The sequence below is a fragment of the Haliotis rubra genome, unplaced genomic scaffold, assembly GCF_003918875.1.
Source record: "Haliotis rubra isolate DU_JTF1 unplaced genomic scaffold, ASM391887v1 Scf654, whole genome shotgun sequence".
In the NCBI taxonomy this organism is placed as follows: domain Eukaryota; kingdom Metazoa; phylum Mollusca; class Gastropoda; order Lepetellida; family Haliotidae; genus Haliotis; species Haliotis rubra.
The window spans coordinates 441421-513509 of NW_025767362.1; the positions used below are offsets into that span (position 1 = coordinate 441421).

The following is a 72089-nucleotide window of genomic DNA, read 5'->3' on the forward strand; positions in this document are numbered from 1 at the left end:
ATTGTCTTTATCTTGCAACGGTGCTCTGAATACTGATGTACAATATAAACTAAAAGTTGTTTGAGTGGCATTTTAGAAGTTGAGATGTACAATATAGAACAATATAGAGCAATATAGCACTCTTGCTTGACAACGGTACAAGAATCTGTATCGAAACGTCGCACTCACGAAATAAAGAAATTGTTCTATATAAACAAAAGTGTCTGACACTGACAATTAAACTGGACATACTGACACTGATTATTGTTAAGGAATGTGAAAGAATGAATAAATATATAATAAAAAAAGTCAAAATCACTTTTGTTGTTATTTTTATGCTTTTTAATATATGGTGAGTTGACCAAGTGGGGAATTGTCTGTGTCAGGAATTGTCCGAGTGGGGAATTGTATATGGGGGGAATTGCCTGGACCCATTTAAACACATTAAAAAGTATAAATAACAACAAAAGTGAAATTGACTTTTTTATAATCAAAATCGCCAAAGAGCGAAGTGCACGCGCGAACGTATCAGGGAACATATTTCATAAAATTTAAGACATGAAGCAAATAAGTTCATGACTAATGTGTTATTCGTACTTTACATGCTGGCTTTATACAGTGTTGACAAATCAGGATTAACAAAAATGGTGTGCCTCTCTCTGGTCTCACATACTGATACCTTTGTGCGTGCGTGCGTGCGTGCGTGTGTCATGTTGGGGGGAGGGGGGGGAGGAATTACATGTGTCTCACGTAGACGACGCATAAACATTTGACACAAAACTACCGCTCGCAGCGAATTCCACAGGCAATTCCGCATTCGGTTCTCATATTACTCGTGGGTTTAAATTTGTCATGCTTGGAAAATGTAAGACATTTAATCAATGACAATGTTAAAATATTCTGTTTGTCCCCTTACGTATCAAAATCTGATAGATGCAAACGTATTTTAATATCTCAGACGATACCCCCTGCTTTCTAATTCTTTCATGGTACAGAAATGACCAGAAATGACCGTACTCGCCGTTTCAACTTCTGTACTGTGCTTGATGTATTTGAAAAAATGTATTTCTAGGCCAGATCACCTGTCCGTGATTGTACTTGTTAACCCAGTACGGAGGGAAAATCAGACTTCTTGCCACTCTTACTGATGCTGTGTGCGCCCTCTCCCCGTGTTCATACATCACGAGTCTTTGAACGGCATTCTGCTGCTCATTTGGTGAGTTCGGGCGACCTTTCATCATTTACAAAGTAGTGTACTTGGGTATTATATACTTTAAGGTGTTTTAAAGTACAAAAGTTGGTTTATAAATCAGTTAAAATACTCGATATCGTGGTTTGATGAGATTTTAAACCCGCGTCCTGGGGAAACACCTCTGGCTGTTCGTCCTCTGTTCTCATATCCCTCTGATGTAGGTTATACATCTCATAAAACCACGTGTTTTATCTTCACATAACATTCCGATCATTTATCTTATCATGATTCAGGTACAGCTTTGAATGTTATCAACTGTGACCGAGCGAAACATGAGGTAAGACGATTATCACATGTCATTCCAGAACGGCGTTTGAAGTAGGCCACGTTGGAACTGTATGTAGACAGAACAACGAACACCTCTATCGCAGTAGATAGGAAATGGTGGAAAGAGAAGACTGTTTAAGTGCAAGTATATAAGCATGACTGACAGGCGTATAACAGCTATACGGTTTTATCACCATCTTTGTATACCCCAACACTGCACGCATACTGGTGGAAGATATAGCATTATACAGTATACTATACCTTGCACTCAGTCGCACCATACTATAACGTCAAACTCAGACAACACACCACGTCTCTTCATGGTGTAAATCTAAACAATGACTAATATGCTCTCTTCAGACCGACTATGGCCAAAATATTAATCCTAGAAAAGTATCGTTGACAATGGCTGTTCCAGAAAACCCCTCAAAGGGCGCAAATCACCTTATACCGGCGTAATTATAGTCTTAGATGTGCTGGGTGACCCACGCCTGGACGGGGCTCTATAACGGGGTGGACACACGGCGCCTGTACACTTTGTAACGGTCTGTCACAGGGAATCGTTTGGATGCGACATTAAGGAGTATTGAGCTTACTGTGGCAGTAATGCCGGAACTGATAAGGGTCTTATCACTTTTCTGAAACCAATCACGGATGTGGTGCTGATACACCAAATGTAGGTGAACCCGGGATTCGAACTGGCAATCTGTGGATCCTGACGACCCTATCGGACGCCGTCCTACCATTGGTTTCATTACATATGTTTCATGACATACAGCAAAGGATACTTACTGAGTAAAAGTACGCTGTCGTCTTTACGTATCCTCCAAAACAAACGAAAAAAACCAAAACAAAAGTGATCAATTTCTCTGCGAATCTCAAAGAACAATCTTATGCTTAAGTTTCTAATTACATGTATGTTAAAGCCCGGGCTACTCTATACAGCATTTATTAACAAAATTATATGATAGTATAAATCATATCATCATTTAAACAGTCTCATTAATGGTCAAACGAACAACTGTGTATCTCCCTGTACGTATAACATGCAGTAAAAAGCAACAGCTGTGTTTATTGTATGTTTTACAACAATGTTCCGTCCGATGTTGAATATAAATCAAAATAAAAAAACCAAACCCATAAAATTAAATATGTCCATATATTTAAACCCAGCCACTGCACCCTCACCCAAATTTGGTAGCAGCCCGAATGCTTCCCTGTACACAGAAATACGCGATGCAAATCACATAATTTCCGTAAGGAGATTGCTTGGCGGTTGCTAAAGGGCTCCAATGAACTCATTTTCAGATAAAGAACCCTACCACTTTAGAATGACCGCCCTCTCCAAAGAGAAACATCGATCGCAGGACTGGGGCGTGAACTGCCAATATGTTATTGAAATCATCAGGATTAGAAATTTAGTTTATGCCCATCATTTTCAGGACTGACCGGCGCTGATTAGATTTTGATGGGCAAAGTTAATCTACGATGATTTGAAATGTGGCGGAGGAGATCTCCCTTCTGAGAAGCGGCAGCTTTGAAGACATGTCTGATGAGCAGGAATGGTTGAAATGCCTATTGCGTGTACTGGAGGATGGGTGGGGATTATCACTTCTTTGCCTTTGTGATTTGCGAATTTTATATTAGAAAAATCTCAACTAGAAAAGTCCCATCTCTGTCTTATGCATGTAGTCAATCTGTGGTTAAAATAATAAATAAATACCCCTCTACTTTAGCTTTCTAAGTTATTCAGTCATGAAACCTGCGTTATGAAACACTTGTTGACACATAACGGTGAAAAATAACCTGATATTTAGTAACTTTTTCCAAGTATAATTAGAAAATGACCAATACTGACCGAAAAACAATATTTAAAAAATTGGAACAGTATTTGGTGAATTTACACAGGTATTAATCTGTAGTCCATTCCACATATGGTACGCTCGATGTGGGTACGAAATGTATTATAGAATTGGGTTGGATTTGATTAAACATGTCCCAGCATATTTGTGTAAGGTGAATAGTTGGTTAAGTTGTGACCGCACAGTCTCTTGTACAGTGAAACAACGATTTAAATAATATCACAAGGTATGAGTAGTAAAGATTTTCACGACTGTACAAGACAGATAGCCCTTATTTGAAAAAATCTGACACAGATATATATTTTCACTCCTTACATTATTTCTCCTCCTGAAGTTTCTGAAAGATGTCTTTATTTCTCCCACTAAATCACGCCAAGACATCAGGTGCTGGAAGAGTTTACTAACCCCACACAGATACCACTGGTGTATGGTTGCACTATAATAGATATCTTCAAGCCTATCTTGGCCATCTGAGTGTGCTCAGACAAGTCACGGATGGACGCTCGGCTGGCTCAAACGGGTAATTGCAGCATATCTCGCTCTCCATCGTACCCTGTATTTAGAAAGCATCTCGAACCATTTGTCCTTTAACCAGAACCAGCCCGTATCTCCACACCGATAAAACATCAGTGATTTGTCTGTCGGTGGAAATATTGTAAACGGTGTATGTGCGCATTTCATGAAACCTGCGAGACAATTGTTCTGTTCTGCTGATTGAAGGACGGGTAAACAGAGCATTGAATTCCCTGGTCAGACGCACATTTCACATTGTCAGCGCCATTGTCCCCGGGATCCTGTACACCAAATTTCAAAACTTGCCTTTCACGTCTGTTTGCTGAACCAATAGTTCAAGGCGTGAAACCTACAGTATCAAGTGTCTTCGTCCAAACTGTGGAAATAGAACGCTTGACAAACACTCCCGTCCACCAGGCTGCAGTTACCCGAGGTTACACGCACAAGGTTGGGAGGAACAGGAGTTTTTATGCTTTAGGACAACGGTTTTATAGAAGCAAAAGATTACCCCACTTTCTTTCCCTGTTTCTCGTCATCATACAAGCGCGAGTGTCTTTATGCATTTGTTTAACTACGTCAATATTTAAACGTAACGTTTACGTCCAGGTAAGCTTACGTTGTCTGTTGACGCATCCGTCTCTGGTTCTCTCTACACTCACAGCTAGAACACCCTTGTTAGTAGCCAAAGGAAGGTGTTAGTTTCAACTTAGACATACAAGGTGCCACAGAGTCACTGTTGTAGTCCCATTGTCGCCGGAACTTATGTTTTCGACACGTGATACGATAGTACCGCGTCTCCATAATCTTGAATGCACGTAAGCACAGGGGCGTTTTACATCATATATTTGATGGTAAAAATACTTGTCACGAATGGATAAATCCCCCAGCCCTTTCCTATATCACCTGACAAAAGACACGAGATGCTCAGTATATGTTCTTCTTTTTTTAAAGCATATGCCAGTGTCATGATTAAAGACAATAGTTTAGGTAGCGATTAACAGCGATCAGATCGTCTTATTGTTTTACAGAGTTAAATATCATACCCACAAAAAGCAATCATTTTACATCGGTAATCAAACACACATACCAACGTAGATGGAGGTTCAGTCTTTAATGTTAGTATTGTCGTGCATCTGTGCGGTATAAAAACAGATTAATAAGACTATTATAAAGCGATTCGAAAAGAACTGGACATAAACTTTCTGAGTAGGTTAATATCTATCAACCACATAATTATCAATAAACACAGTACAACGACTACCTCAAGTACTGACACCGCCATCTCTCTAGTACAACCCCTACCCCAGACATTGATATGCTGCGTCCCGAGAGTACAACCCCTACTCGACGTAATAATTCCTGACACCCCGCCAATACTACCACTACCCCAGGTACTGATAACCCACATCCGAGAGTTCAACCCCTACCCCAGACATTGATAACTCACACTCGAAAGTACTACCCCTACCCAACGTACTAATTCCCTACACCCCGCCAATACTACACCTATCCCAGGTATTGATACCTCGCCAATAATACCCCAAGTATAGCTAAGCTGCGCCCGAGAGTACAACCCCTACCCCAAGTATTGATAAGCTGGGGCTCGAGAGTACAAACCCTACCCTAGGTATTGATATCCCACACCCGAGAGTACAACCTCTACCCCAGGTACAGATAACCCACACCCAAGAGTACAACCCCTACCCGACGGTCTGATAAACCGCACCCTGCCAATACTATCCCTACCCCAGGTATTAATACCCCGCCATTGCAACCACTACCCAAAGTATTTATATCCTGCACCCCGCGAGTATTACTAACACCCCACTTATTGACACTCTACGTATTGCGTAGTCCAGATTTTGTCTTCAGGACGTTATCAAGGAGTTCTGTTATCTAGATCAAACAGATCCAGCCTGTCATTTCAAACAGCACTCTACCAATGAACAACGAAGTTGTAGTGAAATATGTTTCTGTATCCTTGAAGCAATTATTGAAAAATAATTTAACATACAAAATTGTGAAATGTATATGAAAAAATAGTTCAGGTTTGTATGCTTGCATATAATATTGTTCTGGATGGAAAGTGCATTCCTTTCGTATGAGATGTTGTAAATATCTTACCTGGGCGGTTGATTTGTTTTAAGGTTCTGGTGTATGTAGGAAGTTGGTCAAAGTATAAAGAAGTTGTTGTTAAGTGGAAAAATATTACAATGTTTTCATTTCGGATGTTTGATGACCATCTGACACAGTGTGCATACTCTGAGGTTTCATATACTTCCATGTGTGTATCAGTCCTTCGGTTAAAGGCCTGTATGTTATAAAGCTACAAAGTTGGGTGTTATACCCAGTCTCCCATTGTTACTTTCAATATATGAAGTCTCCGCCAGCAACTTGTAACTTTTGGAACATTCATGTGAAACGTGAGCGCCACATTGGAAATGCGATTTCGAAACAGTGACAAACTGTGCCCGGTCAACCAGGCTACATTGTGGACAGAAAATGTCAAAGAAGTGTATCTTAAACCCCACTTGAATCTATCTTCGTGTCTAAATTTTGGCGCCTCTTTTGGCAAAGCCTCGCACGTGGTTCTAATTGTTACACCAGTAGTGTCGGATGAGCGCTGGGCAAACGACGAGAATAAAAGATGCTTTGTGATTGTTTGCGCACACAAACTTGTGTCAATATTGAAAGGTTTAGTTTCAATTTTCGACACGCCTGCTGTTCTTTCGACGGGCAAAGTTTGTTTATTTTCTGAAGCGACTTGAATGACAAGTGGTTAAGGAAACGGCGGTGTTTGTTGTTGTGGACACAAGTTGTCTCCCCTGTGTACCTCACCCGAGGTGGCGAAGATGCGAACATCTCGTATGTTGTCAGTGAAATAATTAAATGTATGGTGTATCCCTAATGAGGTATGTCGCAACCATTGTCAGTGCAGTTACGTTAGAAAGCTAATTTGGAACGAGCAAACTGAAAGAGGAAAACGTCTCCACACAACCAAATTTTCCCTTATACTTAAAAAGTAGCCATAGTAACACACAACAAGTGTCAGAAATATATTTAGAAAATACCCATAGTAACACACAACCAGTGTCAGAAATATACTTAGAAAGTATCCTTAGTAACATACAGCCAGTGTCAGAAGTATACTCAGAAAGTATCCTTAGTAACGTACAACCAGTGTCAGAAATATACTCAGAAAGTATCCTTAGTAACGTACAACCAGTGTCAGAAATATACTCAGAAAGTATCCTTAGTAAACACACAACCAATGTCAGAAATATACTCAGAAACTATCCTTAGTAACACACAACCAGTGTCAGAAATATACTCAGAAAGTATCCTTAGTAACGTACAACCAGTGTCAAAATATATTTAAAAAGTATCCTTAGTAACATACAGCCAGTGTCAGAAATATACTCAGAAAGTATCCTTAGTAACACACAACCAGTGTCAGAAATATACTCAGAAAGTATCCATAGTAAAACACAACCAGTGTCAGAAATATGCTCAGAAAGTATTCTTAGTAACGTACAACCAGTGTAAGAAATATACTTAAAAAGTATCCTTAGTAACGTACAACCAGTGTCAGAAATATACTCAGAAAGTATCCTTAGTAACACACAACCAGTGTCAGAAATATACTCAGAAAGTATCCTTAGTAACGTACAACCAGTGTCAGAAATATACTCAGAAAGTATCCTTAGTAACACTCAACCAGTGTCAGAAATATCCTCAGAAAGTATCCTTAGGAACACTCAACCAGTCTCAGAAATATATCAACCAGTGTCAGAAATATACTCAGAAAGTATCCATAGTAACATACAGCCAGTGTCAGAAATATACTTAGAAAGTATCCTTAGTAACATACAGCCAGTGTCAGAAATATACTTAGAAAGTATCCTTAGTAACGTACAACCAGTGTCAGAAATATACTCAGAAAGTATCCTTAGTAACACACAACCAGTGTCAGAAATATGCTCAGAAAGTATCCTTAGTAACGTACAACAAGTGTCAGAAATATACTCAGAAAGTATCCTTAGTCACATACAGCCAGTGTCAGAAATATACTCAGAAAGTATCCTTAGTAACGTACAACCAGTGTCAGACATATACTCAGAAAGTATCCTTAGTAACACACAACCACTGTCAGAAATATACTTAGAAAGTATCCTTAGTAACGCACAACCAGTGTCAGAAATATACTCAGAAAGTATTCTTCGAAACATTACAACAAGTGTCAGAAATATACTCAGAAAGTATTCTTAGTAACATACAACCAGTGTCAAAAATATACTTAGAAAGTTCCCTTAGTAACGCACAACCAGTGTCAGAAATATACTCCGAAAGTATCCTTAGTAACGCACAACCAGTCTCTCCGTAGAGAAAGACGAGCAACGGCTCTAAAGTGAGACACAACTAAATGCATCTGCCGTGAGACACATACAAATGCAATTGAATATGCCTCGACACAACGAAATGCCTCGATAGTGAGACACAACGAAATGTCTATGTGGTGAAATACAACCAAATGTACATGTATCTGTAGTGTGGCACATCCGTCTTCATCTATAGTGAGACACAACCAAATGCATCTGTTCTGTAGAGAGACACATCCAAATGTATCTTCAACGAGACAACAAAATGTACATGTAGAGAGACACAACCAAATGCATGTATAGTTGGACACAACTATATGCGTTGATAGTGACACACAATGCCTTCAAAGCGAGACACATTGGCTGTCTCTGCAGTGAAACACTGCCAACTATTCCGTATTGAGCCATGCTGCAGCAATGACTGAATCACGCATTACCACATTAACCAATCACACAACACTCCCAGTCAAACACCACTGATGTAGACATGGACGTGTGCAACGACAACGTAAACAATGATTCACGAGAGATGCACCCTGTACACAAACGCGAGAACAGCGTTTGTTCACTGAACACACGGGTTTGTGGGGATTTTACTGATGTTTCAGACAGTGTTGCTGTCTTCTCTGACATCTCTGTACAGCGACAGTCTTGGTCAAAGTGACTGAGTGTATGGGCGAGTGGGCGTGTGGGTGAGTGGGTGAGTAGTTCGTCTATTTTGTCAATATCCTATCAAATCACTAATAAGGATCTTTCATGCTGTACCAGTTATAGGTATCGAACCCGGGCCTTCAGCATATACAACCAAGTCCAAAGCTCCAAGGCTACCTGTCTGGCCCTAACGTCACAAAATGGGCAACTCATCTTCAGCTGATACAGAGACCATAAGGTTAATACCGCAGTATAATAAAGACTTAATGGCAATATTTCGACAAATGCAATCCTTAAGCCATCTTTACATTTAAAAACTTATGTGACCGAAAAGCATTTTATTCTTTTTGTGCAGCCTCATTATAAACAAAAGAAGAAACAGAGAATGGTCGATTCGGAAGACAGTCTACACGAACATAGTATACTATGGAGACTTAAAGTCAAAACCCAATTATGAAATGAATATTCATTATGTATAAGCATGTATTACTACTACTACCCAGAATAAATGTCCATTGCTGATTGTGTGTCGTCAATTTGGTTGTCTTCAAATAGATTAGTACAGATTGGAACACGAGGTCTGTGTAAGGTTTAGGCTGGAAACACCCAAGTAGTGGTTTTCATGTATACACGACTTTTTCCTCCCCAAGCATAAACAGCAACACCGATAGACAGCCGACGTGTAAACACAACCAAACAATCTTAATTGAACAGAATCAAGTCTTGGCGCATATAGCTCCCCGTGCGGTTTGAGAGATGTGCAATACTGGAAAGGATCGATGTGGTTATTCAAGTGAAATTGTAACTGAGAACCTCCACATGTGGTATTGAGGGGAATATTCAACAGGCCTGACGTCTTTCATAACCATTACGTTATGTACAGATGTTTTTGGCACCAAGATGCACAAGTAAGTGATGATTCAGCTGCCAACCAGGATCAGCTGCTTGTAGGTTCGAGTCTCAACTACTACCAACTATGTAGGATTCCTGGTGTGCGTCAACATCACAGCCTTGCTTCGTCAGAGCGGTAAAAGACAAAGGTCATCCCCGCTTTCCAAATGTGGATTCAACCTGCATTAAAACTACATCGCCATGATGTGATTAAAATATGAGTGAGTGAGTTAAAATTTAACGTTGCATCGTCAGTGTTTCAGCCATATAGCAACGAGACCAGGTTTACAAATATACACATAACAAATCTATTCTGAGACATGAATATCGGGCCTGAAATATATATACAAAGAATTCTCACAAATATTTATGGGGCGCTTCATTCAATTTAATTTAATGGGGTTCATTTCATCAAGGCTACCATGTTTCTGGCAACCACGACTGACCGGATTCAACGAGAGTAAGTGTAGGTCAAGGACAACAGTACACGAAATACAACGCATACAATGTAACCTCGGATACAATACAACATGTCTAGGGGAGAAGTCACACACCAGCCATTTGACTCCCAGAGGTTAACATAAAGGTTTTTTTTCGTTGTTTCTATTTTATCATTTATTCCATTTCAGTTCACAAATAAAGTACATCTGACATAAAAGGCAATATACGTGACAAATTTTGAGGTTTTGTAAGTTATAACATATATATGTATACAATATTGTTAAAGTTTCTAGTAGAGGGTAAATAAGATTAAAGGAATGAGGTATAATTGTGGGGTGATTGTAGTGTGGCACTTCCGACTGCATCTATAGTGAGACACAACCAAATGCATCTCTTCTGTAGAGAGACACATCCAAACGTATCTTCAACGAGACAACAAAATGTGCGTGTAGAGAGACACAACCAAATGCATGTATAGTTGGACACAACTATATTCGTTGATAGTGACACATAATGCCTTCAAAGCGAGACACATTGGCTGTCTCTGCAGTGAAACAGTGCCAACTATTCCGTATTGAGCCGTGCTGCAGCAATGACTGAATCACGCATTACCACATTAACCAATCACACAACACTCCCAGTCAAACATCACTGATGTAGACATCGAACCTGTGCAACGACAAAGTAAACAATGATTCACGAGAGATGCCCCCTGTACACAAACGCGAGAACAGCGTTTGTTCACTGAACACACAGGTCTGTGGGGATTTTACTGATGTTTCAGACAGTGTTGCTGTCTTCTCTGACATCTCTGTACAGCGACAGTCTTGGTCAAAGTGACTGAGTGTATGAGTGAGTGAGTGAGTTGAGTTTTACGCCGCACTCAGCAATATTCCAGCTATATGGCAGCGGTCTGTAAATAATCGAGTCTGGGCCAGACAATCCAGTGATCAACAGCATGAGCATCGATCTGCTCAATTGGGAACCGATGACATGGGTCAACCAAGTCAGCGAGCCTGACCACCCGATCCCGTTAGTCGCCTTTTACGACAAGCAGTCGCCTTTTATGACAAGAATGGGTTGCTGAAGACCTATTCTACCCCGGATCTTCACGGGTCGACTGAGTGTATGGGCGATTGGACGAGTGGGCGTGTGGGTGAGTTGTGAGTATTTTGTCTATTTTGGCAATATCCTATCAAATCACTGACAAGGATCTTTCATGCTGTACCAGTTATAGGAATCGAACCCGGGCCTTCAGCATATACAACCAAGTCCAAAGCTCCAAGGCTACCTGTCTGGCCCAAACGTCACAGAATGGGCAACTCATCTTCAGCTGAAACATAGACTTTATGTTAATACCGCAGCATAATAAAGACTTAATGGAAATATTTAAGCCATATAAAGACTTAATAGCAATCCTTAAGCCATCTTTAAATTTAAAAACTTATGTGACCGAAAAGCATTTTATTCTGTTTGTGCAGACCCATTATAAACAAGAGAAGAAACAGAGAATGATGATGATGATGATGATGATGTGTCCATTTATATAGCGCCAAACTCCACACTAGGTATGCTCATAGCGCTAACAATCAAGGCCATTATTACCCCGGATAACCCAAGCTGCCTGTTAGGCGCTAGAAGGTTATAGTCATATGACTTTTTTTCCACCGGGTACCCATTTTCCTGCTGGGTGAACAGAGACAATTTTGAACAAACTCACTTGCGTAAAGTGAGACCACATGTGTCACATGTGCTTCGTTGTGGGGCAGGACTCAAGTCCTAGAAACTCTCAGGAGTCAAGTTGCCAACCATGGTCACCCATCCAAGGACTTTCCGAGCTCGACGCTGCTTAACTTCACCGATTTGTGACCTGAGCTTTAAGCACAGGACCACGCGCCACCACATGAATGGTCGATTCGGAAGACAGTCTACACGAACATAGTATACTATGAAGACTTAAAGTCAAAACCCAATTTTGAAATGAATATGCATTATGTATAATCATGTATTACTACTACTACCCAGCATAAATGTCCATTGCTGATTGCGTGTCGTCAATTTGGTTGTCTTCAAATAGATTAGTAAAGAATGAAACACGAGGTCTGTGTAAGGTTTATGCTGGAAACACCCAAGTAGAGGTTTTCATGTATACATGTACGCGACTTTTTCCTCCTCAAGCATAAACAGCAACACCGATAGACAGACGACGTGTAAACACAACCAAACAATCTTAATTTAACAGAATCAAGTCTTGGCGCACATAGCTCCCCGTGCGGTTTGAGAGATGTGCAATACTGGAAAGTATCCATGTGGTTATTCAAGTGAAATTGTAACTGAGAACCTCCACATGTGGTATTGAGGGGAATATTCAACAGGCCTGACGTCTTTCATGACCATTACGTTATGTATAGACGTTTTTGGCACCAAGATGCACAAGTAAGTGATGATTCAGCTGCAAACCAGGATCAGCTGCTTGTATGTTCGAGTCTCAACTACTACCAACTATGTAGGATTCCTGGTGTGCGTCAACATCACAGCCTTGCTTCGTCAGAGCGGTAAAAGACAAAGGTCATCCCCGCTTTCAAAATTTGGATTCACCCTGCATTAAAACTACATCGCCATGATGTGATTAAAATATGAGTGAGTGAGTTAAAATTAAACGTTGCATCGTCAGTGTTTAAGCCATATAGCAACGAGACCAGGTTTACAAATATACACATAACAAATCTATTCTGAGACATGTATATCGGGCCTGAAATATATACACAAAGAATTCTCACAAATATTTCTTGGGCGCTTCATTCAATTTAATTTAATGGGGTTCATTTCATCAAGGCTACCATGTTTCTGGCAACCACGACTGACCGGATTCACCGAGAGTAAGTGTAGGTCAAGGACAACAGTACACGAAATAAAACGCATACAATGTAACCTCGGCTACAATACACCATGTCTAGGGGAGAAGTCACACAACATGTCTAGGGGAGAAGTCACACAACATGTCTAGGGGAGAAGTCACACAACATGTCTAGGGGAGAAGTCACACAACATGTCTAGGGGAGAAGTCACACAACATGTCTAGGGGAGAAGTCACACAACATGTCTAGGGGAGAAGTCACACAACATGTCTAGGGGAGAAGTCACACAACATGTCTAGGGGAGAAGTCACACACCAGCCATCTGACTCCCAGAGGTTAACATAAAGGGTTTTTTTCGTTGTTTCTATTTTATCATTTATTCCATTTCAGTTCACAAATAAAGTACATCTGACATAAAAGGCAATATACGTGACAATATTGAGGTTTTGTAAGTTATAACATATATATGTATACAATATTGTTAAAGTTTCTAGTAGAGGGTAAATAAAATTAAAGGAATGAGGTATAATTGTGATTGTAGTGAGTGGAGACTGGAGATATCAATTGATATTGTATGAGCACTTCAATGCTCAATACATATCTATTACGGCAGATAAATTTTTCCACTTCCATATATTTTTGTTATGTTACATTTTAATAACTTGTCTCTAAGGAACACGATTTGTTTGACGTACGCCTTTTTTTATCAAATTTAGGCAAATTTTCATACCGAAAAGCAATGATTCGAACTTGAACATTACCTTAAATGTATAAACACGTTAAATACATGCCAGAATCACATAGTCCCTTCAGAGTTATCTCATCTTTGCCTCTTTTCTCTTCACACCTTTGATTGGTTGACATGATGTTTCACATTATCTGATTGGTCAAACCTTTCGCGGAAGATTCAACATGGTGGCCATAAGTTGTTTTTCGATTAGACGTGATCTATAGAGTGCCTTTTTATGTTCGTTATGGGTTGATTGAAATAGAATAACACAGCGAATATGTATATCAGGGGACCGCATGCGTTCTGTTGCAATGGTGAATTGTACGAGGCATTAATTGACGAGAAATCCGGGGTAAACATGAATGTTTACGGTGTGACCAGGAGTAAGACTTCGCCAGCTGGGTTGACATTACATGGGAACATCGTGTTTACGCCGAAAGGAAAACGTCTGATCATCTTAAAAGCTGGCACTTTCATAGATGCGGATAGTGGAGTACAGAAACCATTCCTCCTTGTTCGTGATGACTTGTCGCAGACCCATTACTTATTAACCGTGACGAACACTACAGGTAACGAAAACAAACCGGGGAAATACAAACTCGTGGCAATACGGAGGTTGGCTTTTATGAGAGACGACGTGGTTAATAATATTAGAGTTGTTGATGGTCCACTGATTGTTTGGACATGTGATAAAAGCGTCAATATAGGATTCACCACAAAACAAGAGCAAACAATTTTAGAGAAGCAATCATTTCCAGTTTTAGACTTAGAAAAACAAGTTTCTCATTTTACTGTGATCTCAACAGTGTCAACTAATGATGAACTTTTTATGTTTATAAAATATTCATGTAAAAAGCATCAGAGTGAGGAAGAAGATTTATTTCAAGGATTTGAAGGAGATGAAACATCACTGGATGTGTGGTCAGTAAGACTCGATACAGACGAGAACTCATGGACTCAGAGGAAACTTGATTCCTCACACTTTTTACCAAAACAGTATGCAGGTACTATTGTTGATTGCCAGGTGAAGATTAAATTCCCCAGTTCATCAAATGGACAGGAACAGATGGAAAGTGATGTTGTGTTGTTATTGGATGGAGGGTATATAGTTACACTCATGAATGGACGGCTGTTGAACTGTTGCCAGGTTAACACCAGTTTAACAAGTTTCCAAGAATGGTGTTTTGTTGGCGTGTTTGATGCTACAACTGTTGTGATAAAAACGTCTCCATTAGAAGCGATCATAGTGGATACTGGAAATGGAAAGGTAATCAGGGTTTGATAACACCTTTCTGTGACTTGATGGAATTCAAAATGCAGAGCCGTATATTGGACACTCTTCTATTAAAATGGTTTGACATTTTTCTTCAACTCAAGCATTTTCACTGCTTAAAATTAATTAACATTGCCATAATAAATCACTAAAAAACTTATGCTGTATTATTTCACAATGATGTTATGAACAAACCAGCAGAAAAATCCAGATGTGTTTGATTGCAGGTAACTAAGACATGGTCAGAAGTGTCTAACGTCATGATTGGGGACTTCCTACAGTATGGACATCCTCAGATACTTGTCACCTTCACTGAGGAATCATCACATGATGAAGGGAACTCCTGGATGCTGACTGATCTAGCAATGTGTGAAATACACTCCAATCAGTGGACATCTGGGATGGAAGATGACCACAGTGATGACAGCAGTAGTAAAGGAAAGGGCACTAGCTCTCAAGGCGCTGTTTAACAATCTGCAGGTGGATATATTCTCCATAATTTTCCAATTGAGAAAAATGCAAAGATGTTTTTTAAGAGCCTGGTAAATATTGATATGATTATGATATCAGCATATAAACTTCAGCATTGTTCATCTATACTGGACAAAATAAGTTAGGGATATTGTTATTTTTATGATTGATATTTTATCAGTGTGTCAATGAATAAATAGATCATTATTCATAATTTCAAAATTTATATATATCCCCAACTATTTTTATCAGTATATTTCATATTCCCCATCATTATAGGTGTCATTAACAGGAATAATATCAATATAATAATTCAGAAGTGTCATGAAATATCAACACAGAATTAATGATAAGACTTATCATTGTTGATTTTGCTCTGTGTATGTGAGGCTAAATAGAAACCTGGTTGATCCATTAAATATTTTTGGTTATTTATTGTCCATCCCAACAATGGTTGGCAAAATGAATGTACACAGGAGTGAATATTGCTTAAAGGTCACATGCAACGCAAAACACAACTTTGCAGATTCTGATACCTTACGGTATGGACTTACAGTTACAAATTACCAAAAATGCAAATTCAACCTATAAAGTCGAAAAATTATGCAATGAACCCAACACACACACCTCTCCCCCCAAACCCCCCACCCCAACCCGGAGTTCAAACGATTCACTAGCAGCTTGGGGTGAAAAGTAGCTTCAACAGCTGGGCTGCGCTCATAGCGCATGCACACTGAAAAGGTTCCTGCAGCTTGGAAGCAGGATGTCCGAATTATAAGGTCGTGAGCAGGAGTAGTCTAATCAAAACAAATAGTAAACAATCTACTCGTTACATAAAAGAACCTTGGTAGGATCTAGATTTACTCAGCTATGTGTCAACCAGTGAGGAGTTCAACATTTCAAGGCAGAAAACCGTCGCTGGCGGTGAGTACTTGGTGAAGGCTTCGATGTGGGCTATTTTTCTAATGTTTTGTTGATATTTCACAGGTGCAAGCTTTTTATATGTTGTGACAGTAGATTACAGATTTAACGTTTCATATAATTTCATTTGTCTATTTCACTACATGTTCTTCTTACTGAGTCACTTTCTCTGTTCGATACTTTACAGCAATGTCATTATTTAGCATTGACAGAATTTCTAACTGTGATATAGATATGTCTTTGTCGGCATGTTCTCTTTTCGCCTACATCCCCATTCGCCTACAGTCTTAAAACAACATTTCATGGTCTGTTGACTGTTGATTAAGCAATGGTAAACTAGTGGCACCCCTATGATCTAAAAGTGGACTCTTCTAGTTGAAGTAGTTGAAGGACAAAAAGAATGTATGTTTGTTATTTGACTGTTATTTAGTTATTATGTTGTTTGTCATTTGATGCATTTTGAAATTTATTTGTACTTACTGAAAGTTCCACCCATTGACTCCCAGATGAGGTGAGGTGAGGTGAGGTGAGGTGAAATTGGATTTAACATCGTGCTTGAGAATATTTCGTTCATATGACGACGTGCATGCGTGTGTATGTGTATGTGCTGCCGCTTGTACTAGCTCAGACTTAAGCTGGTTTTATAGTGCTAGCCCACTGAGATACCATGCCGGAGTGAAGCATGAATACCCCACTCTGACACATTATACTGACTCATTTTCCGATCCCAATGATATTCACATCATATCACATTAGTGGTAAGGAAGTTAACTTGTGCAGATGTCCATTTAGGAGATAAACATACAGTGTTGGAAAATTAGAGGTTTATGGTTTATAACGAAATTATAATAGCTCTAAATTTGAATTAAAAACGGAAATGGTTCAAGCGTTTTGAACATTCGTGATGTGCTTTCTTTGAATACAAATGTCAGTTGAAACATTTGGTAAATAAAATTTAAGGTGTAATGATTTTAGTTCAATTTCTTTTTCCATCAGTGAAAATGACATTGCTACTTTCTGACATACACTGAGACAAAACAAAGAGAAAGCTTTAAACTGGTTGTAAACAGTCTTTATTCACATGTCCTATGCATTTAGATAAACAATTTCCAAACTAACTTGCTTGATAACGGTGTTAGTACCTACACCGAAACGTTGCACTCATTGCAATAAAGAAGTTGACTATCCACAGAACTTAGTTTTCCTTCATCTTCACAACTTCTAAAATGGCTCTCAAAGAATTTCCAAACTGTTCGATGTTTTAATAACCCAGCTATGAAATAGTTTGACATATATAAACGTTTATGAAATACAAGGAATTATGCGATATTTGTTACCTGTGTACACTTTTCGTAGGAATCGACCACATATCCTTATAGCAACTGTCAGTCAAGATGTAGTGTGGCACTGACCAGTGAGTCAGGTTCATTATAAGAGTAGCGGTGCAATTTGAAATCCCAGTTAGGCTACATTATTTTTGTATGTGAAATGGGATCTAGGCGAATTGAGATGTAGGTGAATAGAGACTAAACCAAGACAGTAAACTCAATGTCTGTTTTATTGACACCTATGTGTCTGCCTGCCTGTCTGCTAATGACAATTTGCAAGTTCGATCACTGACCACATGCAATTTGAACTTAACACCTATCAGGCTATACACCGTAAACAAAACACATTGATTTATGGCTTGTGCACCCGAGTTCGGTCTCTGTCACATTATGCAATTACGCAGACAGGCAGGTGTGATACTTGTTCACATGACATGTTATGATGTCTGTTGATTGCAAAATGTTATACACAAAAAATGAGCAAAACCCAACATCTCTATATGTACACACACCATGAGCCGTGAGGGCATCTGCAAATATGAAAGACTTCATTACAATGGGTTGTACCTACCCTAGTACAAAAATCACTTTTGAGATTCATTAAATATGTCATGACATGAGATTGAAGTTTTTACATTGACCTTTAAGTATTAACAATTTGTACCTATACAATACAGATTCATTTATGTCATGACATGAGATGAAGTTCGTACATACCAAAGCTGGATGCAGAAATCTAGGATACATTGATCAGTAAGCATGGATCTATGGTTTACTCCTGTATGGGGGATGTTGTTTACCATTTGTGTACCCTCCACACATCATGCTCACAAAATATTGCTGGAATATTTCTAAAAGCGGTGTAAAACTAAACCACTCACTCACTCATGCTCACAAATCTTGTATCATAGCCTCCCCGATTATTAACATTGTTATCAGCCTTGGTGTGGAACTAATTTGCTGAAATGTTTAAAGATGAAGAGTTTAGATATTTGTTTTTATCATGTCTGAATACAGATATTAATAGTGGTTATACATATTTGATATATGCATAACAAACATTGGAACAGCATCACGTAAAGTCATGGTGGTATGGTAATGGTTGTTTGGACATATTGTTATGAAAATAAAGTAATTCATTTATCTTTCTGTTGGTGATGACAAGCTAGAGTTCAACAACAAACCTGTGTAGTGCAGAGCAGCATCTGTCCAACAAGGTCAAGTTCCTTCACAGCACCTGGGCTCATCTTCAGCAGCTGAGTGGAGGAGGGGAGACAACTCTTCCTCTGCCAGAGGTAGTGGAAACATGATGTTGGGCTAAATTTGTAAAACTGAGTTTAGGTTCCTTCAGTGTCCTACTCAGACAGTGCCTGGACTCCCGCAATAATTTATTGGTTGGCCATAATACTAACTCTCAGTGGGCCATGGGACACATTCATGTAGCTTGGTTCATGTAAAGTAACAGGTGTCATTGACTGTCCTCGTTCAATAACTGAATAGCATCTCACTTGACTATGCCTTTTACTCCAAGTCCCAAATGTTCCATTCAGATTTAAAGCTTCATATATTCACTATAGTGATATAAAGGATTTTCATTTATTTTTTATTATTTAAACCTACTATCAGTGCCTTAATGACCACAAATAACCTCGGTGATACACAGAATGGCTTGCATGGTACACCTGCTATCATTGCTAGTGATAGACTGAAAAAGGTAGAAATTTTCAATGAACCTGGCTTGATGGTTTCATGTGCTTGAAGGATATAATGAGACATATCAGCTTTGTAAAAATAATGTGAAATCTACGTGTAGCCAGATCACTTTGACACAAAGACAAAAAACTCTGTGAATGCCCGGTTAGAATTGGTCCCCATCACTTGATTGTTTAGGATAAGAGTGTGGTGTGACTTGATGGCTTGGTTGTGTGTGCATCCCAATTTGATGACTTGGTTGATCATGTCCGACTTGGTGACTTGGTTGGTAGTGTGTCTGACTTGGTGACTTGGTTGGTAGTTCGTCCGACTTGGTGACTTGGTTGGTAGTGTGTCTGACTTGGTGACTCGGTTGGTTGTGTGTGTGACTTGGTGACTCGATTGGTTGTGTGTGTGACTTGGTTGTGTTCAACTTGGTGACTTGGTTGGTTGTGTGTATGACTTAGTGACTCGGTTGGTAGTGTGTCCAACTTGTTGACTTAGTTGTGTTTCTAACTTGGTGACTTGGTTGGTTGTGTGTCCTGATTTGGTTGATTGTCAGTCATGATTTGGATTGTATCACTGAGTCACTGTTGTGCAAAGTTGTAAACTGGTTTCTAGGAACGACTTGATAAAGTCCTGCTGAAAAGGTTATTGTTTATGTTGTAGGTTCCACTATCAACCTTGAAAGATGATGGTTCATTGAAGGCCAATATAACAGACCCGAAGCTTCCCGGGATAAAGACTACAGTCAGCTGGCAGACATCTGTTGGCTGTCTCCATGTCATTGGTGTTGATGTACACAATGGCTCAAACAGGTTCGTCTTTGTTGAAACATCACTTGAACATCGGTTCTCAGGATCGGCAGCACTTGGCTGGTTTGATCTGGTGATAACCTCATCATGGTGACTGATACACCCATGGTGCTCTTTTATTGGTGATTTCGGTATACATTCCATCAAACCACCATTTCATTTGCCTTTAACTACACAAATCTTACATTACTAATTATTGACCCCCCATCTCCCCCAACTGTCATTTGTTACAACTTGCATTCACCGATGTGTGCAAGCCAGTTGAATTAGTTCAACCAGTTGCAGTTTCAACTTCCCATTCTTGACTTAGTTCTAGACACACAACTCTTTGCGTTAGACATATTGTCATCATTAACATCACTTTTTGTTACCACCAACATCTTCTGAATATTGTTTTCCCCATTTTGAACTTTCCTTTCCTGCCATGTCAACCTCAGAACAAAGCATGATCTCACAAACTCTTTTGTTTGCTAAGCAATACCAGTTCCATTTTTCTGTTTCTTTTTATAGCATAGATTTCCAAACTGGTTTCTTGACTACTAAGTACATCAGGTTTATTTCAGTATTAATAATTCTTTGTATTCCATATGTTTGCTTCAGCCAGTCAGGGGCAGTGGGGTAGCCTAGTGGTTAAAGCGTTTGCTCGTCACGCCGAAGACCCGGGTTTGATTCCCCACATGGGTACAATGTGTGAAGCCCATTTCTGGTGTCCTCCGCAGTGATATTGCTGGAATATTGCTAAAAGCAGCGTAAAACTGAACTCACTCACTCAGTCAGTCAGGTGCCTCACATTCACATGATGTCATTCTTCATGGACAATGTTCAAATATTTAAAGTGGCAGATGAATCAGTATCAGTTTTGCAGTTTCATATGTTACAGGACTCTTCATTGCTGCACACTGTCACTGGTTCCACATTCAACAATGACAGAAGCCCAGGGTATGGCATCTGTATCAAAATGGCTGCCACATGTGTCTTCTGATAACACAGATTATACCAGAACATCTGAAACACATTCAGCCAAGAGGCTGAAGCTGAACCCTCCTATAACTCTACCTACCATGCAGCAGAAGGAACTGCCTCTCAGACCAGGTGACAGGAAGACGTTAACTGTCAGCTTTGATGGAGAGGAGGTTCGTGTACAAGATGGCTGGAGGTTGTGGGTGTTCCTGACGTCCAGGGAACATGTTCCTACTGTGTCAGAGTCTGGAGATCAAATGGAAGGAAGTCACAGAGAACTGACAGTTTGTTGTGGATCCGTGGCCATGACGACAGATGATTATCTCAAGGGCACATATGCAATTGCACCAGATTTGACAAGTGGCAGCGTGAGAGGTACCTTGATGGGAGGATTGTCCTGAAATGTTTTGTTCTAAAGTATACAAAAAGTAGGGAAAGTTGTCTGAAGGCGCATGTTCTTTTCGTTGGACACAAATGTATAACTGAATTCTTGCAAATTATGCTAAGCATTATGACAGAATCCAGACACCCATATTTTCTTCTTGTTTACTATGATGGATTCTTTAGACCAAACTGGCTTCATGGAGGCGGAGGAAAGGAAGAGAAGAAGCCAAGATGAATGAGAGAATGCGTTTAGTTTTACACTGCTTTTAGCAATATTGCAGCAATATCATGGTGGGGGACACCAGAAATGAGCTTCACACATTGTACCCATGTGGGGAATCAAACCTGGGTCTTCAGTGTGATGAGTGAACACTTTAACCACTAGGTTACCCTACCACCGCTGAGATAAATGAGCATAAAATGTGTCAATATATAGCTAAGATAATTAGTTAGTTTCCTGTCAGTCATCAGTTTTTTTGTGACAATCACATTACATTAATTGCGATGTTTCAGATCCTGTGATAATACAGGCATCATTGTCAGCAGTTCAGACTTGCAACACTCTGGTGCTGACATCAGCCTTCACAGACCTCACACATACTGCTGGCATCATTGAGGCTCAAACACACTTTCAGCATGCAACCTCCCTAGACTGTCTGTGTCCTGTCAACTGTCTCCCTCTACAGTATGTCAGGATCACATCTGTGTGTGTGCTGTCACAGACTAAAGTCTGTCTTTGTGTGTGGACAAGGTAGGTGTGACACGTCAACGCCTCTACAGTATGTCCGGATCACATCTGTGTGTGTGCTGTCACAGACTAAAGTCCATCTTTGTGTGTGGACAAGGTATGTGTGACATGTCAACTGTCCCCCTCTACAGTATGTCCGGATCACATCTGTGTGTGTGCTGTCACAGACTAAAGTCTGTCTTTGTGTGTGGACAAGGTATGTGTGACATGTCAACTGTCCCCTCTACAGTATGTCAGGATCACATCTGTGTGTGTGCTGTCACAGACTAAAGTCTGTCTTTGTGTGAGGACAAGGTAGGTGTGACATGTCAACTGTCTCCCTCTACAGTATGTCCGGATCACATCTGTGTGTGTGCTGTCACAGACTAAAGTCCGTCTTTGTGTGTGGACAAGGTAGGTGTGACATGTCAACTGTCCACCTCTACAGTATGTCAGGATCACATCTGTGTTTGTGCTGTCACAGACTAAAGTCTGTCTTTGTGTGTGGACAAGGTAGGTGTGACACGTCAACTCCTCTACAGTATGTCCGGATCACATCTGTGTGTGTGCTGTCACAGACTAAAGTCCGTCTTTGTGTGTGGACAAGGTATGTGTGACATGTCAACTGTCCCCCTCTACAGTATGTCCGGATCACATCTGTGTTTGTGCTGTCACAGACTAAAGTCTGTCTTTGTGTGTGGACAAGGTAGGTGTGACACGTCAACTCCTCTACAGTATGTCCGGATCACATCTGTGTGTGTGCTGTCACAGACTAAAGTCTGTCTTTGTGTATGGACAAGGTAGGTGTGACATGTCAACTCCTCTACAGTATGTCCGGATCACATCTGTGTGTGTGCTGTCACAGACTAAAGTCTGTCTTTGTGTGTGGACAAGGTAGGTGTGACATGTCAACTGTCCCCCTCTACAGTATGTCAGGATCACATCTGTGTGTGTGCTGTCACAGACTAAAGTCTGTCTTTTGTGTGTGGACAAGGTATGTGTGTGACATGTCAACTGTCCCCTCTACAGTATGTCCGGATCACATCTGTGTGTGTGCTGTCACAGACTAAAGTCTGTCTTTGTGTGAGGACAAGGTAGGTGTGACATGTCAACTGTCTCCCTCTACAGTATGTCCGGATCACATCTGTGTGTGTGCTGTCACAGACTAAAGTCTGTCTTTGTGTGTGGACAAGGTAGGTGTGACATGTCAACTGTCCACCTCTACAGTATGTCAGGATCACATCTGTGTTTGTGCTGTCACAGACTAAAGTCTGTCTTTGTGTGTGGACAAGGTAGGTGTGACACGTCAACTCCTCTACAGTATGTCGGATCACATCTGTGTGTGTGCTGTCACAGACTAAAGTCCGTCTTTGTGTGTGGACAAGGTATGTGTGACATGTCAACTGTCCCCCCTACAGTATGTCGGATCACATCTGTGTTTGTGCTGTCACAGACCAAAAGTCTGTCTTTGTGTGTGGACAAGGTAGGTGTGACATCGCCAACTCCTCTACAGTATGTCCGGATCACATCTGTGTGTGCTGTCACAGACTAAAGTCTGTCTTTGTGTGTGGACATGGACAAGACAAGGTAGGTGTGACATGTCAACTCCTCTACAGTATGTCGGATCACATCATGTGTGTGTGCTGTCACAGACTAAAGTCTGTCTCTTTGTGTGTGGACAAGGTAGGTGTGACATGTCAACTGTCCCCTCTACAGTATGTCAGGATCACATCTGTGTGTGTGCTGTCACAGACTAAAGTCTGTCTTTGTGTGTGGACAAGGTAGGTGTGACACGTCAACGCCTCTACAGTATGTCCGGATCACATCTGTGTGTGTGCTGTCACAGACTAAAGTCCATCTTTGTGTGTGGACAAGGTATGTGTGACATGTCAACTGTCCCCCTCTACAGTATGTCCGGATCACATCTGTGTGTGTGCTGTCACAGACTAAAGTCTGTCTCTTTGTGTGTGGACAAGGTATGTGTGATATGTCAACTGTCCCCTCTACAGTATGTCAGGATCACATCTGTGTGTGCTGTCACAGACTAAAGTCTGTCTTTGTGTGAGGACAAGGTAGGTGTGACATGTCAACTGTCTCCCTCTACAGTATGTCGGATCACATCTGTGTGTGTGCTGTCACAGACTAAAGTCTGTCTTTGTGTGTGGACAAAGGTAGGTGTGACATGTCAACTGTCCACCTCTACAGTATGTCAGGATCACATCTGTGTTGTGCTGTCACAGACTAAAGTCTGTCTTTGTGTGTGGACAAGGTAGGGTGTGACACGTCAACTCCTCTACAGTATGTCCGGATCACATCTGTGTGTGTGCTGTCACAGACTAAAGTCCGTCTTTGTGTGTGGACAAGGTATGTGTGACATGTCAACTGTCCCCTCTACAGTATGTCGGGATCACATCTGTGTGTGCTGCTGTCACAGACTAAAGTCTGTCTTTGTGTGTGGACAAGGTATGTGTGACATGTCAATCTGTCCCCTCTACAGTATGTCAGGATCACATCTGTGTGTGTGCTGTCACAGACTAAAGTCTGTCTTTATTGTGTGGACAAGGTAGGTGTGACATGTCAACTGTCTCCCTCTACAGTATGTCGGGATCACATCTGTGTTGTGCTGTCACAGACTAAAGTCCGTCTTTGTGTGTGGACAAGGTAGGTGTGACATGTCAACTGTCCACCTCTACAGTATGTCAGGATCACATCTGTGTTTGTGCTGTCACAGACTAAAGTCTGTCTTTGTGTGTGGACAAGGTAGGTGTGACACGTCAACTCCTCTACAGTATGTCGGGATCACATCTGTGTGTGATGCTGTCACAGACTAAAGTCCGTCTTCTTTGATGTATTGGACAAGGTAGGTGTGACATGTCAACTGTCCCCTCTACAGTATGTCGGATCACATCTGTGTTTGTGCTGTCACAGACTAAAAAGTCTGTCTTTGTGTGTGGACAAGGTAGGTGTGACGCGTCAACTCCTCTACAGTATGTCCGGATCACATCTGTGTGTGTGCTGTCACAGACTAAAGTCTGTCTTTGTGTATGGACAAGGTAGGTGTGACATGTCAACTCCTCTACAGTATGTCCGGATCACATCTGTGTGTGTGCTGTCACAGACTAAAGTCTGTCTTTGTGTGTGGACAAGGTAGGTGTGACATGTCAGCTGTCCCCTCTACAGTATGTCCGGATCACATCTGTGTGTGTGCTGTCACAGACTAAAAGTCTGTCTTTGTGTGTGGACAAGGTAGGTGTGACATGTCAACTGTCCCCTCTACAGTATGTCAGGATCACATCTGTGTGTGTGCTGTCACAGACTGCAAAAGTCTGTCTTTTGTGTGGACAAGGTATGTGTGACATGTCAACTGTCTCCCTCTACAGTATGTCGGATCACATCTGTGTGTGCTGTCACAGACTAAAGTCTGTCTTTGTGTGTGGACAAGGTAGGTGTGACATGTCAACTGTCTCCCTCTACAGTATGTCAGGATCACATCTGTGTGTGTGCTGTATCACAGACTAAAGTCTGTCTTTGTGTGTGGACAAGGTAGGTGTGACATGTCAGCTGCTCTCCCTCTACAGTATGTCCGGATCACATCTGTGTGTGTGCTGTCACAGACTAAAGTCCGTCTTTGTGTGTGGACAAGGTAGGTGTGACATGTCAACTGTCCCCTCTACAGTATGTCCGATCACATCTGTGTTTGTGCTGTCACAGACTAAAGTCTGTCTTTGTGTGTGGACAAGGTAGGTGTGACAACGTCAACTCGGATCCTCTACAGTATGTCCGGATAAACATCTGTGTATGGACAAGGTGCTGTCACAGACTAAAGTCCTGATCTTTGTGTATGGACTAAAGGTATGTGTGACATGTCAACTGTCTCCCTCTACAGTATGTCCGGATCACATCTGTGTAGTGCTGTCACAGACTAAAGTCTGTCTTTGTGTGTGGACAAGGTAGGTGTGACACGTCAACCGTCCCTCTACAGTATGTCAGGATCACATCTGTGTAAAGCTGTCACAGACTAAAAGTCTGTCTTTGTGTGTGGACAAGGTAGGTGTGACATGTCAACTGTCCTCTTACAGTATGTCGGATCACATCTGTGTGTGTGCTGTCACAGACTAAAGTCTGTCTTTTGTGTGTGGACAAGGTAGGTGTGACATGTCAACTGTCAGTCCCCTCTACAGTATGTCAGGATCACATCTGTATTATTGTGCTGTCACAGACTAAAGTCTGTCTTTGTGTGTGGACAAGGTAGGTGTGACATGTCAACTGTCTCCTCTACAGTATGTCCGGATCACATCTGTGTGTGTGCTGTCACAGACTAAAGTCTGTCTTTGTGTGTGGACAAGGTAGGTGTGACATGTCAACTGTCCACCTCTACAGTATGTCAGGATCACATCTGTGTGTGTGCTGTCACAGACTAAAGTCTGTCTTTGTGTGTGGACAAGGTAGGTGTGACATGTCAACTCCTCTCTACAGTATGTGATCACATCTGTGTGTGTGCTGTCACAGACTAAAGTCTGTCTTTGTGTGGACAAGTGTGTGACATGTCAACTGTCCCTCTCAGTATGTCGGATCACATCTGTGTTTGTGCTGTCACAGACTAAAGTCTGTCTTTGTGTGTGTGGACAAGGTAGGTGTGACATGTCAACTGTCCCCTCTACAGTATGTCAGGATCACATCTGTGTGTGCTGTCACAGACTAAAGTCTGTCTCTTTGTGTGTGGACAAGGTAGGTGTGACATGTCAACTGTCTCCCTCTACAGTATGTCAGGATCACATCTGTGTGTGTGCTGTCACAGACTAAAGTCTGTCTTTGTGTGTGGACAAGGTAGGTGTGACATGTCAACTGTCTCCCTCTACAGTATGTCAGGATCACATCTGTGTGTGTGCTGTCACAGACTAAAGTCTGTCTTTTGTGTGGACAAGGTAGGTGTGACATGTCAACTGTCTCCCTCTACAGTATGTCAGGATCACATCTGTGTGTGCTGTCACAGACTAAAGTCTGTCTTTGTGTGTGGACAAGGTAGGTGTGACATGTCAACTGTCTCCCTCTACAGTATGTCAGGATCACATCTGTGTGTGTGCTGTCACAGACTAAAGTCTGTCTTTGTGTGTGGACAAGGTAGGTGTGACATGTCAACTGTCTCCCTCTACAGTATGTCCGGATCACATCTGTGTGTGTGCTGTCACAGACTAAAGTCTGTCTTTGTGTGTGGACAAGGTAGGTGTGACATGTCAACTGTCTCCCTCTACAGTATGTCAGGATCACATCTGTGTGTGTGCTGTCACAGACTAAAGTCTGTCTTTGTGTGTGGACAAGGTAGGTGTGACATGTCAACTGTCTCCCTCTACAGTATGTCAGGATCACATCTGTGTGTGTGCTGTCACAGACTAAAGTCTGTCTTTGTGTGTGGACAAGGTAGGTGTGACATGTCAACTGTCTCCCTCTACAGTATGTCAGGATCACATCTGTGTGTGTGCTGTCACAGACTAAAGTCTGTCTTTGTGTGTGGACAAGGTAGGTGTGACATGTCAACTGTCCCCTCTACAGTATGTCAGGATAACATCTGTGTTTGTGCTGTCACAGACTAAAGTCTGTCTTTGTGTGTGGACAAGGTAGTTTCTGTAGCTTGTTGGACGTTTGACTCTAGCTCTCACTGAAATCGATGGTTGTTGGCTTTGCTGATGTGATTTTAATGTGTGTTACTCGATTCCCCAACCCCAGTTCATATGTAATTGTGACTTATTTAAGTATATTCCACTTACTCCTGATGATGTCAATCTATAATAAATTGCTCAGCTGTTGTTTGATGACATTCTTTCAGAGACAGTCACCAACTAGACTTCCTTGTGGCGTATCTGTCATCACACCTCCCTGATGATGTCATCATCTCACATAGTGAAGAGGCTGGACTTCAGTGTGCTGTCAAGGATGCTGTATCATACCTGAGTCAGGAGGTGAAGACACTGTCCATATGTGTGAAGACACTGCTGGGAGACAGCAGCCAGGCTGTGAAGGCACTGATGAGTTCTAGTGCCTCGGTTGCTGGTGTGACACATCAGGATCAAGTAACAGACTTCCAGCAGAGGTTCCGTGAGGAGCAGGACGCCGTACATAGCTGTGTCGACACCAGTGTGACTGTCCGGGATACCAGGGTGTTGACAGACAACATCTGTAGGCTGGAGAGGCTGGAGAGACTGACAGATGAACACATCGCATGTATGAAGAGTGTGGACTGATGCTGTATGGGTGTACACTCCAGTATTGACATATCAGTTTATCATGGTTACAAAGAACATTGAGGTGATGTGTGAGAGAGCTGGGCCTACCAATGCTTTGAACAGTGTTTCAGGAAAGAAGAGCCTTGAGAAAAAGCATAGGGCATTGAATTGAAAAGAAGTCATGATTATAGTGTTAAAGCATTGTCAGGTGTTAAAGGGATAAAAAACACAATCACATTTTAACACAAGTGTTTTAATATAGATGAATTGTTGCATATAACAATCGTGTTACAGCAATTCTAATAGCAAGGTCAGGACTGGTCAAGTCAGTGGCTGATGGCATAAATTATAATTCAAATGGGGAAAACATTTAATTTGGGAATATATGTTACCATGTGTTTGTATATAAGACAAGTGAAATATTCATATTGGTTTGTAAAAACAATGTAAAGCTATAATACTTGAATTAATTAAAAATACTATAAAAGCGTTCAATTATATGTGTCATTAAACATGAACTTGCTCAGTTGATGAGATGGACACTGTATTTTATGAGGCATGGAAACCACCTTAAAAGTATTTCATATTTGATTTCTTATTCTTACATTTTACATTTGTTATGTTTGTTGCTAGTTTTAGACAATATGTTCATATGAACAGTTTTAGTGACAGATACCATGTTTTTTCCTGAATTAAAATACATTCATTTCATTTTGAGTGTGATTTTATGTATGCTTCACCGTATCTACGAAGATATTGTTGGGGAAAGGATAACACTAAGACATTATTCTGGCAAATTGGCCTCTGAAAAGGGTCTTTTTGCTCCAACTCATAAACTGTTCTAAAAGCAGAAGTAGTTTGATTCATGTACATGTGATGATTAACCTCCCTAGTCTATAACACAATACACAAAAATAAACAGAAAATCTGCAGTCTCATCTCTGAAAAGTATGTAATCATCCGTTGTAAGAACTCATAATACAAACAGAGAAATGGCTAAAGAGTCACTGAACAACGTATGAATATACTGGTTATTTGTGCAGGTCATGATTTGTCTAACCGTGCCTTCAGAACTGAATCGTATTATTTCATTTGGGGGCAACAAGATACTAGAGATCTTACTTTCTTAAGATCTGCACTCCTCTCGTGGTCTTGGCATTCAGTTTGATAATGGTTGACCATTTCTAAAGTTTTTTTTGTATTGTTATAAGTAATTAGCTGTTAAGTATTAAACCATAGTTTAAAAGTTTAAATTTGGATGAATTCATCCTCTTCCACAGGGCAGAGTACAAATGAAGAACCAGATAGCCACGCACCCAATAACTGATGCGAACTTGTGGCTGAGGCCAGTAATGGTTAGAATATAATCTGAATTCCTTGGTATGGGTCCAGTTTGGATGGTGTTAATTCAAGTTATGTAACTATTTGTTGACTATGATCAGACAAGGGGGCCAAGCATTCTGCAGGTTTAACACATCGGATGGTCAAACCAGAGAGACGGATTATAGAAACCCCACTGGCTAAGACAGTTTCCCGTGGATGAGACATGTTCCGACCATGGCGGATTTCCGGATGTAGTTGAAATGGACACACTCCGACATCCCCATACACAGGAGAGCACAGTCTTCCTCTGCTTCAGCTGGCTCCACTTTCAGGAGCTCGACCTCCCACTTATGGCCCTGGTAAAAGGTGCACATGGGAGTGCCTGCTGGGAAATAAGAGACAGGCCCTTCAAACTAAAATGTGGAATGTCTTGCCAACATGGTGTAGTAATAGAAAGACCACAAATTATATGTCGCTGCATGGTATGCACAATTGTAAGCAAATGTATATTTCTAGATTAAAAAAAACATTTATGTTTATGGACAGTCCTCGATTCCATGAATATTATGAAACTAAATATTCCAGTAATAACATACTGGATTGTTCTTATTCTTACACCAGGAACAGCCAAATGTCTTTTCCGGCAATCCCTAATTCATATGTTCTTGACAGTAAACATTTATCAACTGCGAAAGCATATGACAAAATGTGCAATGAAACATTCTGCTTTATCTTTTTTTTCTTGTTACGATAACTTTATACATTATTACGAAGAACTTACCATGATTTGGTTCACAGAATTCCTTCTGTCTCTTTCCTTTGGAAAAACTGCGGAATCCGTCAGGGGCCTGTAGTTCTGCAGAACAAATGAAGGTCAGTGAGTACAAGGTCCACACACATTGCCATTAATAGTATCAGGTTTTATCAATCAGAGCCCGATAGGTTGCAAAGCTTTATATTTAGAACCTTTTTAGCAACAATCATGTGTAAGCCCAGGCTTTTTTAATGGTAGCTACGCACGCCCCTGTCAATGCCTTTTCAAGTTATTTTTCTATGCCTCAGAATGTCAAAACTTGACACTTCAGCGCTTTGAGAGTGTTCACACAGCATTTTCTACAACTCCAGTATAATTTCTGCAAGTTACATGTGGCACAATATCTCTCTGGCGCGTACCTCAGTTGCTATTTCTGAGATAGTTTCAATAATATTTGAGATACATCTATTAATTTGAACAACTCTGCTATTGTTTAAAATGAAGGTGATGAATATTCTGTTTGAATTCATCAAATGGTGAAATATTTTCTCTCCCAGTATTGGCAAGCAAACAAGCATGTTTATATTTTCGTTGGTTCCTCGTGGAAGCAGTTTCTGAAGTTAAATCTTTCCTTAAAAACCAGATCATGCACAAAACATAACCTTGTCAATAGTACGCATGAGCCCAAACTACGATTAGAGACAATGACTTCGCTTCTGAAAACGCTTATTTTCAACGGATGTACATTAATCTTCTGAAACCTTTTGGATTCCTACGTTCTCTAATGCAAAGGTGTTCCAGCTATACGTTTTCATTATGTGCAGCAGTGTCTGCCCTGAGCAGATAACAATGCTTTATGATTGGTGCTGTGGAAGATAAATCTTTCTCTACCCCAAGTTACCCAGTAAATGTACTATTGCTATAATTAGCGTGAGATAATGACTCTGTTACCTGTAACAAGTAACCATAACATGTTTTGATTCATTATTACGTTATAATTTATACTGGAATAATCATCCATAAAATGTCTTTAATGGATTTTAACATGCGTCTATAGAATGTCATTAGCTGAGTGTCATTTATCTATGAAGCACGAGATCTAAAAGATGAAGCTTCACCTACCGCCCCCCTCACAAGCGACAGCCTTGGAGTGTGAACAGTTTGCCATTTTGAACACCGCGTTATTTTCCTCAAGTGTGAAGGTGACACACTCGTAGTTGGAGGAGAGATCTGGCTCCCCCCTCTCCCACTGAAGTTCATAAACGTCGACTGTCTCGTTCGATCCCTCCCACAGAAAGGACGCTGTCCTATAGTCGTATTGCAGACTTGACCAGTACTTCCAAGTCCTAAGAAAGTAGAGTACAGTGATGACTTACACAGAGATCCATCACAAGTACAGTGCAAGGACAAGGATACATCCACTTTGAACTTGTGTATGAAACACCACCAACAGTCACCTATACAAAACACACAAATATACTCAACAAAATTAGAAACGTGACACCCGCATTATTTATACTGATTTGTATTGCTACTTTGTTTTGTATAGTTACCTGTTCCAGATACAAGGCAATGACCTTTAGGCTGCTCGAACATAGTCTTGGGCATTGACATGAATAAATATCACAAAGCGTACAAAAGCGCGAAACAACAATCATGCGCAACGAATCACGTGATCACTTTAGTGTTCGCACGTGCATTTGAACGTCAGCAGACACACATTGCTGAACATGAAAATGCATCAATATGCAAACTAAATCAGAAAGCGGGTATGCCGCGACTCACAAACCAGAAGTGTGAGTGTACCATGGCTGATCTTAATGCTGGACAGTCCGTTCAGGCAGTTGTACGAGCCCTTGGACGACCAGATCAGTCATCAACGTTATTTGTCTGTCGATATTGTAATTGTAATGTGCTAATTACTGACTGTCTAAGTTTTATCACTGAAATGTACAGCAATACACAGACACGTTTACCGGTAAGTATAAATTTCTAATTTTACCCCGGCCACGTTCATGTGCACATCATGAAAAACGCTTACACGAAATTGGCAAGAATAATCAATTTCACAACCATAGACAATCACCCGACTTGCTTTCCAAATACAAGGGCTGTGTATTGCCCCAACTTTCGTATTGCGATATATTGCGATACACTCTTCTGTATTGCGATACGTATTGCGATATATTGTGAAAGAACAGTTATTGAGATCTGTCCACTAGGTAATATTCTTTTACCTTCAAATTGAATCACAGTATATGTGAGTAACCACTGTGCATTGTATAGCTTCTTTCAAAGCAAAAAAAAAAGGAAAAGGAAAAACCAGAACATTCTTCTGTTTATATTTTTAAAAGTCCTCCGGGCTAGTGGATTTTGTATGTCACTAGCATTTTCCAAAAATTACTAGCCGTACACTTCACTATAAACAACATTCATCAAGTCTTTTAATTGTAACTGCTGTCCAAAGGAAAGTTAACGCAGATATATGTTTGATTTCTTATTTCATATATGTATATGACAAATTCAACTGAAACTTGAAAATTAACGTACACTTCACTATAAACAACATTCATCAAGTCTTTTCATGTAACTGCCTCAAAGGAAAAACCAGATAAATGTTTGATTACTATTTATATATATGACAAATTCAGCTGAAACTTTAGATCATGTCCAGCATAAAGGATACTATTTATAATTTCAAAAATCAAATTTAAAGAGTCTGAGCTACTGTGCACATCTGTATTACTCAAGAAAAAATTAATTGAAGTCACAATCATGTGACATGATCTTGAAGTGCACATTCTCATCAAAACAATGATTTATGAGCCTATGTCTTTGAATAAAAGTATTATTAACATTACCTATTTCATGAATAACGTTGGGGACACTTTCTCATAAAGAAATGATTTAACAAAACACTGAAGATGGGCAAAAGTCTCTCTGTATTAGATAAAGTAAACTTTCTTTAGACGGAATAGAATAATGCAAAAAATGGAAACAAAAACAAATTGAAACATGAGGAAAACATAGCTCTTATAATAAGATAGAATAAGATAGAAGCCTACGTTTGTCAAGGAAAATATCAGCTCGTGAAACATTATTGCTACTACATGTCATACACCAATTGAATTTTTCAGGTCTAATCCAACTGTTGATAAATACCAAAGGTATTTTCAACTTATTATTCAAATAATTCAAAGGTATTTTTTCAAACATATTATTTTCAAATAATACAACTTCAACTTAAAATAAAGTTTATTTCTAATAATCAGAAAAATACAAGTTTGTACACTTTATAATGTCCAGTTAAACCAGGTCATCAAAAGATCGAAAACTACCCGCTATTTTAATCCATTGTGATATGTCATTGGTAATATCCTCTCACCTGTGTTCAATGGATACCGTTTATATATTTCATTCTTACGTAATCAGAAAATTATTATCTAAAGATTGATTAAATAATATGTGTGGTGGCCTGTCGGAGCATGAAGATCGATGTACGTTTGGCAACTTTTATGAAAACTGTAGATTTTATTCATTAGTTTCTTCAAGTTTAATGTTTTCCTCGAAACATCGATACTTTGCTCTTTGACAATTTTTAAGTGGACCCGTTGCCAATCACTTTGAAAGATTTCCGCCCAATCCCTACACACCACCACCACCCATATTACCTGTTTATACATATACAGTACAACCAGAAATTATTGAGAATTTAAAGATTGTGATTTTTTATATTTTTTTCACTCATTACTCACGCATTAAATGTGAATATTAGCAGAACATAACTCCAGATTCAAAGACAGGTGAACAGTTAGTATTTTGTCAAGTCACCATGGGCAGCAATGCAGGCTTCAATGCGGCGGGGCATACTACTGATCAAAGAAGTTAGAAAGTCGTGGTCCATGCTGTCCCAATATCGGACCACCTCTTCTTTCATTTCAGCAATATTTGTCAGATTTTTCTTATTGACACTTTCCTTCATAAGTCCCCAAACCTTTTCTATTGGATTTAGGTCAGGGCTATAGCTTGGCCAATCTAATAATGTCATATTTTTGGTCCGAAACCAGGCCTGTGAATGCTTTGAACGATGTTTTGGGTCGTTGTCCTGCTGGAAAATAAAAACATTTCCATAGAACACGTGAGCAGATGGGAGTAAATGTCCCTCGAGAATATCTGTGTACCGCTCATTGTTCATATTCCCTTCAAATACACAGAGGGGCGTTGCCCCTAACACAGATATGCCACCCCACACGTTAAATTTCGGACTGTACTTTGGGCGCTGATACAAAGGTTTTTTCAGTTTGTTTGGTCCAGAATTTCAGTGTATTAGGAAACAGCCACACAGAACTTTCATCTGAGAAAATCACATTGTCCCAGTAAAATTTCTATGCTGTAAGCACCAGTTCAACCTTCGCTCCTTTTGTTCAGGTTTCATGATCGGTGATGGAATTCCTCGACTTTTCTGCCAACCCATTGCATGCAGCTCAGTTATAATTGTCTCCTTACAGACAGCCACAGTTCCTCTATCAATCATACCCAGCCTTAAGTTTTCTAAACTCTTCGTTTGTTTTTAGAAACAAGAATACCAAGCCGCCTCCTGTCACCGACAGTCAATTTTCTGGGCCTACCTGCGCCTCCCTGGTGCTCAATGCCATATCCATTTGCAATATTTTTCAAAACATGATAAACAGTGGACAAAGGGATGCCTGTTCTACTTGAAATCACTTTAGCTGATCTGATGTCCTTGTTATAATACTCTAAAATCAACTTCCTCTTCTCTAAATCATCCATACTGAGGATCACTGAAAATGTCGTCTGCTAGCACGTAAACAAAGAGGGATAACTCTTCACAAACTAATGAAAAGGATTAACGGAGTTGTCTCTCTTGAATGAAGCCAAGCACTTGCTAGCTGGCCAAGGTTGTTTATACTAGAAATCCAATTAAACATATTCCTAAAATTCTCAATAATTTCTGGTCATACAATATATCATTTCCCTCACCATTAACATGTAGGGGGTATACGAGCGGAAGTCTTTCCTGCGGTGTTGAATGGATTAAAATTGAACAAAGAAATCTTTGTCGGTATACTGGTACATCATAAACGTATCGCGATACGTGATTGTTACAATGTCGTATTGCGGTTTACCGGTATACCAGTAATACCGTGCAGCCCTACCAAATACTGTCACCCCAAAATGGAACATCCCTTACTTTGGCCTATTCTAATGTAGATAAAATTATCCCGAACATGAATTTTAGCAAACATTGTCGTCTTTCTTGGTTGTTTGCACCTTTACAACACAGCACCACCATGAAATTTGGCATGCTGTACTTAGCCCTTTCTTTTTTTCTTTTAGTTCATTACCATCACTCGATGCATGTTTCAGCTATGCATGTTTGTGTTTCGGTTACCATCTGTTTTTCACGAATATCGCTCGATTGCCTTTGAGAGAACATCATAACTTAGCTTGTAGTGAAGGAGTGAGTGAGTTTAGTTTCACGCCGCACTCAGCAATATTCCAGTTATATGGCGGCGGTCTGTAAATAATCGAGTCTGGACCAGACAATCCAGTGATCAACAGCATGAGCATCGATCTACGCAATTGGGAACCGATGACATGTGTCAACCAAGTCAGCGAGACCCCGTAGCCGCCTCTACGACAAGAATGGCTTACGGAAGACCAATGCTAACCCTGATCTTCGCGGGTTTGTTTGTACAGGATCTGACATCTGACTTAATAAAAATCATAAATCGATCAACAGATTGGAAATACCAAAATAGTCTTGTCGGGTGTCTTCTCTGGCGCATGCGAGTCTGAAACAGACGAGCGTTACCACATGTTTCCCTCGAGCAACTCACTTGAATTTTCCCAAGTACCGACTTGCTTCCTCAGCCGCCTGTGGAGACCGGGCGTCAAGGTATTTCATTCCATTCTGCTCACACTTCCTCAGACCTCCTGCCCAGTTGCGTCGGTGCTCGACTACATAGTAATACGAGGAGGCTGGAAGAACACACGTGAGTCTGTCAGAACATGACGAACATAACATGAGCAATGGCATTGCAAGGGATCACTGCTCACCGTGTTTAATCTGAATGTGCTGTTAATTATGTGTCCTTTTATTCTATTTTTAGGAAGGTTCTCACTTTAATTTGCAAATATATCACGTATATAGCGATATAGTGATAAAATACGTATTTTCAATTTCCCCTCATTCGCGAAGACATCACCTTAGTTGTTTCGATTGTTTTAAAACATTCAAAACTTCAGTTTCAGCCATCATTTCATTTTGTGTTAGATTTTGAGAATTTTAAAGTTTTGCAAATAGTCTTGCTCTGGCAACATGATTGTATTTATAACGTTGCTCAGGTTGAAATGTCGAGGATCTATCACACGACCCAATGGATCAACCGACTGCTTAGCCCATTACTTTCAAGAATACATAGGGACAGTGTCTTCATGTCTCCAAGAAAAAATGACTTTGAGGCGAGGAGATAGGTCTGGTTCTGAGGCTCCGAAATTTGGTAGATTTGCGTGTCACACCACAGCGAAAGCCTGGTTCGTTGCTCCCAATCATTGTTTTGGCGGGTTTAGACTTGTGCCGACTTATGTGATGCAGCTAAAATATAGCTGTGTGCAAAGTTAAACAACAAACACACAAACACACTTACCCAGAGGTATGGTCAACAACAGAAAGACGAAGGTCAAGAGAACGCCGTGTGCTGGGTGTAAGGGCATCTCGCCTGGAGTCAGTCTTTATCCGTGGTTTGTCTCAATTCTCTTGACTGACTTGGTGTAACGGTGTTTAGTATTTCTCCGTGATGTGTCCTAATTCTCGTGACTGGCGCGGTGTTTAGTCTATATTTGTGGTGTGTCTCAACCATTGTGAATTGCACGGAGTCACGGTTTTCAAATGATTTTGATGACGGTGAATCAATAATCTGCATTATACCATCGGAATATTTAATTCAGCATACTAATTCATTTGAAGTTATGACTGTCTCACCTCACTGGCCGCGATGGGCAAATGAGATCATTACAATATTTCTTCATGAATACTGTATGACTATATGGTATAGCCAGAATTGACAGGTGCATTTTAGATGTAATGAACATTATCGATGTCATACTTGAACACGTTTAGGTACGTTCTGTTATAAAAATAATGAGGTTTTACATCGGTGCCACCACTAACACCACTGAACCAAGAACCTTGCTTATAGGAGCATAAGGCAGTACATTACAATTGATTTCTTTGATTGATTTGAGGCAATGTTTTCAGTTGTTGCCAAGCGTTTTGTTTGTGATGGTCATTCTGGGCCCCGTTCCTCAAAGCGATCGTAGCTACAATCAGTCGGTCAACTTTTCAATTATTGCAAATAACAATATATTGTCGTTCCTCAAAGCTTTTTAAGGCAATTGTAAAGTTCGCGATTGTAAATCTTACCAACGTAAATTACAATCGTGATCGTCTGCGCAAAAGTTAGAGATAATGCGCTTACATTATTCCCGGATGGGGAGAGTTGCTTCCCCTTTCATGATTTTTTGGGGTGGGGGGGGGGGTGGTGGTGTGTGTGTGTGTGTGCGCTTCACCGTATAAGAGTTCCATCAGCACATCAAATGACATTAGGAAAGCCACTGATCTCATAAAAGCCCATCATGGCGTGAAGTGCTGATTTCACAGTAGTAAAATGTTGTTCAAGACGTCAATTATTTCTTTAATTGTTGGGTGAATCACTCTACTTGTAGCGGTGCCATGGATATCTCAAAGATTGGAGATAATCCACCCTTAGCAAGATATCGCAAAGTACTTAAAACGTTGCTTTCTACGGAGAGTGAATGTAAACGCTGGGTGTCCGAGGACAACCCAGGTTCTAGCTTACTTACCAGTTTCAGAAAGGAAGCCCTCGTCATTCTGTACCTTGACAATATTTCAACGTCATTGTAAACATCAAGAACACGACTACGGTCTCGAAATATCCTCCCAGGGCCAAATTTCTGTCTCCTTTGTTTATAATCCCTACTTCGTGTGGAGTCATAGAAAGTATATCTCAGTAAGAAGTTGTATCCGGCGCACACGTCTTTTCTACTTACGACAAAGTTACGGCTGCTCCAACACCAGTCAAACATATCCTCAGACGAAGAATCAGTTCTGAAGAATCAGTATCATCAATTTGTTTGATGCAAACAACAGAACAACACACCCAGAAAGCATATTTCTGCAGGCATCGCAGTGACTACATTGTATGTAGATTCAGTAGACGAAAATGAACAAAACTGGCTACCGCGCTTTCTGGTGATTAATTATGACTAGTGCCTCGGTTGCTGGTGTGACGCATCAGGATCAAGTAACAGACTTCCAGCAGAGGTTCCGTGAGGAGCAGGACGCCGTACATAGCTGTGTCGACACCAGTGTGACTCTCCGGGATACCAGGGTGTTGACAGAGACTGACAGATGAACACATCGCATATGAGAGTGTAGACTGATGCTGTATTGGTGGGATGTACACTCCAGTATTGACACATCAGTTTATCATGGTTACAAAGAACATTGAGGTGATGTGTGAGAGAGCTGGGCCTACCACTGCTTTGAACAGTGTTTCAGCAAAGAAGAGCCTTGACAAAAAGCATAAGTCATAATCTTAGTGTTAAAGCAGGTTAGGTCTTGAAGGGATCAAACACATAATCACATTTAAATGCTATATTATTTAATATTGTGAATTATTGCCAGTCAGCATACAACAATCACGTTACAGCAAGTACCAATAGGAAGGGCATGACTAAACAAATCAGTGATTAATAGCATGAGCAATAACTCAAACCAGTAAAAACAATGGGGAGTATATGTTACTATTGTGTTATCATTACTTTGTATATAAGACCAGTGAAATATTCATATTGGTTTGTAAAATTTGAAGCCATAATATTTTAATTAATTACAAATACTATAAAAGTGTTCAGTTATATAATGTATGTGTATTTGCAGCAGTCATTAAATCATGAACTTGCTCAGTTGATGAGGTGATCACTGTATTTAATGAAGCATGGAAACCATCTGATGTAAATGTATTTTATATTTTATTTCTTTTTCTTACATTTTACATTGTTATGTTTGTTGCCAGTTTTAAACATAATGTTCATATGAACAGTTTTAATGAGACATACCGTGTTTTTCCTGAATCAAAATACATTCAATTGATTTAGAGTGTGATTTTATGTGTGCTTCGCTATCGCTATAGTCCTTTCCAATAAGTTCTTATCTCCCCTTCCATGTGTTATCTCCCTTTATCAATGACACTTCCGGAGATGTTTATAGTTCAAAATGGCGTCGATAGCAGAGAAACAAGGCGGGAAAACTCAAGACGTGAATTTGAATTTTGATAAACTGAATGTGCGTGAACTTAAGACCTATTTACGGAATCACGGAGAACACGTTTCAGGGAATAAGTCTGACTTAATTTTGCGTGCCAAAGGTGTACGTGATCTTGGCAAACGATCGATTGAAGATGTCAATACATACGACGTGGTCAGCGTGAGACAAAGACGATTTGAGAAGTTTCTGTCACCTCTCGGGGAACATTTACCAGACCCACTACGCTTGAAAAATGGCTTGGATAGCAGCGTTGAGCTTATGCCATCATTTAGTTCCAGTGATCTGTATAATTTTTTGGTTTTGAGCAAGCAGCGGACACTAGACACTGGCCCAAACAACGCTAAACGCCAGTTGAAAGCTAAAGTGTATTATGAAGATAGACACGTCCATTCAGTCCGATATCACCACATATCCGCGGACTGTTCTCATTGTTATGTCAATGCCAAAGTGATTCCTTCCATACCAACTCAGAATATGAAACAGAAACCAGATTATGATGTGTGGGTGTCCTTGTCAAAGGTTACAGGCCGGGTACATGCTGCTGGTTGCAACTGCACTGCCGGGTAAGTGGATCTAATAAATTACCGATAATCATATTATCTGGCAGATCTAAAGTATGAATTCCATTTACTGAAAACAAACTATACTTGTGTATATATGATTGTGATGATTGTTCTGGACTTGATTTAACTTTGAATGTATAACCAAATAACGTTTGGGCGTTCGTTGTCGGCATAGGTAATACAGATGTGTTCCATTTATGTGTGCGGGACCGTATCCGAGTAAAACGTATGACTACAGTGTATTGTTTTACCTCATTTGATATGGAATTAGGTTTTTTTTGGTACATTTTCAATTTGACATTCAGTGAACAATTTATCTGTTTCAGTGAAGGAGAATCTTGCAACCATGTCGCTGCTGGCCTGTATGCTTTGGTTGACATCTCAGAAAAGAATCTTGAGGGATTACATGCATCTACTTCACAGGAATGCAAATGGAACCAGCCACGAAAACGTAAATTGAGTTCTGTTAAATCACAAGATATGACATTCACAAAACACAAGTGGATAGAACATAAAAAGACAACAACTATAAGGCAAGATGCTACTAATGCTCCTGATAAATCGATGGTTAAACCCATAAATGTGGACAGATTTGCTCCAAAACTCTGTGAACATTTTCCACATGCAGGGTGGTTACTGACTCAAGAGTCTGTTGTCAATATGACTGAGGAATCCCATGTATCAGTACCTCCCCCTCGATTCAGTTGATTTCAACTATGCAGACACCTGTGATTTGAAAAATGAAGATTGTATCAGGCATTTTTCAGAGTATTGCAGTGCCTTGTCTATCTCAAAAGAAGATTGTGTAACAATTGAGAAGAACACACGTGGACAAGCCAACAATAACATGTGGAGCTCAGCAAGGGAAGGGCGATTAACCTCTTCCAATTTTGGCCTTGTCTGTAAACTGAAAACATCAACATGCCTTGATAATGCCGTAAAGACCATTTTTTGCATATTCACCATTTGATAATGATGCTCTGAGATGGGGACGTACTCATGAGTCGGCTGCAAGGAGAAAATATGCAAATCTGATGAAGAAACATGACGTGAATGCAAAGGTTGTTACATGTGGTTTCATTGTGCATCAGGACTATCCTCATCTTGGATCCAGTCCTGATGGTGTTGTTCACATTGGAAATGAAACTGGTCTTCTTGAAATTAAGTGTCCTTATAAGTGGCGGCTTTCCACGGTACACCAGGCAGCGGAAGATCCTCAATTCTGTTCTTCGCTCAAGGAAGGAGAAATTGAATTGAAAGTTGGCCACGCATACTATTACCAAATACAAGGACAAATGGCTCTATCCCAAATGAACTGGTGTGATTTTTTCATATGGACTCTGAAGGATTGTCATGCGGAAAGAATACACTTTGATTCAAGATTCTGGGAGGGTTGCTTCTCTCTACTGAATGACTTTTATATTAAAGCCATTCTGCCAGAACTTTTCACAACTCGTGTGAAACGAGGAAAGCGTTTGCATCCTGTGCAAGGACATGAACGACTTTAAATGTACACATACACTATGTCCATTATATCATGTTAAAACCAGAGTACTGTGGTTGGTTTAGATTCTTTCCTTACACTACATGTATAGTGACTATTCACTTCAAACATTTTTATTCAAGCTTGACAAAATGTATGAATTGATAACACATACCATTGAAAGTTTCGTTCACTGAGTGGTTATATGTAAATTATACTACTTATGTGAATTTTAGTTCTTAAGCTATTTCACATTTCAATAATAATGTAAACATTTTCCTGTCTTTTCCCCCAGGTCTTTGTTTGTGAAATACTTCATGATATTATTACTTGCAATGTCACTCAGTGAAATGATTACCATTACAAATGTTGAAGTAAGGGCTTTATGACATTAAAACGTATCTGTTATAAGTGAGTCTGTGTTTCATTTCTATTACCAACTGTTAATTTTAGTTATTGACAGTTGTAGAATTCAACTGTTCAATCCCTGGCTTGGAAAGCCTAATCAATTAAGGGCTGTTACTTCAGTGTACATGCTGTTTCCCAGATGCTGGCACTGAAAGTGATGAAGAAATAACTTGTTTCCTAAGTAAGCATAATGTGTCTTAGGTCAGTGTGTGAGTGAGTTATATATGTATGTTCAAGTGTCTCAGTGACTGACTGAGCTATTATTACTATACTGAGTCAAAAAAGAAACTTAACAAAATGTAATTTGAAAAATAATGAATACTTTTTCTCTGATGATACATCTATGTATCCGAAATGGGATCCCTATCTTTCGACTCTAGAAAAACGTTAGCAAAACCCACTCAAACCCATCCATTCGTCGTGCAAATGACGTTAGTGCCAAGCATGTTGCAAGCGGGAAGATCAGTTATTGACGTCGCAAGAGCAATGGGATGCAGCCGTCGTACTGTGTATGACTTGCGAGGTCGTCTACAACAAACTGGCACCACTTCTGATCGCCCAAGGTCGGGTCGTCCACGTGTGACGTCACGAGCAGAAGACCGTCAAATCGTCCTACGTCACCTGCGTGACAGATTTCTGCCGGCTACACGAACCAGGGCTGTTTAGAGGTCGACTGTCCTCACAGACCATTCGAAATCGGTTGCGGGCTGCCAATCTACATTCTCGACGTCCATATCGTGGGCCAATTTTGGCGCCGTTTCAACAACGTCAACGTCTGCTGTGGGCCCAACGTCACCTCCGATGGACCCAGGGAGACTTGAATCGAGTCGTCTTTAGCGATGAATCAGGTTTACCCTCATATTCGCGGACGGCAGGCATAGAGTCTGGAGGCGGCGTCGTGAGCGGTATGCCCAATGTTGTGTACAGGAAGGCGACAGATTGGAGGTGGGAAGTTGCATGGTGTGGGGTGCTTTCTGTGGGAACAACCGTTCCGACTTCTGGTCATCCGTGGAAACCTCACAGCTGCTGCTTACGCGACCAGGTGCTCACCCTGAACTCGTTCCTTTCATGGCGGCTCATGGCCCAGGTCTACAGTTCCAGCATGATAATGCTTTCGGCCGCATACCGCGATGTTGACACGAAATTTCCTTCTAAACGCTGGAATCAACGTCATGGACTGGCCATTGAGGTCCCCTGACCTTAATCCAATAGAGCACGTTTGGGATGCACTTGGGAGAAGGCTTCGTGGTCTTAGGAACCAACCTCAGAATTTGCAGGAACTCGGCGCTGCCTTGCAAGAGCAATGGCGCAGAATCCCCAACCACGTGTTCACAAGCATCAGGCAGTCGATGAGGAGACGGTGTTTGGCAGTGGTGAATGCGCGGGGCGGCCATACACGATATTGAACTGAGAAATTTCGCATTTTTATTCTTGTGACGTGACATTCTGTATACCCATGTTCTGGAACGGCGGTGTATTTCAGCAATGAAATAATAGCAATTTAACCATCTTACCATCTCTTGTTCTTTTATAGTGCCCTGAAGAAAGAATGTGAAGTTTCTTTTTTGACTCAGTATATTATCAATTAGATGGAAGTCCGACCTGATAAAAGCAGAAAGGCACACACAAGACCTATGGGTGCATGAAATGTTTACGACAGAAAAGTTATGTCCTAATACAGTAAGTAAGTGAGGGAAGGGTGCAATGCTAAAAAGCAGCCCATAATTCATAGGTATAAGCCAGAGCTCTCAACTTTCACATAGTACCAGGTGTGTCATGTCGTAAATGTCAAATCAGAGATAACTGAAATGCTGTTGAAAAATGTAAAAGTCAGTTTTATTTACACCAATACATGAATCACATAGTATGATTCAATAGTTTAACCAGGAGACATTGGTAAGAATAACATGAACCGGACTAGTTACATAATCATGATTATAGATGCAAACTAATATTCCAGTGTTTAAATTAGAATTCCTTTGGACCACATCAAGTCCTTAGATATATTACATAAATACCAAAGCACAAATATATCAGTATAATAATACATATTCTGAACATTAATGTTATGGTCTGAATCAGACAGCTGATGGTTGAGTTTGGGTGATATACCTTAATAATAATAATAATAATAACTCATTTACATAGCACCTAGTATCCATCTCACTAGTTGCTCACTGGACGCTGTAATGTGAATCTGCTTATTACATTGCCCCAGATAACACAAGCTGCCTGTGAGGCGCTAGAAGGTTAATAGTCACATGACTTATCTCACCACCGGGTACCCGTTTTTTGCTGGGTTAACAGAGGCAATTTTGAACAAAATCACTTTCATAAGGTGAGACCACATGTGCCACAGGTGCTTCTTTGTGGGGAAGGACTAATGTCCTAGAAACTCTCAGGACTCAACTTCCAAACATCATCATCCATCAATGGACTCTGCGTTTAACGTTGATTAACTACAACTGATTTGTGACCTCATGTATATACACAGGACCACACTACCTTGCACTGGATTTGGAAATTCAAAGCACACAGCTCAACAGTGCAAGTGTATCACTATTATTACTTCTTGTCAACAAGTGGAGGCTGAAGGTTTGTCAAGGGAACACACACTTTCCAAATTTTTGTGACTTTCTTTGCCAAAGTAATTGGAAGGACCCCCTGTACAATCCTGAAAATCTTCACACGTTTAATTGCCATTTCAACGTAAATTCTTAAATTTGCAATGCGTCTTGTTTCTTCCACTTCTCTTCGTAAAAACCTTTTTGTCTTATAAGGTGGGATGTGTAATTTCACTCCTAAGGGAGTAGTCAGATCAGAAATGGGAAATCCTTTATCAGCCATTATGGAATCCCCAGGTTCACACAGATGCAGCAAACCACATAATTTGGTAATCTGTTTATCACTGGTACTGCCACACCAAAGGTCAGACACAAACGTTAATACCAATCAACGATTTGTAAGTCATATGCGACTTATAATTGGAGTATAGGAGGGTCCTATTTGTCAGGGACTGTGGTGTTTCGATAAATATTTCTGTATAGTCAAAGATAACTCGGGTATCAGGGTATTTTCTTTGGATTTGTTTTCTTAATGACAGTTTTTTGACGGCCAGACTGTCAAAGAAGACAGTTTTATACTTAAATAGTCTATCCACTTGTCAAAAATGATACTACATGTTGATTTTGAAATACAAAATATATCTGCCAAATCCTCCAGTAAAAGTCCCAGTCTAAGCCTCATGAGAACTAAGAAAAACTCATCAACTAATCTTAAGGTGCGTGGACGACTTAGTTCCGATTCACTTGAATACTTACTTCTAGTTGTATGCTCTATGGCATCAGCCATCTCATCAAATAAGGCTTTAAACACTCCTGGGTTAGGGATTCCTGTGTAAAATGAGATTTTTTCACTGGAGGAGACATCCTCATATGTTAGCACAGGCTTGTTACACTGAATTTCCACATTAATCATTTTTGGCTTTGATATCGGAATTTCGATAGCATCATTCAATGTTTGTGTTGGAACAGTCATATAGACACTATCCAAGATATCTGTCTGAGTGGATGCATCAATACCTACAGGATGAAAATCAGTCTGTTCACACTTGTTTACAAGCTGACTGGTGATATGATCTTCAATCTGTCCACAATAGTCATGCATGACGACTGAAGCCCCCACCCTTGATCCCGAGGACTTCAAATTAATCTGCTGATGGTCTGAGACAGAATGCTCATTCCCGTTTTCACAGTCACCTGTTGGTTTGGCTGCCTCCCTTTGTATGGTACTCTCATCAGAGCCGTGTTCAAACTGAAAATTTCATAAATAAAAAATTCATAATGACTGAGCCACACATCCTTACGAATGGTGTCCATTCTCATGACTAGAAAAAAAATTGGGAAAGTGTTCCGCATATACCCCACTTTTTTACCTAGTACATATTTGCTCCAGGAGTCCTTCCACGGTGTATTATTCCAACACTGAAATAAGTTCACTGACTGTTTTCATACCTGTTCTAGTTTACTGAATTTATATTTAGGGTGAGGTATGCCTGTTAGTTTGTAATTTTGGTTTTTCATGGGGGTGGAACTCTTTCCGAAAATTGGGATGAATCTCCTTTCAGATCAGTCATGATCATTGCCAAATACATGTAGTTATATTCTCTGTCCGAAGGTTGACACTGAACAATATATAAAAAAATATAGAGAAATGAATGTTTCTCAAGTGTCCGAAAACACGAAAGTTGAGAACGTGTGTGTAATGTTTATGTTGACTTTACCTGGTATGTGTTGAACGTCTTTCTCCCGAAAATGGATGGTATTAAGTTCCGTCTGAAATGTCCATCCCTGAAATGCTCAGAACAAAGACGTTGGGTGGTCTTGTGTCTGTAATTTTTTTTCACCAATTTGAGCCGCCGAATCCAAGCTTTCTTCAATAATTCATTTGCTGGAAATCTATGTAGTGTCCCTACCCGTCCTTCTATCTCCTTTCCTCCATAGTTGGAGTAGACGGTGCAGTAATGTCGCTGTTTCGTGTTCGTTCCGTTCATTTTAAAAAAAAAACATCTCCGGAAGTGAACGCCAAGCGCCGTTTTATCTCTTCTTGCGAAAGAGTTCTCAAGGGGGTATAATAAAGCAGGGGGAGATAAGAACTTATTGGAAAGGTCTATATCTACAAAGATATTGTTGGTGGATGGATAAGAGATTATTCAGGCAAATTGGTCTGAGAAAAGGGTCTTTTCGCACCAACCCATGAAATGATCTAAAAACAACAAGCAGTTTGATTCATCTACATGTGATTAACCTTCATAGTCTACAACGCAATACACAATAATAAACAGAAAATCAGCAGTCTCATCTCTGAAAAGTGAGTAATCCTCCCTTGTGAAAACTCATAGTACAAAAAGAGAAATGGCTAAAGAATCACTGAACAACATATGAATATACTGGTCATGATTTGACTAACCGTGCCTTCAGAACAGAACCATACTGTTTAATTGTGGGGAAACAAGATACTAGAGAAAAGTAAGAGGAAACAGTATACTAGAGATATATACTGCTTTCTCTTTCTAAAGAACTGCAATTCTCTGCATGGTCTTGGCATTCAATTTGATAAAGTTTAACTATCTCTGATTTTTTGGGTATTGTTATTTTAAGTAAATAGGTGGTACGTATTTAACCATAGTTTAACCGTAAATTTGGATGAATTCCTCCTCTCCCACAGGGCAAACAGAGTACAAAAGAAGAACCAGATAGCCAGCCACCCAATAACTGATGCCAACTTGTGACTAAGGAAATGATAGAATATAATCTGAATCCCTAGGTATGAGTGCTAGTTTGGATAGTATTAATTTCAGGATTTTTAAAGCCAGATTTTGCATTTTCAAGTAAAGTTGATGGAATCCTTGCAATATACCTTTTGTTCAGATATGTTTCTAGGCTCAATATTTTGTTGAAAATTATCTTTCATTATCCATTGGTACTAGATTTTATATGTACCTACTCATATTCATGTCCTCATCTTTTCAGGGCTGTGGGGTAGCCTAGTGGTTAAAGCGTTCGCTCGTCACACTGAAGACCCGGGTTCGATTCCCCACAAAGGTACAATGTGTGAAGCCCATTTCTGGTGTCCCCCGCCGTGATATTGCTGGAATATTGCTAAAAGCGGCGTAAAACCATACTCACTCACTCACTCCTCATCTTTTCAGCTGCAAATATTTTTGCCTGAACAATAAACCAAGTTATGTACCGGTAACTATTTGTTGAGTAAGATCATAATTCAGATCATAACAACGTCCAGGTTTCAGAAGCAGTGAAAGCACTATCTGGCGATAAAGAGGAATCAACTGGGTTGCACATTGCAACTTCATGCTTTGAAGCAAGTTTCTGCACACTCAGGCAAACTAGTAAAAAAAAGTTTGCTTCGAGTCCAAAGACTCAAAGACATCATCCATTGAATGGTATTTGTTTATAACACTCGATTTGGGTTGATGAGACATTAGCTTTAATTCAGGGTCATTTCAGTTGCGACAGTCATGCATAGTTGCAAAGCCTGGGACAACCTGATCACATATTGCAACATGACATTTTGCAGCAGACATTAATCCTTGTACTTGCCAGTGATTTGTGAACTCTGAGGTTGTTTTTCATTATCATTCAATCAAAACAAGAATATAATGATTAATAATCATTCTGAAAATTCAGTAAATTTAACTGAACACTATTGAAGATTGTTAAAACGTCTCCGAATATTCATCAACAGCAGAACACCAGCATTTTAATGCAGATTTCTGCTGAAACAGATAACATTGCATGTTAACCAAGAATCAGAAGGTATGGGATTTTATAATTTACATAGGTAGAGGTGGTTGCAAACTCAAATATTCAGCCAACAGTAGAAGTATTACCTTGCCTTCAAGTCTTCTTCCAGATACAATATCATCTGATGTGTACTTCAGTATCATGATCACGTCACTCAATGAAGAGCAACAACAACAACAACAACAACAACAACAACAGCAGCAGCAGCAGCAGCAATCTTTTAAAAGTACAAATAATTAACAATGAATAATGCGCCTATTACAAGAGAACACCCAAGTAGAACATATTGTGAAAACAACATGCTTGTCATTAATATACTGTGACAACTACATGCTTGTCGTTACCTCTGTGTAGTTCTAAGTGTGTACGGTGATGTTACCAGTGTCCATGTTGGTATGACCAAGTATGGATATAGAGAATGGATATCTGTTGATGCAGACTTAGTATCGGAACGATGTTGAAGTTGCTTGACCATATAGAGACAGCTGGACCTCGAAATATTGCATAAACGGAAAGCTTACATAAAATGGAACATTTAAGGATCTAGAAATAAATCTAAAATTACATCCTCGAATAACGTATTCTGAAATGATTCACAATGTGCACCTTGCTTCCACGAAACCTAAGACAAAGGGGGCCATGCATTCAGCAGGTTTAACATATGGATTGGTCAAACGAGAGTGACGGATTATTGAGACCACACTGGTTCGGACGGTTTCCTGTGGATGAGACATGTTCCGACCATGGCGGATTTCCGGATGTAGGTGAAATGGACACACTCCGACATCCCCATACACCGGAGAGCACAGTCCTCCTCTGCCTCAGCTGGCTCCACTTTCAGGAGCTGGATCTCCCAGCCATGGTCCTGGTAAAAGGTGCACACCGGAGTGCCTGCTGGGAAATAAGAGACAGGACTCGTTAAAGACTACTGGATCTTCAAGCTAAACTGTGGAATGTCTTGCCAACATGGTGTAGTCATAGAAAGACCACAAATTATATGTGGCCGCATGGTATGCACAATTGTAAGCCACTGTATAATTCTAAATTTAAACATCCCCTTTGTTTCGATTTCATGAATATTATGAAACTAAATAATCCATTAATAACATATTTTGGCTTGTTCTTATTCTTACACCAGGAACAGGCAAATGTCTTTTCAAACAATGCCTAATTCATGCTTTCTAAACGGTAAACATTTATCAACTCCTATAAATGACAAAATGTACAATGAATTACTCTGCTTTATCCTTTTATCTTGATAAGATAACATACTCATAGAAGCGAAGAAGGGAACACATGAAAGTACAAGTGATCCTTTATTGATTTCCAGAATTTCACCCCAAGTGCAATACATACCTTGTGAAGAAACCTGTAAAAGAATAATGGAACACTTGTACTTTCATGTGTTCCCTCATTCATTTCCATGAGTATATTATACATACTTTTTACGAAGAACTCACCATGATTTGGTTCACAGAACTCCTTCTGGCTCTTTCCTTTGGAAAAACTGCGAAATCTGTCAGGGGTCTGTAGTTCTGCAGAAAAACAGTACAAGGTCCAAACACACTGCCATTATTAGTATCAGGTTTTATCATAAGTTCTTTTTCAATGCCTCAAAATGTCAAAACGTGACATTTTAGCACATTGAGTGTTCACACAGCATGCTACACAACTCCAGTTTAATCTCTGCAAGTTACATGTTGCATAATATCTCTATTGCTCGAACCTCACTTGCTATTTTTGAGACAATTTCACTAATATTTGAGATATATCACCTAATTTGAACCAGTCTGCTATTATTGTTTAAAATGACGGTGATGAATGTTCTGTTTGAAGTTATCAAATGGTGAAATAACTTCTCTCCCAGTATAGACAAGCAAACAAGCATGTTTATATTTTTGTTGCTTCTTCGAGGAAGCAATGTTTTAAAAACAAGAACATGCACAAAACATAACAACCTTGTCAAACAATTGCGATTAGAGACAGTGACTTCGCTTCTGAAAACGCTAATTTTCAACTGATGCACATTAATCTTCTGGAATGCACAGACCCGTGAAGATCCGGGGTAGAATAGGTCTTCAGCAACCCATGTGCTTGCCATAAAAAGGCGACTATCTTGTCGTAAGAGGCGACTAACGGGATCGGGTGGTCAGTTTCGCTGACTTGGTTGACACATGTCATCGGTTCCCAATTGCGCAGATCGATGCTCATGCTGTTGATCACTGGATTGTCTGGTCCAGACTCGATTATTTACAGACCGCCGCCATATAGCTGGAATATTGCTGAGTGCGGCGTAAAACTAAACTCACTCACTCACTCACTCTGGAATGCACAATTGTAAGCCACTTAATTTCTAGATTAAAAAAAACCCTTTATGTTTATGAACAGTCCTCGATTTCATGAATATTATGAATTTACCCTGGATTAATCATCCATAAAATGTCTTTAATGTATTTTAACACGCGCCTATAGAATGTCATTAGCTGAGTGTCATTTATCTATGAAGCACGAGATCTAAAAGATGAAGCTTGACCTACCGTCCCCCTCACAAGCGACAGACTTGGAGTGTGAACAGTTTGCCATTTTGAACACCGCATTATTTTCCTCAAGTGTGAAGGTGGCACACTCGTAGTTGGAGGAGAGATCTGGCTCTCCCCTCTCCCACTGAAGTTCATAAACGTCGACTGTCTCTCTGGATCCCTCCCACAGAAAGGACGCTGTCCTATTGTCGTATTGCAGACTTGACCAGTACTGCCAAGTCCTAAGAAAGTAGAGTAAAGTGATGACTTACACAAAGATACATCACAAGTACAGTGCAAGGACAACGATACATCCACTTTGAACTCGTGTATGAAACACCACCAACTTTTATAAAACACGCAAATATACTCAACAAAATTAGAAATGTGACACCCATATTATTGGTACAGATTGGTATTGGTACATTGTGTGGGTGTTTTCTTACACAGATTCTTGCTGTTCCGTATACAAAGCAATGACTTGTAGGCTTTTCGAACATGGTCTTGGGGATTGACATGAAAAAATATCATAAAACGTGAAACACAACAATCATGTGCAACGAATCACGTGATCACTTTAGTGTTTCAAAACAACGCCAAAACACTTTTCTGTCTGATTTTTATCACTGAAATGTACAGTAACACACAGACACGTTTCACTGTAAGTTTTGAATTTACTCCGAACATGTTCATGTGCACATCATGAAAAATGCTGACACGAAATTGGCGTGTGTGCACGTTGTAGATGGAATAATTAATTTCAAAACAATATACAACCATACTACTTGGTTCCCAAATACTGTCGCCCCAACATGGAATATCCCATACTTTGCCAAACCCAGTATATACTAACGGAAAAAAGTAACTATGCATAACATAAAAGTTATTTGAAAAGTTGTAAAAATAACTCTAAATAATAAACATGTAATAAAACACTTTGCATGAAATCTGATGTCACGTATCGCGCGTGGAATGTGCACTTTGTGCACAATGAACTAACTCACTTTGTGCATGCTTTTTGACGCCTGAAGTTCACACACCTGATTTTGTAAATTGAAGAACGGTTGATTATTCTTTAGCCTCTGAATGTTGACGAAAACCCCCGTTAATTTCAATCTAAATTGCGTGTCTCCGCGCCAGACATCTTGGTTTCCATCGAAACACGATCTCATCTCAATGGAGACGTTTTCAACATAATTGGAACACGAGAGATATATCTCGGACCGGCTGTCCACGCATGAAGTCACGTCAGCAAGACAACCACATTCGGCTGACCCATTTAAGGAATCGATTCCAGACTGCCACTTTGACTACTCGGATCATTCCTGGCTTACGTCCAATCAGTTGCAGGACTGTCTGGAACCGGTTGAGGGAGCACAACATCCGGCCCCAACGGCCTGCAATATGTCTAATTATGCTCCAATGTCACCGACAGGCACGTCTTGCCTGGTGCAGACAGCATCGACCGTACAGGAGACAACATTGGGACAGTGTTTTGGTCATTGACGAGTAGAGATTTCATCTGGACAGCTCAGATGGCAGGGCAGGATGTACAGACGGCGAGGTGAACGGTCTGTGACTCCCGTCGCTGTATCTGTTTTTATAAGGGAGATATAAGCGTTTATGCCGCTCCAACCTTCATGTATACCCCTTATGTCACTTGGGGTGTTAAATGTTTATTGGCCCGATACTCTCCCTTGTATGTGGCAGTAGTTAGGTCCTTATTATCCCCCACTTAGGTGTCACCAGTCAATATATGTTCTAATCCCTGAGCTAGTCTGTTAAGACGCGTTTACTTAGCTAGCTTTCTTGTTGTTTGTAGCGGCTTGTTGTTGTGCTTGAGGTGCAAGGTCATCCATGCTTGAGCAGGTACTTAGCTTTTATAAACGGTTGTATCCAACATTCGGGTTGTGTATTTACTTACTACTCTGGATCATTTCCGTCCAGTATCCCTGGACGGTATAGTGCGTTTGGCTCAAAAGCGGACCGATGAATTGCAATCTAACTCAAAAACTAATAAACATATAATACTCAATGAAACGCTGATCATAATCAAAATATCAGACCAACTCTGTGATTTGTTTGCAGAATTTATGTCCTAAAATTAAAAAAGTTGTTTAACAAACTATCATTAAAATATTGACACAGTTCACTATTTGTTACGAGGGAGGAGTGCAGAGAAAGGGACAGCCAGGTGTTAGAAAGGCACGTGCACAAGAGCCGACAAAGTTATTGATTCATTAACCTGTGCTGTGCCGTCTCCATCCTTTCTCGCACACCCGGCTGTCCCTTTCTCTGCACTCCTCCCTTGTAACAAATAGTGAACTGTGTCGATATTTTAATGATAGTTTGTTAAACAACTTTTTTTATTTTTAGGACATAAATTCTGCAAACAAATCACAGAGTTGGTCTGACGTTTTCATTATGATCAGTGTTTCATTGAGTATTTTATGTTTATAAGTTTTCGAGTTAGATTGCAATTCATCGGTCAGCTTTTGAGCCAAACGGACTATAGTTGGCCCCGTGACAGTCATATTGTACTTAGTCCTTTATTATCAATTTATCACCATCACCCGATACATCTTTGTGTTTCGGTTACCACCTGCTATTCGCGAATATCGCCTGATTGCTCTTGAGAGAACACTGCGCCTGTAGTGAAGGATTTGACATCAGATTTAATAAAAACATAAATCGGTCAATAGATGTGAAAGACCCAAACAGTGTTGTCGGATATCTTATCTGGCGCATGCGATTCTGAATTAGATGAGAGTTACCCCATGTTTCCCTCGAACAACTCACTTGAATATTCCCAAGTACCGACTTGCTTTCTCAGCAGCCCTTGGGGACCGGGCGTCAAGGTATTTCATCCCTTTCAGCTCACACTGATTCAGACCTCCTCTCCATCTGTGTCTGTACTCGGATACAAAGTAATACGAGGAGGCTGGAAAAGCACATATCAATCGGTCAGCACATGACGAAACATTCTAAGTTGTATGCTTCTCTCGAGGGTAATACGGTCGACGCCTTTTGTAATACGGTCTGATGTACGCCTTTTTGTAGCAGTGTTACTCCGAGCCGGCAGGCTTACCCGAGGGAGGAGTTTACAGCGTATTCATCTTACCGCCATGTTACATGTACAAAATCTATCACTTTGTTTTATTTTGAAGATCCACTTAATCGCTATATGACAAAATGGCGTCTGCCTCTCGACTGGATTTTAGAAATCAGTGAAACATTCTGGCAAGCTGAAAACTGCTTTGAAAATGGTTAATTATGTTTAAGTTGAGTGTGCAAACGATGCAATGTATAAAATAGTTTAAATAGAGCAGTGGAAGTCGGTAAAATAAACGTGTACATAGCTAACTCAAAAACAGCTAATCGAACGGTTACCGATACAATTTCTCGGCGGAGAGTTCGGCTGTTACCGTGGCAGCGGGTAATATTTTTTCCTGTTGTCACCCTCCTGGGAGGGGTGACACGGAAACTTGTTAAAGCGTCACTGACCAATGAAATTAAAGTATTTTACATGAAGAAAAGATAAACCAAAGCAGTGCCATTGCAAGGAATCACTGCTCACCATGTTAATTCTGAATGTTGTTGTCAAGATGTCGTGTTAATTATGTGTCCTTTTGTTCTGTTTTAAAGAGGAAAGCAGGTTTTTAAGTAATTTGCAAACTTTGTAGTGATAAGATACGTATTGGTTCAATTTCCCCTCATTTGCGAAGACATCACCTGGCATTTTGTTTCAATTGTTTTAAATCATTCCATACTTGAGGTTCAGCCAGGTTATTAGATTTTGAAAAATTTAAAGTTAACTAATAGTCTTGCTGTGGTAGTATGATTGTATTTATAAGAATACATATTAGGTTGAAATGTCGAGGATCTATCACACGACCCAATAAAATCAGCCGACTGCTTAGCCCTGTACTTCCATGGGGACACGCCAATGATTTTGAGGCGAGGAGATGGGTCTGGTTCTGAGGCTCCGCAATTTGGTAGGTTGCATGTTACACCACAGCGATGTCCTGGTTTGCGTGTTACACCCCGCGATGGCTTGGTTCGTTGCTCCCAATCATTGTTTTGGCGGGTTTAGACTTGATATGTGCCGACTTATGTGATGCAGCTAAAATATAGCTGAGTGCAAAGTTAAACAACAAACACACAAACACACAAACACACTTACCCAGAGGTATGGTCAACAACAGAAAGACGAAGGTCAAGAGAACGCCGTGTGCTGGGTGTAAGGACATCTCGCCTGGAGTCAGTCTTTATCCGTGGTTTGTCTCAATTCTCTTGACTGACTTGGTGTAACGGTTTTTAGTATTTCTCCGTGATGTGTCCTAATTCTCGTGTCTGGCGCGGTGTTTAGTCATTAGTCATTAGTTTAGTTATTTTTGTGGTGTGTCTCAACCATTGTGAATTGCACGTAGTCACGGTTTTCAAATGATTTTGATGACGGTGAATCAATAATCTGCATTATACCATCGGAATATTTAATTCAGCGTACTGATTCATTTGAAGTTATGACTGTCTCATCTGACTGGCCGCGATGGGCAAATGAGATCATTACAATATTTCTTCCTGAATACTGTATGACTATATGGTATAGCCAGAATTGACAGGTGCATTTTAGATGTAATGAGCATTATCGATGTCATTCTTGAAAACACGTTTAGGTACGTTCTGTTATTAGAAATAATGAAGTTTTGCATCGGTGCAACCTGGCTTATAGGAGAATAAGGCAGTGCAATACTATTGATATATTTGTCCTCAACTGTTGCCAAGCGTTTTGTTTGTGATAGTCACACCGCACGTTACATTAGTCTTCCTTACAACTGTCCTGTCAAATGATGACAATACAATCCCTACCCCGTGAGGAGTTATATACAGTATATCTCAGTAAGAAGTTGTATCCGTTGTGACTGGGCGGCGCACACGTCTTCCCTACTTACGACAAAGTAACGACTGCTCGAACACCACTCAAACATATCCTCGGTGGAAGAATCAGTGTTGAAGGTCATCATCAAGTTGTTTCATGCAAGCAACGGAAGATGAAAGCACAACTCCCACTCATGGAAAAAGTCATGACTAGTCAAATATAGTTGAAACCATGTGCATATTTTAAGATGTGGTGTAAAGTGGGGTTTAACGTTGGGAACAAGATACGAGGGGTGACTCAAACGTCTTGTTTCCACCATCATTAACATGTATGAAGTCCAATACTTCACGTGTTTATATCGGCATATGACCCAATTACCCATCCAGAAAGCATATTTCTGCAGGCATAGTAGTTTCAGTAGACGAACATGAACAAAACTGGCTACCGCGCTTTCTGTTTCAGAAAGGCTGTCATTTGAATAAATTTCCCCATTCCCTCGCAGAGTTCTTCATACGCCACGGACAAACCACACACGAAACGTTGCTGTTTGATGATATGCATGGAACTTCATCGTTGCAAAACTACAAGAACGCATGTAATTGCTACATACCAAAGTAAATCGGTGTATATACACATTGTGTTATTAAAGATTCCCTTGAACAAGTTAAATTAAGACTTAAGTGATAGTTTTGTTTTGCGGACAAGTATTATCTCGTAATGTCATTTGTGTTCACAAAACGTTTGTTACATAATCAGGTATCTGACATGCACATTGTTTGACTTGCACACACATCTGACAGGGCGGGAGATATTCAGGACAGGCCTCAGTTTGAAGAAATTGATAAACATGCGTCCTTTGGTATATAGAAATATTTATAGATGTCGGGTAACGAGCTAGTGTCCAGAAATGCTTGGAAAACTTTATTTCCTCTGATCTTGAGGAGGGTTGCACAGTCTGTTGTTTTAAAATGATTTATTATTACTTGAATATAGTTGAAGACAACGACGTCATGTTGCTACGGGCAGCAATACTTTTATGAGATCTGCGGAATTATGTCATAAACTTCGAAGATATGATTAAGAACGACATCATATGCTAAACAGATTGTTGCGCCCCAAAACTCATTTTTATTTCTAAAATATAATTGCGAAAATCACTAGGGTAATAAAGTACTGATATGCTCCTGATCATGGAGTAGCTATAAAGGGGAACAAATAATTGGGGGACTCCGACGAACTAATTTGTTGATGTTATTGACCTTACTAGTGATTTGATTCTTGGAATTGCTTATGACAGATATTTAATAGTGAACCAATCTTCTTTGAGTCATAACTACATATTAACATCATCATCACTGCTGGTAGGACTGTCAACATCTGTTGAATTATGAATATATGTGCCTGTGGAATCTTCTACTTCAATGCATGTGGAATTGTCAACATCGATGCCGGTAGAAATGTCAACATCAGTGTTTGCAGTATTTTCACTTTCAATGAATGTCGAATTGTCAACAGCAGTGTCTGCAGAATTGTCAACAACAGTGTACGTAGAATTGTCAGCAACAGTGTCTTCAGAATTGTTAACAACAGTGTCTGCAGAATTGTCAACAACAGTGTACGTAGAATTGTCAGCAACAGTGTCTTCAGAATTGTTAACAACAGTGTCTGCAGAATTGTCAACAACAGTGTATGTAGAATTGTCAGCAACAGTGTCTTCAGAATTGTTAACAACAGTGTCTGCAGAATTGTCAACAACAGCGTATGTAGAATTGTCAGCAACAGTGTCTTCAGAATTGTTAACAACAGTGTATGCGGAATTTTCACCTTCAATACATGCCGGATTGTCAACAGCTGTGCCTGTAAAATTGCCCGAATCAATCTCTGTAGAAGTGTGAACATCCGCGTTTCCGGAAATGTCAACATCAATGTCTGTAGAAGTATTAACTTCAATGCCCGCAGGGTTGTAGCCAGTAGTGTCCGGAGAGATGGCACCGCTAGAGGTTTCCTGCACAGTCTCCTGTATTGTGACAACAGTAGACTCTCTTTCGCGTGATAGATCCACGTTTCCATGGAGATGAGATGCAGCACCTGTACGTGGGGTAGAGATACTGGAACTGATAACTTTTGTCTGTACACCTGATGTTTGATTCTTTTTGAATACAAATCGAAGTCTGTCAGTCTTGCCCAGATTCTTTCGTCGTCGTATAACCAGTAGAGCTAGAACCAACACGACCACGACCAGCAGACCGCCTATTGTACCTCCCACTATACGACCGACTCCCTAGGGTAGCGGAAATAGAATCAAAACAAAATGAATGTGACCTAAACAAGCCATATCATATATTCCTGTATCATACAGCACATCCTACAGATCGTTCAGCTTGACCTGATCAAGTGAATACTAATACATTGCGTGACCGTGTCATTGATTGTCAACATGTTCGAACAGTCGAGACAAGGTCGCCGTTTGACACCTCAGTGTCGAGAAATCGTCAGCGATCTGCTAACTTTCTTTAAAAGAGAAGCTTCAGATGGTTTATTGTTTCCGATTCGAGCTTTCAGGCAGCGAGCAGCAACATTAATAACATTCTTTGCTCCCCTATTTAATGAAGTTAGCTCGACCTGCCGTTTGTGCCATTTGACCTCACGGGTCATGCATATGTAGAGTAGCTCAGGGCAAGCTGAACAAGCTGTAATAGAGGCGACAAACCGTTCCCACATTCATAAGAAATCTCTTCTTAAAGCAGAGTCGATTGTACAATTGTGACTATACCATGAGCATACATTAATTTTGTTTCAGCAACATTACACCTGTATGATGTTGTTTGTAAACAAATTGAATCTGTACCAGACAATCCAGTGATTAACACCATGCGATACTATGACAGAGCATGTGTTTATGAATCACTATAAAATGCACTGATGCATCAAATTTGGAATTCTCCTCCGCACGTCGACCATAAAACTTCTTGAAAGCTTTGAGGCCTTGAATGTTGTAACCTTGATCAAACAACTTCTGAGCAAGAGTGGTATGGCGCTCTTTGAAATTCTGGTCAACACACCATATTGTTTACCATAGTATATATTGTTACATCCAATATTCAATGAACTATAATTGTTGAATATCATCCTGTGTCATATTTTGATTTGTGCAATGAGATGTAGGATAATATAGCATCAGACGCAATTTTTTAAATCACAAAGTATTATTTAGGACGATCTATCTGTGCGCTCTCTAATGGAGGCTTAGTGGTTTATGACCCTGGAATGTTAATCAGCGTCGGTACCTTTGCCTCTGTCACGGTGTCACTAGACGTACACTCATTGGGGGACTTCTCCAGACCAGGGGCGAGATCAAACTTGCAAACTCCTGTGTTGCTGTCCCGGTCGACAACGATGATGTAGGACACTGCGTTACAGCAGTCGCTTCTGTTGGACACAATTTGGAGTAATTGATGGCATACGTTACAGGAGAAACGTTACTGAAAACATTTTTCATGAACTTTTCAAAGACATACAAATGTCTTTTTGTCATATAACTGGAAATAGAAGCAATTATTTTGAATTTAGATGAAAGATAAAGAAGACTTCTAAAAACCTACATACCAAAAGTATATTCTCATGGAGGTGTGACAAGAAACCTCTGTTCCACTGCGTATACCTCGCGATCATTTGCCTGTACTCTAACAGAACTACAAATAACATTTTTGGTCATTGAGTTTTGTACATACTCGCTTGTGTTCATCTCAGTTGGGTATCCTAATTTTCCTGTGAGTAACCAAACAAATTGTACCACCTCACTCAAACTCAGTTTGGGTATTTTGCCATTTTCGATTAATTCTAAAAATATAATAAAGTTTAAATGTTATTTATATTGGATCTGTAATATGAAAAACGATGAGAAAGACTGCAAGTTCCCAAGTTCAGGTCCTGAAATACAACCTCTCAATATACCTCAGTTATTTTATCTATCCACAAGTGCGCAAGCTAAGAATCGACATATTTGTGTGTACGCATGTAAGATAACATTTATTAAGTATTTTACTAAAATTCAAGCGTACTTGTACGCATCAGACGTAATAAGAATTGAGTTTTCACATAAAAAATTGCGTAATTTACGCAGATACGCAGCTTATCTGTACCCCTGACTTTAATATGGGCGCATACGTGAAACCAGCGTCCACTACTTCTACAAGATGAAGTAGTGATGTCATATGGTGCCACACTGGTCCTACTCACGAGATAGTCGCCGTGGACAGGAGAGCTGCTGCAGCGGGGACGTACACGAGGCTGCCCCTGCTACCATTCACAGACGCAGACACACGGTAGATCCCCGACCCAATGTCACTCAACGTGGCTGTTCCTGTCCATTTGAAATCTTCACAGGAACAGGGGTCGATTTGGTCAGCATCACAGGATCCAGTTGTAGATATGATGGTGCATATAGGCGGGGTGTTATCGACAGCCTTCGAAATAGAGCACGTTGACACATATGCCATGTTGTAAATGGCTGCTTTTGAATTACAGAATCATGTGACTGGATTTCAACAACTCTTTGATAACTACTGCAATATTATCACTGCTTTCCCATCCAACCAAACTTTCAATCACTGATGTCATGTTTAATAGAACCGATCAATCGTTTAATAGAATCAGCGGATCCTGGCTAATGTACGGGACAACAACCTGTGACACCTTTATCCACCAAGGAACGAAAGGGACTAAGTACATGTAGTCAATATTTAAGTTCATAATTTACCTTACTGATAGCAATATACGGTTGTACGTTTCTTTAACTGATGAGAAATATTTTGATCATCATGCCAGCTTCATAAACTCGGTGTGAAGGTGTCCACACACGTCCTGATTGACCTACCCTAGTGACCCGGCGCTGAACAAGGTAGCGAGCGACGTCGTACTGTTGCAGCGTAGAGGTCTGGGTTGTTGTGGCGAGGGCCACCAATGTACTGAAAGACAATGCCCTTTAGGTTACTATGGTTTTGTAATACATAAACATAATGGAAATGAAATTCTTGCCAGAAATGAGATGTGATGATGATGATTTTAAATGTGTGTGTGTGTGTGTGTGTCACCCAGTGTGTCACCCAGTGTGTTCTGGGGAGGTGTGTGTGTGTGTGGTGTCACCCATTTTGTTCTGAGGTGTCACCCAGTGTGTTGTGTGTGTGTGTGTGTGTGTGTGTGTGTTGGATGGGTGTCATCAAGTTTGTACACATGTACTAGGGGGTGTCATCAATTTTGTACGTACTGATATAAAAAATTGAACGGTCCGTAGGCGGACTCAGTTTCTATGTCGTACGTGGAGTATGTGACTGCACTGGGACTGGCGTTACTCACGTAGTCAGTTCGCTGCTGCCTGGAGAGAGTGTGAGGGTGCCTATGGCTGCCCGAGCCCCATGGATATTGAAGCTGTTTGTTGTCACCCCTGCTGACACTTGTAGGTCAGTCTGAACACTCACTGAGATATCTGTATCACCCTGACTCTCCGTTGACACTTGGAAGGGAACAGTTGCTTGCCTATTCATGTAAACGCTTACTGAAATAACAAAATACAACTCATTTTGGTGATATGAGTTTGTATTGTCTGAGCAATCGACAGTAATGGCGCAGCTGGTGTTATCATCGAGGAGAAATATCTTTCTGGTCACATTGGAATAACATCACACAGATAGGTCGAATCTGTAACCACAAGTTTGGAACTAGACAACCCAAATCAATTCATCGCTTCTACCTTCCCCCAACAAACTGTCACATTAGCGATAGGTTAGCGTCAGGGGTCCTTGACATCTGCTTTGTTTAAGTTATTGTATTAGCTACAGGCAAGCGTCAGGAGTCCTTGGCATGTTCTTTTGTTTGACTATTATACAAGCGACAGGTAAGCGTCAGGAGTCCAGGCATCTCTTTTGCGGGGTTATTAGAAAAGCGACAGGTAAGCGTCAGGAGTCCTTGGCATCTCTTTTGTTTAAGTTATTATACAAGCGACAGGTTAGCGTCAGGAGTCCTTGACCTGATATTGTGTATTCATGTTAGTAACTGAAAGTATAATGCTTACCATTAAGAGGAGGAAAAACATCGATATCCACTGTCATTGGGACAATTGTCGTGGGTATAACTCGCTGAAAACGATTACCTGTCTTGGTTTGTCCCTCAAAACTCATGACAAAGGACTGAAATAGAAATGTGGTGTTTGAGAAAATTCTTTGATTTGTGAATGTTTGATATGCACCGCTGCAAGAAAACAATTATTTTGTCATTCCTTTCGTGTGAAAGAAGGGAAATCTCGCCAAACACACGATACATACAGATGTGCAGTCATCGTCGTTGACGTTTAATACAGGTTACTGAAATAATGACACCAAACTGAAACACTTGCCGACTGTGGAATGGTCACTGTTTTCCTGTACGTTAGCTGACCATCCAGGCGTTTGATCACATCTTCTGAACTGAAGCTGTGAGTGGATACAGCTGACCCATCCTGTGTGAAGTTGGCCGACACTAGGAAGTCGGCTTCACCACCAGCCACTGTCACAGCCAGTGTTGTGGTCGATCCTGTGCAAGGACAAATAAAGATGGTTGAGGCAACTCCAGCCACGCATTACATAACGACATGTAAACGCATTACATAACGACATGTTAACGCATTACATAACGACATGTTAACGTATTACATAACGACATCTTACCGCACAATAAATCTGTGATTATCTGACATGTATCTGTTCTTTTAAACGATATTGCAGATCTGACAAATCATAAAGATGAAATTATATCAAAAGATGTACATGTACATACGTATACCGGCATGCAGTTCCGGCTATTACTGATTGCGCGAATAATTGACCGCGCGAAGTAGTCTAAACTGTCAATTCCGCGAAAATTGCACCACGCGAAAATAAGTACGTTTACTGTATATGAAAATCAATATTCTTTCTATACATATTTTGTATTATAATATTTCCCGTAAACTTTCAATCTTCCTATGTGTCTATTTCCTATAATTGCTTGTGCAGATATTTGTTTTTGTAAATATCTTTGGAGAGGGGTTTTATAAGTTGTAAGAACTTGTCCCGATCCTTTTCACTTTGTGAACAAAATATGTTTAAGTTAACTAAACTGAAGCATGTTGACACATTACATAACGGCATGTTGACACATTACATAATGACATGTGAACGCATTACATCACGACATGTTAACGTATTACAAAACGACATGTTAACGCATTACATAACGACATGTTAACGTATTACATAACGACATGTTAACGTATTGCATAACGACATGTTAATGTATTACATAACATGTTAACGCATTACATAACGACACGTTAACTGTCTTACAGCTTCACCTTACACGTTATATTTCTAGTGTGTGCATTTTACCATGTATACCTTGTTCGCCTAACGTACGTTATTCATTACATTTCTAGTGTATTAATTTTACCATGCATACCTTGTCTCTAACGTACGTAAAGTATATCCACAATGTCAAAAGTAAAACAGCCTACTATACTTTCAAATATATTTAGTTAGTGAATTTTAAGTAAATATATGATCAGCAGCTGTAGAGTGATCATCTATGATATCCACTTTGACAGTCCTTCATTGGTACGCTGTAATACGGTTCAAATCGGCGTCGAATCTTTTCAACGTTGTAGTCAGCAATATATAACGACTTCCTGTAAATGAACGTATAATAACCTACATTCCAGTTAGCCCATGCGTACATAAATATACACCCTACCAGCTTAACGTGTACATATGCATGTGTGAGTGTTTACCTGACAGGGGACGTCTTTCGAAAGGATATTCCAAATGTGTAAGGAGGTCGGTCCTTACAAACTGCGCAGACACATCTATTGGGCTCTCACCGCTGACTTCAACTTCAACACTACTCGAGGGGACCTCCAGTACCCAGGTTCCTGCCGCTGGTTGCTGTGGATGTACAGGACGGTCATATCACTGCTCTGTTTCAGTATGGTATGGTTTCGCTGCTCTCTAAGACACACATTCCAGTTGATTAGTATGGGCCCTAAAGTATGGGTTCTAGTCTTTGTTGCTGTTAAATAATATTACAGCCTGTGAAAACATCGTTCTAGTGTCACGTGGCCGAGATGTGTGAGGCCTGGGGTTTAGATGTGTTAAAGGTGTTTTCAGCTTGCTGTCTGATATGAAAAGAAATGATGACTCCTCTCAAAGACCCTGTGCTTGTATTTGGCGCATTATTGGACTTTGGAAAAGTGTGAAGTGTTTGGTCAGTTAACTTCCAAACGTGATCCTCTGTCAGAAATCCCCGAAAACCTTCGATTAACGATAATGCAATACGAACATCAACAACAAACAGTGGCAACAATACTCGAAGACACATACCTCGACCTGTATCAGCTTTATCCCGCTCTGGAGGTAACTGGCACTTCCACTTGCAGAACCTATAATGGTACAGCAAACCACTAGCTAACATCAGCCAGAAAGCTGGATCAAGATAGGGAGACACAGAGGACATTTTGAGAGCGAGAGACAGAAATGACATAGAGCAGGAGTTACCTTGAGGAGATCTCAGTGTGACGGCTGGCTCCGACGAATATCTGGCTTTGACTTTAACTGTCAGTGCTGAGATGGTGTTGTCAACCTTGAAACTGACACTGGAGGGATATATGAGTTGCTCGCTACGATGTATGATAGCCCTTGAGATGGATGTCGACTCCTGAATATATGATTTCATTCCATTAGTGGGAACCCATTACTAACGGCAGAGTTCCCGTCAGAATGCCTGCTTTAATTGGCTAATATTTAATTGAAATCTGCTGGTTTTATTCACGTTTTACATTCACAGGTTGATCATTTATACCTTCAGTAGCCTAAGGACTGGAAGATAGTAAGCAGTGCTGTCTCCCCGTATGTTATAATACCATCCACCAGTTGACCTAGCCAGATTGGGAAACATCATCTGACCTGACGTCAACCTCTTCTTCCTGATCAAGCGGGACGTACCTGAGAGCGGTAATAGTTAAATAGCATATCAACATTTCATTAAACAAATCTCACAGTCTTAGATACATTAAACTGCCGAATGTAAGGTATATATATAAGGAATTCAATGCCTAATTCAACTATCACAGTTCAGATTTCTGCGTTCTGCAGAATTACTGCATTAGTACACTAGCAGTATTGAATTAACACATTAACATGACACTTGATTAATACATCGCCAATCAAAATATTTCTTTAGGCTACCCGCAGATTCATGTAGCTTCAAATACACGATTGGTCTATTCCCTTTTCTCTCAATGAAATGATTGCAGATTGGTTTATTCAACCCATGTGTACTAAAGTGTTAGATCCAACCGGACTGAGCTGATTAAACCTAAGTGTACTTTAACTATCAGAATCCAAGGATGCCACATCCCTCATCACTTCCCGAACAGAGAACAGATAGGATACATGGAAATGAGTACATATGCACTCGTGATAGTAATATACTTCATGTCATGAACATGTACAGTCAGAGGACGAATGTAGGTGTGCACTGAAATGAAGGACTGGTCTGAATACTGTGTCGCAGGTATCCCGATACTACAACACATCGTTACAGCGTCCTGCCAAGTGTTGCAGTTCTCCGCGACATAGCGTGTTGCAGTGAGTGACTGAGTGAGTTACCATATTACGTCATATCGTCAATATTTCAGCCATATCGTTACGATAATATTGCAGTAATTGTAGATATCATAACACCTTGTTACAGTTATCCGCGATATCGTAACACGGTGTCAGATTTATCCACGATAACTAAACATAGTTTTACAGTTATTCGCAATGAAACAGCACAGTTACAGTTTCATTCATTCACAGTGTTAAAGTAATCTGGGGTGTCCATAATGAGCGTAACAGCAATCTGTAAAACAATAAACAAAAGTACAGCACTAAGCGAGGTAAATACGCAGTGTTTCTATAATCCATGATGACCACCAACAATATAGTGTGTTCAGCTGCAATATTCAATGTTACAGTAATCCGCCACAATAATGCACAATGTCATTACTGACACTCACCGTTATCGGTATGTCGCTTACGTCTACCGGTGTAGCAATAGGAAGTTGTAATAAAATTGAGCCTAATACTCTTCTCCAAAGCAAGGCTTTCCACAAGCTCCTTCTGGTCGTCGTCAAACCGGACGCTCGAGACGGTGAACACATACAGTTGACTATGGGGACTACACGTGGAAAGTACTGAAATAGGAACAACACAGGATCGACATACCTTTTGAGAAAACAAAGCATATCAGCAGTTACTTACATTCATACATACAGCTGCACATACACACGGTGTTACATTTACAGCATACAGAATACTTAAAAGTAATTTTAATAGAGCTTGAAATATTCAATGTTGAATTGATACACCAAGACACAGACACGAATAGCAATGGTAATAATGTCCCAGTCGTAGATGGTGTATTGCTGCAAGGGACCCCTGAAGATCCGCGTCAGAATTGATCTTCAGTAACCCATGCTTGTCGTAAGAGGCCTAGGCGACTAACGGGATCGGGCGGTCAGGCTCGCTGACTTGGTTGACACATGTCCTCGGTTCCCAATTGCGTAGATCAATGCTCATGATGTTGATCACTGGATTGTCTGCTCGAAGGCTCGATTATTACAGACCACCGACATATAGCTGGAAGTTTTATGTGTGGCGAGGAACAAACAAACAATGACTGCAAGAAAAAAGAAACTCTTACAGAGAGTATGCCGCAGAACGTTTTGTACAGGAATTTCTAGATACCTTTGATTAGAGATCTCATGTAGCTTCTCCTGCTGCAGGTATCAAACGAGCCCACCCTCAGGTTCCGGATAATCTGTGTTGCCCTGGAGGCAGTGTTCGCCTGGCTCAGCGTCGAGTCGCCAGAGCTTGCTACACATAAAGAACCATTGAAGATGAAACTCACTTCTCAAGTGACTGTACAAATTATTCTGATCTTACAGTCCAGCTATTTAATGTTGCAATAGGAGTTTTTTATCCGACCCATGTCAGTAGCACAGAAAAACTCATATTTCTGTTAAGATCAGATAATTTACAACCACTTGTACATATATAACAGGTGCAGATCTATCTTATTAAGTCAGCAGTGGTAGCAGTGGAGCGAATGGGTGTTTGATCTTGAATGTGTAATAATATAAGAAATTGCTCATATTAGAGGTTTTTAGTCTGTGTGGGGTGAACCTATGTGTGTTGAAGGGAGGGAGAGAGTTTGGTGTGGTGGCAATTGGATGTGTGTGGATGACATTGAATGTGAACGAATCTAAGAAATTGTTAATATGAGGGGTTTTATGCAGCATGATATTATGTATAGATAGGTAACTGTGTGTGTATGGGGGTGGTTTGTGCCACTGTATGGTGGTTGGTACAGTATGTGTGTTGACGAGATGTGTGCCATTATAATATTATCAAACAGATTGTGACACATCGTACACCTATATAAACAGAATGTGACACATCGTACACCCATACAAACAGATTGTGACACATCGTACACCCATTGTGACACCTCGTACACACATACAAACGGTTGGTTTTCACATCGTACACCCATACAAACAGACTGTGACACATCGTACACCCATACAAACTGAATGTGACAGATCGTACACAATATAAACAGATTGTGACACCTCGTACACACATACTAACGGTTGGTTTTCACATCGTACACCCATACAAACAGACTGTGACAGATCGTACACAATACAAACAGACTTCGACACATCGTACATTCATACAAACTGACTGTGACACATCGTACACCATACAAACAAACTGTTACACATCGTACATCCATACAAACAGAATGTGACACGTCGTACACCCATACAAACAGAATGTGACACGTTGTACATTGATACAAAAAGACTGTAACATATCGTACACCCATGCAAACAGACTGAAACATCGTACACCCGTACCATCAGACTGTGACACGTCGTACACCCATACAAACAGAATGTGACACGTCGTACACCCATACAAACAGAATGTGACACGTTGTACATTCATACAAAAAGACTGTAACATATCGTACACCCATGCAAACAGACTGAAACATCGTACACCCGTACCATCAGACTGTGACACGTCGTACACCCATACAAACAGACTGTGACACGTCGTACACCCATCGTAACAAACTGTGATACATCGTACACCCATCGTAACTGGCTGTGACACATCGCACACCCATACAAACAGACTGTGACACGTCGTACACCCATACAAACATGCTGTGACGCATCGTGCACCCATACAAACAGACTGTGACACATCGTACACCCATACAAACAGATTGTGACACGTCGTACACCCATACAAACAGACTGTGACACATCGTACACCCATACAAACTGATTGTGACACGTCGTACACCCATACAAACAGACTGTGACACATCGTACACTCATACAAACTGATTGTGACACATCGTACACCCATACAAACAGATTGTGACACGTCGTACACCCATACAAACAGACTGTGACACGTCGTACACACATAGAAACTGATTGTGACACGCCGTACACCCATAGAAACTGATTGTGACGCACCCGTGGAAAAGAGAAATAAACAAGGACAAATGCAAGTGTACAGATACGCCAATACCCACATCAGTTTCATCAAGAAGACAATGCCGGACACAGAGCATCTACCAATACCATATCAGGACGTAACATACCAATACCATATCAGGACGTAACATGCCAATACCATATCAGTACGTAACATACCAATACCGTATCAGTACGTAACATACCAATACCGTATCAGGACGTAACATACCAATACTGTATCAGGACGTAACATACCAATACCGTATCAGCACAATACTGAATCAGGACGTAACATACAAATACTATATCAGGACGTTATATAACACTATTGTATCAGGACGTAACATACCAATACCGTATCAGCACAATACTGAATCAGGACGTAACATACAAATACTATATCAGGACGTTACATAACAATATTGTATCAGGACGTAACAAACCAATACTGTACAAGCACAATACTGAATCAGGACGTAACTTACAAATACCGTGTCAGGACGTAACATACCAATACCATATCAGTACATAACATACCAATACCGTATCAGTACGTAACATACCGATACTGTATCAGGACGTAACATACCAATACCATATCAGTACGTAACACACCAATACCGTATCAGGACGTAACATACCAATTCCGTACCAGGACGTAACATATCAATACCGTATCAGGACGTAACATACCAATACCGTACCAGGACGTAACATACCAATACTGTATCAGGACGTAACATACCAATTCCGTATCAGGACGTAACATACCAATACCGCATCAGCACGTAACATACCAATACTGTACCAGGACGTAACACACCAATACTGTACCAGGACGTAACATACCAATACTGTACAAGGCCGTAACATACCAATTCTGTATCAGGACGCAACATGCCAATACCGTATCAGGACGTAACATACCAATACCGTATCAGGACGTAACATACCAATACTGTATCAGGACGTAACATACCAATACCGTATCAGGACGTAACATACCAATACCGTATCAGGACGTAACATACCAATACTGTATCAGGACGTAACATACCAATACCGTATCAGGACGTAACATACCAATACCGTACCAGGACGTAAAGACCAATACCGTATCAAGACGTAACATACCAATACCGTATCAGGACGTAACATACCAATACCGTATCAGGACGTAACATACCAATACTGTATCAGGACGTAACATACCAATACTGTATCAGGACGTAACACACCAATACCGTATCAGGACGTAACATACCAATACTGTATCAGGACGTAACATACCAATACCGTATCAGGACGTAACATACCAATACTGTACCAGGACGTAACATACCAATACCGTATCAGGACGTAACATACCAATACTGTATCAGGACGTAACATACCAATACCGTATCAGGACGTAACATACCAATACCGTATCAGGACGTAACATACCAATACCGTATCAGGACGTAACATACCAATACCGTATCAGGACGTAACATACCAATACTGTACCAGGACGCAACATACCAATACTGCACCAGGACGTAACATACGAATACCGTATCAGGACGTTACATGCCAATACTGAATCAGGACGTAACATACCAAAACTGTATCAGCACGTAACATACCAATATTGTACCAGGACGTAACATAACAATACTGAATCAGGACGTAACATACCAATACTGTATCAGGACGTAACATACCAATTCCGTATCAGGACGTAACAAACATACTTTTGAATGTCGCTATGAGAAAGTTGGAGGCGTCGTCGAGGCCTCCAGGTAAAGATGCCAAGTTGGAAAGCGCCCAGGACTGTATGTGCGATAGTTCGTTGCGCATTGCAGAAGACCTGTCTATGACAACGAGGAAGGGGTCTCTTAGTTTCAGCTGTAACAGTCGCTGGTACTTGACATCTTCAATGACTGCACGGATACCATTTTCTGAAACAGGAAATATTCGCGTGTGTGTGCCTCAGTAGTGCTTCTTTCTCAGGTATAGTCGTTTCTAGACACACACGACACACAAGCTTATATATCACACATCCAAACATATGTAGAAGATTATGCAGCATATATAAGTATGCGCACACACTTATGCCATACTGTGTTACTCCGACAAAGAGTTCCCAGTACGCAGGTGTGTAATCAAACACACGACCAGGGCCCTTATTCTCGAAACGTTCGTAGCGCTAAGAATTCTTAACTTTGATCGTAGCCAATGTGTTAAGAATGGGTTTAAGAAGTTCGTAGGGCTACGAACGTTTCGAGAATAGCTATCCTGTATATGTTAGGTGTATAGTACGTGTGTAATACATGTATGATACCCAAGTCGATGCCCATGATACCCAAGTCGATTTCTCCAGCATTGTATTTGCCCGTGAAGATCCGAGTTACAATTGATCTTCAGCAACCCATGCTTCATAAACAGGACGATAGTTAAAAGGACTATAGCTAGTAGTCTAAGAAGTGCGAATGTAATAGTAATGAGTTATACTCATTGAAAATAATAAAGGAACAGATACCGGTATATAAGTGAGCATTGAACGTTTATGTCATCCAATTACCGTAACGGAAGGTTGCTTGGCAACCACACGCTATTTCAGGTCAATGGACTAGTTTTCAGGATATTTCCAACATTCAGAACGGATACACTATTGTGTCATTTGATAAGGTAAAGAGTCATGAGCCACAGTACCGCTGTTGTGTAGGAAGTACGCAGTGTGTTGTATGGCTGCCTCGGCTGCCGCTTGGTGTAGCTTGTGATGTGGGGATAGTGACGGCAGGGCGGAGTCCTTGTTTATCCCCCCTAGTGCTGCCGACGTCAGCCCGCTTACGTCATACGGGCCGCCATGGCTGCATTTGCCTTCTTGGTTCGTAGAGGAATCTCCTGGTGAACACAGACGACATATTGCACACAGAATAATCAGCCACTACTACTACTACTACTACTACTACTACTACTACTACTACTACTACTACACTACCACTACCTACTAGCCCCTACTGCAGTGCTACTACTACTACTACTACTACTAGGGCTACTACTTCAACTACTACTATCCCCGACCGCGTCTACGTTAATAATATGGTACTTGTTGGTCCCTGCCTGAAGCCGGCATTTCTGGTGTCGGCTCCAGATTAATGTGCTGAGTGATTATGCTTTGCATGGTAATGGATAGCTAAAAGCGGCGTAAAACCAAACTCAGTCAGTCATATGAGCAGTCAGCACGATAA

General features: G+C 40.4%; 4 protein-coding genes across 5 annotated transcripts; 2 read left to right on the forward strand and 2 right to left on the reverse strand.

The window, feature by feature from the left end:
- Positions 1-13999: 13999 nt before the first annotated feature.
- On the forward strand, positions 14000-22453 carry LOC124257259. 2 transcript variants are annotated; one of them, XM_046691273.1, is made up of 6 exons: positions 14000-15090; positions 15324-15576; positions 18986-19111; positions 20178-20326; positions 21189-21658; positions 22181-22453. In XM_046691273.1, exons 2-6 carry the CDS (start codon positions 15505-15507, stop codon positions 22420-22422), a joined length of 1059 nt encoding a protein of 352 aa, XP_046547229.1. In that variant the 5' UTR covers positions 14000-15090; positions 15324-15504; the 3' UTR covers positions 22423-22453. The 2 variants fall into 2 exon arrangements, with proteins under 2 accessions (XP_046547229.1, XP_046547230.1); XM_046691274.1 differs by having other exon boundaries at positions 21204-21658.
- A 1360-nt stretch (positions 22454-23813) lies between these two features.
- Positions 23814-29326, forward strand: LOC124257255. Its single transcript, XM_046691269.1, has 5 exons — positions 23814-23877; positions 25288-25353; positions 26170-26246; positions 26614-26642; positions 28219-29326. The coding sequence occupies exons 1-5, from the start codon at positions 23814-23816 to the stop codon at positions 28631-28633; spliced, it is 651 nt and encodes a 216-aa protein (XP_046547225.1). The 3' UTR covers positions 28634-29326.
- An 809-nt stretch (positions 29327-30135) lies between these two features.
- Positions 30136-37592, reverse strand: LOC124257256. Its single transcript, XM_046691270.1, has 5 exons — positions 37364-37592; positions 36554-36695; positions 31815-32038; positions 30720-30794; positions 30136-30323 (listed from the first exon to the last, which is right to left on the reverse strand). The coding sequence occupies exons 1-5, from the start codon at positions 37428-37430 to the stop codon at positions 30136-30138; spliced, it is 696 nt and encodes a 231-aa protein (XP_046547226.1). The 5' UTR covers positions 37431-37592.
- An 11474-nt stretch (positions 37593-49066) lies between these two features.
- LOC124257258 lies at positions 49067-55711 on the reverse strand. The gene is made up of 5 exons (XM_046691272.1): positions 55545-55711; positions 54161-54302; positions 51380-51603; positions 50303-50377; positions 49067-49736 (listed from the first exon to the last, which is right to left on the reverse strand). The coding sequence occupies exons 1-5, from the start codon at positions 55609-55611 to the stop codon at positions 49531-49533; spliced, it is 714 nt and encodes a 237-aa protein (XP_046547228.1). The 5' UTR covers positions 55612-55711; the 3' UTR covers positions 49067-49530.
- Between the last annotated feature and the right edge of the window lie 16378 nt (positions 55712-72089).

Coding starts and splice junctions, on each gene's coding strand:
- LOC124257258 (XM_046691272.1), bottom strand. CDS start 55,611: ATGTCCTTACACCCAGCACACGGCGTTCTCTTGACCTTCGTCTTTCTG. Junction 51,604..54,160: donor CGGTACTTGGGAATATTCAA/GTGAGTTGTTCG, acceptor CTACTTTCTTAG/GACTTGGCAGTACTGGTCAA. Junction 50,378..51,379: donor TGTCGCTTGTGAGGGGGACG/GTAGGTCAAGCT, acceptor GTTTTTCTGCAG/AACTACAGACCCCTGACAGA.
- LOC124257259 (XM_046691273.1), top strand. CDS start 15,505: ATGACCACAGTGATGACAGCAGTAGTAAAGGAAAGGGCACTAGCTCTC. Junction 15,577..18,985: donor CGCTGTTTAACAATCTGCAG/GTGGATATATTC, acceptor ATGACAAGCTAG/AGTTCAACAACAAACCTGTG. Junction 19,112..20,177: donor CAACTCTTCCTCTGCCAGAG/GTAGTGGAAACA, acceptor TTTATGTTGTAG/GTTCCACTATCAACCTTGAA.
- LOC124257256 (XM_046691270.1), bottom strand. CDS start 37,430: ATGCCCTTACACCCAGCACACGGCGTTCTCTTGACCTTCGTCTTTCTG. Junction 30,795..31,814: donor TGTCGCTTGTGAGGGGGGCG/GTAGGTGAAGCT, acceptor TTTGTTCTGCAG/AACTACAGGCCCCTGACGGA. Junction 30,324..30,719: donor ATTCTGTGAACCAAATCATG/GTAAGTTCTTCG, acceptor CTTATTTCCCAG/CAGGCACTCCCATGTGCACC.
- LOC124257255 (XM_046691269.1), top strand. CDS start 23,814: ATGTCGGATCACATCTGTGTTTGTGCTGTCACAGACCAAAAGTCTGTC. Junction 25,354..26,169: donor TGTCTTTGTGTGTGGACAAG/GTAGGTGTGACG, acceptor GATCCTCTACAG/TATGTCCGGATAAACATCTG. Junction 26,247..26,613: donor TCTTTGTGTATGGACTAAAG/GTATGTGTGACA, acceptor GTGCTGTCACAG/ACTAAAGTCTGTCTTTGTGT.